This window comes from Lissotriton vulgaris, chromosome 2_1, assembly GCF_964263255.1.
Source record: "Lissotriton vulgaris chromosome 2_1, aLisVul1.2, whole genome shotgun sequence".
In the NCBI taxonomy this organism is placed as follows: domain Eukaryota; kingdom Metazoa; phylum Chordata; class Amphibia; order Caudata; family Salamandridae; genus Lissotriton; species Lissotriton vulgaris.
In genome coordinates, this window is record NC_141687.1 from 1,997,788,404 (window position 1) to 1,997,860,492 (window position 72,089).

Consider the following 72,089-nt stretch of genomic DNA (forward strand, 5'->3'; position numbering starts at 1 on the left):
GCCGGGCCGAGGGCGAGTTGTGATTAAATAGGGGAGGGGGGATACACCCCACCCCCTGGCCGATGTCCGGTGGACGCGGGGAGGAGGAGCCGAGAGCCCCGCTTCAACCTTTCTCCCCCTCCCACACCTTGCATTGGCTAGCGCTGCGACGAATGGCACTAACGCGCTGCCTTGCTCATGGTCTCCTGCGGGTCACGCAGACAGCAGCATTCTTCCGAAAGGGCCCAACCAGCGCTGCAACTCCCTGCTGCACAACCACCGGTATCAGTCCTAGAGGAGCCACTACATGAGCGAGCTCCACCCCTTCACCGCTGAATGCAACACCCCCATCATGCCAAATCAGTATATCCCGTGAAAAATACATCCCGTTGCCACCCCAATGCAACACCTTCACCATTAAAATCACCCATACTGGGGAGCACTGCGTGCCGAGAGCCATGCATAGACAAGAGCATCAGATCAAAAGATAATAGGAAACATTTTATTAGAGCTTGCTAAGATGAAATCATAGGGCTTTGCCGTTTACAAGTTTATTGAAAGCTAAAGTTGAAACAACCCAGGTGACGAGAATATGTATGAACTGCAGCAATGGGTGTAATGAAATCGCCGCCTCTGCAATTCCAATTTCTGTGAATATAGAAATGTAAACTATCAATCCTAATGCTAAAACAGCTATATCCCTACATTGCAGGACATTGCAAGTGATTCGCTGACTCACCCGGTCGCTACCTTTCCAAGTACACACAAACAGTGAAATGCTTGCACATATCATTCTAAATACCAGAACGATGCAGCAATATCAATAAAGAAGGAGCAAACAAGAGAAGATAAGTCAAAAGGCGGGCAGCAAAGTCCACGCTCGGGAGCAGCCTCCAATTTGGGAGGGCTGACAATTACCCGGTCGCTCCCTTTCCTAATTCCGCCAAGAACATACAACGTAATGTGCATTCCTCTTTAATAAAGTGCACAAAAACAGTAAAATGCTTGCACGTATCATGCTAAATACCGGAATGATGCAGCAATATCAATAAAGAAGGGGCGAACGAGAGAGGATAAATCAGAAGGTGGGAAGCAAAGCCCACGCTTGGGAGGTGGCCTTCCCCGTGTCCTTCCAGTTTGTGAGGATTATTTTCACTGCAGCGGTGAGCAGGAGGTCAATTAGGTCTCTGTCTTCCATTGATTGGGGATCTGGGGTCATGAATGTAGTGATCAGCCGTATGAGGTTATCTTGAATGGGATAGCCTTCTATGCTACTTATGAATTCTCTTATTTTGGACCAGAAGCCCCTGACTTTGGAGCATTTGAGGATCAGATGTTCGAGGGCCCCCTTCTCCTTGTGGCATTTCCAGCAAATGTCATTCTCCCGGATCCCGGCTGCGGCTAAGCGTGCCTGAGTCCAGAAAGCTTTGTGTAGCAGCCAATATTTTGTTTGTGGCAGTTGGGGTGTTACTTAATTTTTGTTTGCTGAGATCCACAGGGATGGTTTTTCTTTGTTGCTGAATTTTCTGCCCTGCATTGTTTCCCAAGATTCAAGGGCTTTATTATTCAGTCTCGATGTGAGTGGGCTGAGTAATTTATAAAGGTGGGCTGTCTGATGCCCCGTCTTGTTTAGGTTCGCCATGTATGCGAGGATGGATGGGGTGTTTGAGCTAAGGTTCGCCTTGGATATTGCTGATTTAATTTTAGGAATGCCTAGAATTCCATACCCGGGAGATCATGTAAGTGTTTGAGGGTGTCGAAGGTGAGTGGGGAGCCCTGTTTCTCAAGTTGCTGGGGGGTGGATATCCCCCTGTTGTACCAGGAGTTTATGTCTAGTGTCCTGTTTCTGTATTTAATCCTAGAGTTTTGCCCGATGGATTCCCATTTTGTGTGCCTGATGCTGTGTCTATTTTCTTGTCTACTTTGAGGATGATGTTGTTGGCTTCTGGGTGCCTGTTGGCTGTTAGGAATGCTATGGGGTCTAGGCCTCCAAGGGAGGCTCTCTCTAGTGTTAGCCACACTGGTCTGTATTCCTGCACCTGGGTGACCCAGTGCATACCTTGTTTGGCCAAGCACGCAGTCTGGAATGTTTTGAAGTTCGTTATGTTTAGGCCCCCAAGACTTTTGTTGAGTCTAAGTTTCTGTAGGTTTATCCTGGCCCTTTTATCTCTTCATATGAATTTGTTAATCATGTTGTCTAGTTGCTTATGGAAGTCGGCCGTTGGCGTGAGCGGGAGCATGCTTAGCATGTAGTTGGCCATGGGTGTTATCATCATTTGTATTGATTCCATCCTTCCCCACTAGCTGATGAACCTCGGTGACCACGTGTCTAGTTTTACTTTAAGTTCTTCAGTAGTGCACTTTCATTGTGGTCCAGCGTGGCTTTGAGGTCCGTGCCAAAATACAGGCCAAGGTATTTCAGGAATTTTGTCTGCAACGCCAGTCCTGAGTTCCCTAAGACTGTTTTGGTGGTATGGATGTTCATGGGCTTGCATTCGGACTTTTCCTTGTTTAGTTTATATCCTGCTACTTGCGCGTATTCCTCAATGGTATTCATTAGGGCTGCTATTGATGGGCCAGGGTCTTCTGTTGCAATCAAAACGTCATCCGCGTAAGCTGCCAGCTTAATGGTGGTTTCTTGAATCTGGATGCCTTTAATTTCTGTGTTGTCTCTGATCATGGACAGCAGAGGCTCCAGGGCCAGCAGAAAGAGGGCCGGGTACAGCGGGCATCCCTGTCTGGTTCCTCTACCTAATGCCAGTGGTTCAGATGTGCTACCATTGACTACCACGCGGGAAGCGGCTCTTTATATAGTGCCATCCCCATCCTCCTGAAGTTACCTCCCAGTCCGAACTTTACCAAACATTGTTCGAGGAAGGGCCATGATACTCTGTCAAACGCTTTTTCAGCGTCCAATGCTATTGTGACTGCCGGGACCCTCTTCTTTGCGTTGTGGTTGATCAGGTGGCATAGCAGATGTGTGTTGTCATTCGCCGTTCTGTTCTTAAGGAAACCAACCTGCGAGTAGTGGATCAGGTTTGGAAGCTGCGACTTTAGTCTTGTCGCTAGGATTTTAGCATAGATCTTACAATCTACGTTTATTAGAGAGATTAGGCGGTAGTTTTGTGGTTCCTGAGGGTCCTTGCCCTCCTTGGGAATTACTATAATATTGGCTTCGGACATGTGTGTGTCATGGATCCCTTTTGGCTGCAGTGAGCAAAGACCTCTACCATCGTGGGCTTTAGGAGGTGGAGGAACTGTTTGTAGAAGGTAGCTGTGTACCCGTCAGGACCAGGGGCTTTGTTGTCCTTCAGGGAGGCCACCGCCTTCTCGATTTCTGGTCCTGTTATGTTCCCTTCCAGTAGTGCCTTTTGTTCCTTTGTCAGCCCTGGGAGCTTGAGCTTGTCTAGGAGGCTTTGGCCCCCATCTGGCTTGAGGTTCTTGTCTGTTTTGTAGAGCCCCTCATAGTAGTCTCTAAATGCCTCGAGGATCTCTCTGTTTGCTGTTTGTGATTTGTTTTTCTTGTCTGTTATAGCGGCAATGGGATGCTGTCTCTGCTTGCTCTTTAGATAGAATGCTAATGCTTTCCCTGCTTTGTTTGCCGTAAATAGGTTGATTGCTTTGAATTTATTAATCCATGTCCCTGCTCTTTCACTCAGGATTTAGTTTAGTTCGTATTTCCTCTTTGTTAGTTTGGTGAGTGTGTTGCCATCGCTTAGGTTGGTGCGGTTCCCCCTTTCTAACTCCTTAATTTGTTTTTCTAACTCTATACTTTCTTATTCCTTTCTCTATTCATTCTGGCTTTGATGCTTAGGAATTTCCCCCTTAGTGTAGCTTTCAGTGTGTCCCATAGTATACTTTTGTCCGTTTCTATGTTGTCGTTAAATTCAAGGTAGTCAGTGATGGCCTGTTCAATCTCTTTAACGTTGGCTGGGAGCTTGAGGATGTCACTATTCATTCTCCATCTTCTACTAGGTCTGTCGTTGTGTCTACCACTAAGTGACAGGCTGATGTGTGCATGGTCCGATACTGTTATCGGAGCTATTTCTGTATGTTCAATTAGGTGTGTGTGGGAGGCTGACATTAGGATGTAATCTATTCAGCTGTACGAGTGGTGGGGGTGTGAGTAGAACGTGTAATCCCTGTCATCTGGGTGTTGCAGTCTCCATGGGTTGCACAGTTGGAGCTTGGAGCATAGGTTCTTAAGTGTGCCTGGTGTCTGTGTGGGGTTCTTCGTTCTAAGTGGGTGTCTGTCCAGTGTTCGGTCTAGTACCAGGTTGAGGTCTCCCGCCACCACCAGGAGGTCATCCTGGGGGAGATTTTCTAGTCTGGTTTCCACACCCTTCCAGAATTCTTTGTCATCAGCGTTAGGACCGTATACATTGGCTATGTGGATTGTCTCCTCCCCCCTTTTGAGGCTGGTGATCAGGAACCTCCCCTCCTCGTCAGCATGGCACTCATGTAACATAAGTCTTGCTTTCTTATTGATGAGGGTAATGACTCCCCTCTTTTTACGGATTGCAGGCGAGCATGCCAGCTCACGTATCCAGTTAGCCTTTAATCTTAGTGCGTCCTCGGCAGAGAGTTTTGTTTCCTGGAGTATGCATACATCACTTTTGAGTTTCGCTAATTATTCAATCACTTTCCTTCTTTTCAATGGGTGGTTTAGGCCTTTTATATTAAGGGAGACTACTTTGATGTCTGAGAGTATCTGTGTGTGGGTCGGTGGGGTCATCCTTTATCTATGGTATCGCCACTGTACTGTAAAACTACGATTTTGTGGTGCATACTTGTTTGCTTCTCTCTTGACCTTTTCGCAGCCTGGCATTTAGCGTAAGGGCATTGGCCGTCCTCCTGTTCTGGCAGTACTGTCCCCCCACCCCGGGTGTGATACGATGACCTCGAGAGTGAGGTAGGGAATAGCAAAGAAAGAAAAAGAGGAAAGAAAAAGAATTGTACCTGGGGCTTCCCCTGCCCCTCCCGTCCCCCCACCCCTACTCCTCCCTCCCCCGTGCTTTGTCCACCTGGCGTGCGACAGCGAAGATCGCTCCCTCCTCCCCCCTGAGGTTGATATTGTTCACAGTTCCTTAAAAGGATATAGCACTATGTAGAGAACCTCAGCTCTTGTGCGTACGTGCAGTCTATCCCTGGCCGAAGATTGCGGTAGGTCTGTAGGTCTGTTGGTTATAGGTCCAATGGGGTCTGGTCTTTTTAGTTCTCTTTAGTTCCTGGAGGCCAGCTCGGTTCATTCCTTCCATACTCATTGGGCTTGGCTCTTTTTTGGTTGTTGAGGTAGTTGATGAGGTAATGGTGCTGTCCGCCGGTAGGGCCAAGGCCCCCTGCCCATAGTGTGCAAAAAAAATGTTCTGTGCGTCCTGTCCTAGGACTGCGGTAGGTATGTGGCATGGAGGACTAGATGGCCATTTCACAATGCTATCAGATACAGGCGAGCTATGAGGTAGAAATTGCGTTCATGACCGCATGTTATGGCTCTTTCCGGAGGTTCCCCTCCATGCTGTCTTCGGGGACTCTCTTTTTTCCGGTCGCTACATTTTGGGCTTCCATGTCTTCTGGAGGGGGCCCTTGAAGGTACTTTTTTTAGCTTGAATGGGTCATCAAAAGTCACTGAGCGCCATTTGTCTGTTATCTTAAATTTCGCCGGGCCCGCGAAGGAGAATGCAATGTTCTTACTGCTCAGCCTGTCTCTTAGGGCGAGGAAGCCTTTTCTTGGCCCCACTGTATGCCTGGAGAAATCCTGTGTGATAATTATCTTGCTCCCATTCCACGTTAAGTTCTGCTTCTTCCTTGCCACCGCGAAGATTGCCTCGGTCTGATTCGATCTTAGGGGTTTGAGGATGATCGGGCGATGTCCTCGGCCGTGTTGTGGCTTGGTTGCCGGCTCTCTGTAGGCCTTGTCTGCTTCAAACTGCCTGTCGAACTTGATGCCGGTTAGCTGTGGGATTATCTCTTCTGGTAGGGCGGCACAGGAGCCTGCTTTGTCCTCCTCACCCTCAGGAATACCCAGGAGTTGTATGTTGCCCCTTCTGAGGCGGTCTTCTTGCTCCGCTAGCTGTCTCTCAATGCTGGTCGAGGCTTTGGTTACGGCTATCAGTTGTTTTTGGGTTCGGGAGCTGGTATCCTCTATGTCACTGATTCTCTTCTCAGCAGCCTCCAGCCTAGTCTTTGTTTTGCTTTGGTCAGCTCTTATGGCAGCCAGCTCCAGCTGCATGTTATCAATGGTTTGCTTTGTTGCTTTTGCCAGGTCGTTGCCTTTGTTAATCTATTTTAGGAGTGTCTCCAGTGTAACTTCATTCTTGAGGTCGGCCTTGAGCTTTGCAGGTGAGTCTGGGGGGGTCTTTCCTATATTTTTTGTTGTCATTTGACATTTTCCCATCTTGACCCCCCATTTCTTCGAAGCCTCGTCTCACCAGGTAGGAATGCAGTCTTCCCTTTTCTGCAGCTTTGTAGCTTCCTCCCTCACTGAGGGGTTTGGTGTGACTGCTTGCTTGTCCTGGCAGAATCTGCAGGGCGCGCAAATCGATCTGGTTCTTGTTTTTGCCCCCGCCAGTTCCCCGTCGACTGGTGGCTCTTGGGTTTCGCCGTTGATTAGGATTTGGTCTGGGTCTTTTCTTCGTCCCCTTCTCCTATTTTCGCCTGACCCTGTAAGGTCTGATTTAGTTTGCCTTCCCCCCTGCCCTAGTGCATATGGCTTCTCTTGGCGCTTCGGTAGCCCGCCTGGTTTGTCTAGGCCGCCCCGGGTGTCTTTCACGTGGGTAGCAGTTTGGTACTCTAGGGCATTAGCGCTGGCTCCCTCATCCACTACCGTTATGCCCGTACCGCCTGTGGGCTATGCGTGCAGCACTGTTGAAAAAAGGCACCAGGGGTCAGGGCTATCCGTGCTGACCTTCGGGTGAGTGTTTCTGGTGCGAGGTTGCTAGTTCGACCACACCTGGCGCTCCCTCAGTTTTGTTGTTGCCTGACCTTGGGACTCCTCTTCTATGCATGTCTGTGTTCTAGGTCGGCGCTTCTCCGGCTTCCAGAAGCTATTGTCGCTTTGTGGTGTTCTCTGTAGCTACCTGGCGACTGGTTGCTTTTAACGTTACCCCCTTTGTGTGGCCGTTTCTTTGTTATGCTTCTTGCGAGAACTCTAAGCCTTCGAGTGCAGTTGTCACTTTTGTAAGGCCTTCGGTTGCCTACTGATGCTTCCTGATGCTTGCTTTGATGTGAGTGCTGTTAATGCTGTTAATGCTCGCCTTGGTATGGACGTTCCTTTGTTTACTCTTCCTGCCAGAGGTTTTCGCAAGATGGCCGCCTCCTGTAGTCGCGCGTTGGGTTTCGCTTTCCTCGGCCGGTTTACACGGGTACGCCCGCCCCATTTGCTTTCGCTATGCTAAAATCTGCGCATGTAGGGCATCTGTCTACGCTTCTTCTTGCAAAAGCGGCGTCGGTGACCGGTGGTCGCCTGCGTGCCGTCTCCCCGCTGTCCCCCTTACGGCTTTGTAACGGCGATACGGGCGTGGCTATGGATCAAGATGGCGCCCTCCATGCACTGCCGTTTCGCTTTCGGTTGATCCTTGCCTTCTATCTCCGTTCATTCCTATTTGTGTGGCGGTCTGGCTCAGAAAATCTTAGTGGGTGGAGAGGGAGGGGGGTTGAATTGTGTGCTTGCCCTCCGTTTGTTCATCTCTCACCTGGGGACCTGCCTTGTTGGTCGTTCCCTCAGCTCCGATCACGGGGGCCCGCCATCTTGCTTCGGCTTTGTCTCCGCGCCGCTTTTCTTCGCTTCAGGTTTCTTACTCCTGCGGTGGGTTTGGCACGTCTCCGTTGCATCACTCTCTTCCGGGGATGTTTAGACACCCGGATTTGTGTCTTGTCGATCTGCTGAGGTCTTTTGTTGTGAGTGGCTTGCCGTGATTTGTCTCAGGGTGGAAGAGGTCCCAGACTCAGACAACTGTCTGCATTGATGTCCAAGCCACGCCCCCCACCTCCTTCTCTGATCCACAGCGGAGGCTCAACCCCGAGGCGCAACTAAGGGCAGTCGCAGGGAGCATCTGTACATTTTCTGAATACTGACATTAATGGTACAATGTTCCAATAGGAGTGGCATAGTTCCATAAGTAGGTAGTAGATAGAGGGTGCTCCCAAGTGGCTGAAATGTCAATCACAGGTTCATGGGGGGAGGTGGGTTCAACCTAAAAAGCTGCATATACTGCTTCACTATTCTAATTTCTCGTGCTAATTTTTAGTAGGATAAATAAATATACCAAATCTGGATAACAGTGAGGAATGAACATTGTAATTTACAACAAATGTCTTAAGAGTTATGAAAATAATTGATGTAACCTTACTATACATAAAAACTATCAATCAATGGTAGGTGCAAGTGCCTAATTATGTCTATTTTTTATTAACCACTTTTAGGTGTATGTGTACATGAGGAAGGGCAAACCGCGAAGGCGTCCAATACCTGAAGTGGGTTGGTTGTTGATCTATACTTTTCTGCAGGGGTGAGACGGAGTATAAATTAAGTGACAGGTCAACAGACCAATAGTGAAAGAGTGCTGATTGCGAGGATCTATATATGTATGTATTTTTCTTTGATATTTTTGGGAAAACAGGAGGATGGCAAGACAGCCTTTTAGGACAGAAATTAAAAGGGATAATGTAGGGCTCCATTGGTTCCTATTGGTCATGCCAAAGGATACAAAAAAGCAACTCCTTGGTCAGATTATTTTCTGAAGTCATTGCACAATACTGAAACTATCTACATCCAAAACAAAATATATAAAAACCTAATTTTAAACAAGACAACCATTACAACCTGACTATTTAGACATAGATTTGTTTCAATCATCAACATCATCTAGGGCTAAATGTACAAAGCAATCTTTCGGTAGCAACTGCTCTAATTCAGAGTTTATGACTGAAAAACTGCTTTTAGCAATGTTCTAAATCCATGTTAAGAGTCAGCAACTTTTTACTGACTCCTAAAATTGGTTTAGGAATGGATAAGGAATCACTATTTGGAAGGGGTCGGTTGTAGGTGCCACTTCCAAATAATGATTCCTATACAAAAGTATCAGTGGTTTAGGACTGAAAAATTGGGTTGGTTGGCCATTCGTAAAAGAGAAGAGGTCCCTTGGGGACTCCTTCGCCTTTCTGAATGTTAAATTCAGCCCTGAGGCAATTAACAAATAGGTTTACTTTATTGAAAGGCAATCACAGATATGGTTGAGTGCTGACTCCAGCAGGCCACCATCCCTTTGATGACCTCTAATCTTAGTGAAAGTCGGAATTTGCAATAAGCCTCCTTAATTTTCATGATGAAGGTCAGATTGCAATCCACTATGAGTCAGAATTTTAGCCCCCGACTTAGTAGCACAATGGTCAGTTCTTCTAATTATTTACTTTTTGACAACTACGATCAGTAAATAGAACATCTGACCCTTAATAATGTAATACACAGTTATGTTAATAAAATATATCAAGATTATGTCTTAATCTCCATTAATAAGCACACGCTAATTTGATTTGTGTGGTTCAGAGTTATGCTAACTCTATATATAAGTTAAAACAATACTCCCTCACATATAAGACCCTGTCAGGTGACTACTGTATATGTGGTGGCCCTAAAGTAGACCTTACACAATGTCTATGTTCCTGCCCTACCCTCCTGTCTGAGCAGGGCAGCCTCCTGAAACCAATGTTCTGGTTTAAGGATTGGTTCGGTAAAAAGTGCTGTTCAAAGTGCTGTTCAAATACTTTTTAACGATGCAAATCCTCAATTATTTGCAAAACTAGCTAGGTATTTTGATCATCTTATTCAGCTGCTAACGGGGAATACCACAGAATTGGATGGGACAGTAAACATGTCATTCTCCCTAGTCTAGTGTTTGTTCTAGGATCCATCATAATGTTTACGACTTTAAAGTTGTCAGTAGGGCAAATCTATTGTTTCCCATATGTAGCATATCCTTGGAGGGGGCTTTGCGTCAACCACTTGCTGATGACTGGGTGTTATTTTACCTATCTCGGTTGTCTGCTGGTCCAATTTTAAAAATACATAATATGATTGCTATGTGTGTCTTTTATTTGTTATGCAACTTTTTATGATGCGTTTACTGATTTATAAATAGAAATGGTAAAATCAGCGCTATTTGGAAGACAATAAGGCATAGTCAATCATTCTCAATTAAAAAAAATGTTTTGCTACGTCTACAAGAAACATACACTAAATAAATCAATTAAATAAAATTCATGCTATAACTAAATAAAATACCTACAAGTTTTGAGATCCAATTTCTCTACCCTGCGTTAAATGCACTGAACAATATAGAAACATAGAAATGTAGAAAAAATACCCCTCATAAAGCCTTTTAAGATCTCTTTTAGGGAAAGCTCACCCATACAGTTTATTACAGTATCTTAAATAAGGAAAGATGTAGTCACAAGGCAATTTAGAACCCGAGCATCCCGCACAGCAGTTCTTGGAATTTCAGCTCAAAACAAAGAGAAATCACAAAACGTATACGTGACATTTGAAACGAGAGGCTGATGTCTCAAATAGTATCAAGTAGTGGGAGATCAAGCAAGTTTGATCAGTGTATTTTTATCATGAAACTTTATACAGCGCATTTCTACGCAAGGGTACACGGTCTTCTATAAATACAGCTATTGCAGTTATTGTTCTTTCAGTGATGTAGCTCTTGAAACAACACAAGCAGGGCTTAATAAGTGGTATTTACATATTTTCTCTCTATCTAGAGCAGTGGTTGAAAGTGGCACATTTATTTTTATCCATCAAGTAGTGATTTCACAGGATTTATTTTTCGCCTTCCTGCTGAGAGTCCTGATTTAAACAAAGGATATTTTCTGGTTAAATTGCTCCTGAGCTGTTCCCCATGCTAAAGGGGTGTAAACATGTATTTGGCCCACTTCTGTCAAAAGCACACTCTTAAACCTGCAATTTTGCTTAAATATCACTGTTGTATTTTTGGTTTAGCAAACATTTATCATTAAAGGAAAGCTAAGCCCATGTCGCCTGCCTTATAGGGGCTGGTTTGTATAAAACCGGGCAGGTCATTAGTGGATTTCACTGCTAAGCCTCCATTGGAAAACTATTCTGCAGAGGATTGAAGGCCAGATGCAGACAGTAATCATTGCCGGCAGAGAGGCAAAGCGAATTAAAGTAATGTGCACCTTGTTCATTCTCAGCATGCGCCTCATTTATTGATGTGTCTGGAGTGTTTAATAGGGGTATTTATTATAACGTGTGAAGCACTGGCCCTGTGCTAGCTCATGACAAATAGCTGCAAAATGTGCTGTGAGTTACCACAGTGAACCAGTTGTTTTACTTGGCTTCAGGCGAGGGCTTCGCCTTGACTTTCCACAGTGGTATTCTACTTGGAAATGCTGGATTTATGTGGATTTTATTTCAGGTTTTACCAGAATCCACTTGTAGGTCAACTCAACAAAAAACTGTAAAACTAAGAATAATATCTCTTATAATGTTTGCTGTGAAATGTGTGGGTGCTTTTTCATTCAGCTTAAATGGTGCCCCCGTGTGCCCTCTATAGGTGGGCAACCACTCACTTGAGTTCTGAAGAGGCCAAATGGCAATATCTAGGCTCTTGATTCTTGGAGTTGCAGATTCCACCTAGAAATCCTGGGGGTTTCATGTGCACATACTTCAGTAAATACTTGCAGATGGGTGGGCAGGCCATATTTGCATGGAGATATCCCCATGTAAATGATATCCCCTCCTTTTCACTGAAGGCTACCAACATGCTCTTAGTGGTCTATAGATGTGCATTTCCCAAGATTCCTCCTGCATTTCACCAGTAGAATCGTAGATGGTTGATGCTGGAGATACAAGTGTATCTGCATCATGACACCTGGCACCACATAGAAGGGTTCTGAGGACCCAATGTGCCTTTGTGCGGGGAGAAAAGTGGCCTATGTAGTGTTTTGTGAGTCAGCAATGACGGGATCCTGTTGGTTTCTGATGGACTCCGTAGAACTATGACATAAGTGTTTGGGTGTGGTGATTAGAGGTCATGTTAAGAAGCAGTGGCGACCAGCATGGCTCGATAGTGGCAGGGCAGGCGCAGGGTGATCACTTGGGGGGTTGCGGTGTGGTGGTTGCGCATGGTGAAAATATATATTTTTAAAAATGAAAATATAAACGTACCTTGCTGCAGGTCGGGTCCCTCATTTCTGCTCTTGCTCTCCTCATGCACATCGAGAAACAGGAAGCAGGCCCAACTCACCAATCACAACGCTGTAATGCAGCATTGTGATTGGTAAGCACCCAGGCTCCCCTGACAAATCACGGTACAAAAGGGGGTGGTGATGGACGGAGCATCTGAATCAATCAAACACTCACACCCAGTCAAAAGATCTGGGTTTAATCCATCACCGTTCTTTAGCCCACTCTGCCACCCCAGTTCAGACATGGCTATATGCAAATCAGTCTGACCCTGTGCCACATGGGAACAGTCCAGCCCGTACTGCCAAGCCATGTCTTCCCTGGACCGGAAACAAGCTTCAGAGGACCGGTTTCTGGCATTCCAGCCGTCTTCAGCCCGGCTTGCTTGAATCTAGTGGCAAAGTGAGCAAGGAACTCACGTCTGAGCATACCCTGCCACACTTATGGCGGCCAAAAGCGGTACAAAAGGGGGTGGTGATGGACGGAGCATCTGAATCAATCAAACACTCACACCCAGTCAAAAGATCTGGGTTTAATCCATCACCGTTCTTTAGCCCAATCTGCCACCCCAGTTCAGACATGGCTATATGCAAATCAGTCTGACCCTGTGCCTCATGGGAACAGTCCAGCCCGAACTGCCAAGCCATGTCTTCCCAGAACCGGAAACAAGCTTCCGAGGACCGGTTTCTGGCATTCCAGCCGTCTTCAGCCCGTCTCACTTGAATCCAGTGGCAAAGTGGGCAAGGGACTCACGTCTGAGCATACCCTGCCACACTTATGGCGGCGAAAAGCGGTACAAAAGGGGGTGGTGATGGACAAATCACACTGCTGCAATGCAGCGTTGTGATTGGTTTTAATCGTCCTGGTCCGAAACTCAACCAGGGAATGGGGGCTTGGGGATGTTCTGCATGGAGGTTGTAATGCAGCCTGAATGGAGAAATGGGGAAGTGTGCATGACTAGTTTGGGTGGCCTGAGAAGGCTGACTAAACAGTCATTGCACACTTAGGAGTGGGCAAACCACTCCTTCCCTACTCTGCTCCAAGAGCAGAGCAGCCCCAGCAAAGCAGCAGGAAGCATCATAAAATGATAATAATGCAAAGTTATTATAATTTTAAGTTTCTTATTCGCACTGCTTAAAAGCAGTGGGGCGACACTGTTTAGAACGTTGAGCTCCCAGCTACATGCACAGGAATAAAGGTGTGTAACACTAACCTCTATGTGTGGTGTATTCATTCAATAGTACTAAGGCTGGGCAGGACGCTCCACCTGGTGACGAGATAGGGGATATGTAATCCAAAAATCGACAGCACTGTCCCAGAGAGTTTGCCATAGTCCAGCAAACTACTTTCGCACGACGCATGTGCCTCAGTTGAAGTGAAGATCGACATTTTCTATACGTGGAGTAAAAGTGCCACTCCAGCCACAGTGAAGCTTTTGACGATATTGAAAGCCTCACTGAGAAGTTTATTCATTGTTCGCCAGACATCTGCTACTAAGGCCATGAAAGAGGTGGTGGGCCACCATGCAACACAACCCTTAGTCTGGAGCATGTTCTCATGGCTGCCAAACCTGAGGAACAGGCTGATAAACAAGCCCATGACATGGAGGCAGGAGGTGCCCAAAATAAGTCAGTCAAGTAACATGTAAATTAAGCATAAACACAAAGCTGAAGGACACAAAGTGATGTTTCTAAAGAAAAATAAACTGCTGTAGATGTGGATTTCTTTTCCACATGAAGGGAAATCTCACACCTTTAGACAAGTATTGAATGGCTGTTGGAAGGAGAATCATTTTGTAACAGTTTGCATGGTGAAAGAAAAGCTGAGTGTATCATGACGAGAAAACAAAATGAATGCCAAACGTTTCAGAAGTGACGTTTAATGCATGCCCACAAGGCCCAGCGGCAAAATCTGCTGTGGCAAATGGACGCTAAACAAAGTTGATTGTCATCTAAATCTTCATCTAAGAGTACTTCAGTTTCATTGTCAAGCAACAGTGATAAAGACAACTGTGTGATTTCAATGTTTATCTCAGAAAAACATGTGCATGTCAGTCTGGCTGCGTGCAGAGAAAAATATGAGTCAAAGAAAAATCAATGTATAAAATCACAAAAGTTATTCAAACATTGTCTGAAAATTACACTAAAAATATATTGTTGCCCTATCCTTTTATAATCGACAGTAGTGCATCAATAAACATAACGCTCGAAGAGAATTACAATGAAGTGTCTCCATTGCCCTATCTCACACAGTCAAAGACTAAAGTGTACACTTGGGTTGCATCGATGCCACTAAAGAGTGAAGGTACATTCGTAGCAACCATGAACCACAAGCGGACAAAAGTACAAGCACCCAATTTGTGGACTTCAAGGAACTGCATCAACTGCCTGTTTGCTCAGTTCAATACTGCTGCTGATATTAGGCTGATGTCTGTGAACTACAACATGAATGTTCATCATGAAATAGTTAGTCAGTTTCCGTTGATTCATGGATTGGGAAAACTTAAGACCATAACATTGCAATTACATATCAATGAGGACATTCGCCCTGTTGCTCAAAGAAATAGATGAACTGTGTTTCATCTACAAGAAGACGTTGAGAAAGATCTTGAGACTTTACTAAAGCATGATATCATTGATTATTTTACTGGTTCAACTCCATGGGTTTTGCCCTTTGTGGTAGTTTTCAAAAAGGACAGTGAAGGAGCTAAACACATCTGTTTTGATATTCATCAAGCCAACAAAACCGTCGAAAGAGAATGACATCCCAGTCTGCACATTGCTGACATGATCACACAGTTGAATGGTGCTAAAGTGTTCTCTCGCCTTAATCTGAAAAAATGATATCATCAATTGAAACTCAAAGAAAATTGCAGGTATCGTACGATCCTTTTCTACAAACATTGGTTTGCTCAGATACAAACAACTAAGTTTTAGTGTGTCTTCAGCTGCTGAAACTTTTCAAGATTTCATTCAACATTTCATACAACTTGTCATGAATGCTTTCAATTACGGTGAAGACGTATTACTTTTCTAAGCTACACAAAAGGAACATGATAAAGCTATTACATAAGTGTGTTGTTTACTTTCTGATGCAGGTTTGACTTTGAATGGTTAAAAATGTGAGTTCCACAAAAAAAATCTTTTGCCATATCTTTTCTGATAGGGGTATGCCACTGGATCCAGCTAAAGTACAAGCTTTGTCAGCCATTGATTCCCCACAAGATGTTACTATATTACATTAATTCCTTGGCATGGCTAGTTACAATTTACGACACATGCATGACTCCTATAGTAAGTGGTCCCTGAAGGGACTTAATAAAAAAATGCTTCATTTTACTGGTCACACGAATGTGAACAAAGTTTTAAGATAATCGGGCATGCCCGAGAGAACACTACTGAAATGGCCTACTATGATCCAAAACTCCATACAGATGTTGTCATTGGCACCAGCCAGGTTGGGTTGGGTGCGATCCTTGTCCAACACAGTAGGCACCCAAATGCTCAAAGGCATATTGTTTATAATCAGGTGATAGATTCAGTTCAGGACCCTAGAGGTTGGAATCTATAACCATGACAAAAACAAGAAGTAATACCTCTGGGGCCGTAGATTCTTGAATTACTCAATACCATGGGTCTAACTATTTTGCCACAACAGTTTCAATAAATGAAAAATACAAATTTCAATTTTTTGACATTTGAGTCATACAACACCACATGTACTTGTCTTAACAGCAATAAACAGCATACCAAGACCGTTCCTCTTCGAATATTCTTTTTTCCTTTTTTTTCTTTTTTTTACTTTTTCAAAGAGGGATTAGCCTTCAGTTTGACAAACTTTTTATACTCTGTTTATACATACATTCTTCATGCATACATTTTCTTATAATTGTTTGCTGTAAATCATGAACAATATTCAAAACCAATGCAGTGTGCATATGCCTTTTTTATATACAAAATGTTTCTCAAATATATCATATTTTGTCGTAATCCCACTCCTTTTTTCTATGTCTACCAGGATACATAAAACTGGTATTCCTTGGTAATTTTTCACTTGGTGGTCCTTTAAAAGATTTGGGGCCCGATGTAGGTAGGCATTTACCGGTCGGTAACGGCCTTTTCCTATGTAGGAGGCAATTATTTACAGATTCAGTATTTTTACCAATTCTGTATTTACTGAATCGGTAAAATTACCGAATCCGTAAATACAGACTCAGTAAAAATACAGAATCTGTAAATTCTAATGTAGGTAGCACTGTTGACAGTGCTAGAGGCCTCTAAGAATTCGTTATTTACCACCCAATACAATTGGGTGGTAAATAAGGAATTCCTGTGTACATGCAAATCTGTGCATGTACACCTGTGCCATGTGGCACACATACATACCCTAAGGGCATGTATATGTGTCACATTGCACACAAGCCAAAAACAGGGGTGCTACAGGGTGTCAAAGTGACACCCTGTTCCCCTTGGCAGGATTCGGTAATTCCCGATTCGGTAATTACCGAATCGGTATTTGCCATTGATTCCTATGGGCTTCAAGGCCCATAGGAATCAATGACAAATACAGATTCGGTAATTACCGAATCGGTAATTACCGATTTTTACCGATTCGGTAATTTATTCGGTAAACATACCTACATCCCCATTGCCAGTTCTTAAATACCGAATCGGTATGATTCGGTATTTAAGAAGTGGTAAAATGGGATTACCTACATCGGGCCCTTGGTTCAGAGTGTCATTCTAACAATGTTCAAATTTTAGACCATCTGGTTTTTGCTAAACTTATTGGGTCCTTTTTGTTATCCCAGTTTAGTACTGATACTCCGAGTCCTGTGAAATAGGAAGTAAATTGTGTACGTGCCGTTGCGTTTCGACTTTCGTGCTGGGGACCAAGAGGATTTCTAAGGTCTTCCTCAGGGCTGGGACTGTGAGTGTAGGATTATTGTGATCTAAAATTCATAAAGGAATAGAGAGAAATTAAGTGTAAGTGCTTAAATGATAAAAAAAAAAAATAGGGTTTTGGGGGGGGGCGTGGCTTCGAGGGAGAAGATGGCGGACGCGGCTCTGTAGAGCTCCTGCCAGCCCGATCCTTATCCGCTTAATTATCCTTGCCCTGAACCCTTTCCTTCATCTGCTGCTACAGATGTGACTGCTGGTGACCGGTGGTGCCCGGTGGTGTGGTCGCTGGGGCCCCGAGCCGCGACTAGAGCGACATTTAGTGGAGGTGCCTGCCGGGCCTACTTGCCGCGTGGTGAGCCGGGACCTCGATTTCTGTCCCGCCCGCCGGCTGGCCCTGGACGCCGGGCGGACAGCGGACGTCTGAGCCCGCGGGGATTGGAGCGGAGCCGCCGGAAGTGAAGAGACGGCGCGCCCTGCCGCCGCTGACTCCTGCGGAGTGGTGTCCCGGCGAGACGGCAGTGCGGATCCGACGATCGCCTTGTATCTACTGATCTGCCGGAGATGAGGAGCATACGGAGCCGACGGCTTTCCGCCGACTGGAGCGGGCGGACTGGCTGCGCCGTCTCGGCGGCCCTGCTCTGGGCTCATAACTGGCAACTACTGCGCCTTGGCGGAGCGACGCTGCCTGGGTGCCTACCCACGAACTAGCGAGCTGGTGGCGAGTGGGTACCGAGCGGCCTAGTGTGATCCAGATACCCCGGCCGGGGCCTGAGTGGTGGACGTTCGAGCGACGCAACCCTAATACAGGTGCGTGTCGCCTTGCTGTCTCTGCTGCCGCCATGACTAGAGGCGGGGGTGGCACAGCCGCCACTAAGCAAGGGCCTATTGATAAATTCACTGGCCCTGGTGGAGGTGCCGGGACGGCCGGAGGAGGCCAGAGTGCTGGACCAGACAACGCAGCAATGATGGCGGCCATTACGCAGTCCCGCGACATGCTAGATGCGAAGATTGGCGCAGTTGGTGCCGATGTGATGCTACTGCGTCAAGACCTTCGTAACGCGGTTGCCCGCATCACCGAAACGGAGACCAGGGTCACTGCGTTGGAGGGAGATGTTGGCGCCCTCAAGAAGAAAGTTGCAGACATGGAACAGACCCAGCGGGGCCTAGCACTTCGCGTGGAGGATGCGGAGGGGCGGGCGAGGCGAAACAACCTGCGCTTTGTGGGCTTCCCGGAGGATTGTGAGAAAGGGCCCATGGACGCTTTCCTGTCTCGGTGGCTGAAGAGCTGGCTACCCCGGAACACCCTGTCACGCTGCTTTGTGGTGGAGCGTGCACACCGGGCCCTGACGCAGAAGCCGCCGACCGGGGAGCGGCCTCGCCCGATCATCACCAGGATCCTAAATTTCCATGACAGGGACGCCATTCTCCGGGAGGCGCGGCTTAAGGACACTCTGCTCTATGACAATCATAAGATCATGATCTTCCCGGACTATACCAAACTGGTCCAGCAGCAGAGGCACTCCTTCCTGGCGGCCAAGGCCAAGCTGCGTGGCCTGAAAATTCAATATTCGCTGCTCTACCCGGCCCGCCTCTGGGTGATCTTCAACTCCAAGACCCATTTTTTCGATACACCGGAGGCCGTCTTCAGATGGACCGACGAGGCGGTCAGGCTCCGACCACACGTCCAACCGGGGTTGCACTCCGGATCATCGCGCAGCTCCTCTCAAGACCGGAGCGACCCGCCAGGTAAAGGGAAACAGCATCGCAAGTCCCCCTCGCGACGGAGGTCCTTGTCCCTAAACCCCCTTCTGGGGGACACACAGCCTGATACGGATCAATCTGGCAAGGAATCCTGATCAGCGTACGATATGAATGCCAACTGATTGCCTTTGATCTGTGGCTGTTCACTGCGGCAGCTGAGCTTTGGATGGTGGAACGGACATTGGCTGGTGCAGTATTGACTTATTCTTTGGCGAGCGCATGGGGCCCTCGCGGACTGGTACCTATCTGTGGTGCTTTGTTAATGTACTTGATGCATGCTCGATGGGGGTTCGGGGCACGTTCTGTGGGCTGCCTCTTCCTGTTGGGACTGGGGGGTGGTTCTGGGAGTGTGTCTGGTTGGTTAGTGGGGGAACTAGGTGGGATCCATTGGCATGGCTGGCTTTAGGCGCTATGTTTTGGGCCTGGAGTACCGTATGCCGCGACAGATACTTCATTGTTTTTTGAGGTATAGGGGGGGGGGAGGGGGTAGCTGGGGTATTTGGTTGTTGGTGGGTTGGGCCTGGTCAAACTGGGTGGTGGGGTTTGGGGTTGTGTTCTGTGGGGTGCACGTGATTCTTCTGATATATGCAACGGGGGTGTTGGGGGCCTGGGTCGGGTACTGGGGGTCGCAGGAACTGGCTCATCGTGATAATGGCTGATGCCCCATGGCTTTTGTCTCCTGGTACCTCTATGCGTGTCCTGAGCTGGAATGTTCGGGGGCTCCTGGACAAGATCAAACGGGGGGCTGTGCTTCGCTGGGCGAAAAGGGATTTGGCGGATGTGCTCTTCCTTCAAGAAACACACATGTTGGGTACTAAGGCACTGGGTCTGCAGAGGTGTGGCTTTCACCAGGTGTTTCATGCTGGGTTCACAAGGGGCTCGAGGGGGGTGGCCATTCTTGTCCACAGGCGGTTGTCTTATACTCATGAGCGTCAATGGCTTGATCCTCAGGGCCGATTTGTGTTTGTGCAAGGGAAGATTGGTGTGGAGCCGGTTGTATTTGGTAGTGTGTATGCCCCTCCCCCGCTGCAATGGACCCTTGCGGAGCGGCTGTTTGCCTTGTGGACTGAGCTTCCCCGTTCCCTAGTTGTGATTGGAGGCGATTGGAATGATGTGGTGGACATGACTTTGGACAGGCAGAGGGGGCGAGGGGTCGCGGCTGTGGCCTCCCCCACGCGGCTGAGTGCCATGATTGATGGTCTTGGATGGGTGGATGTATGGAGGCACCTACATGCGGAGAGGCGGGAATACACATATGTTTCTGCTGTGCACGGCTCTCTTTCGCGCCTGTGGCGGTTCAGATCGATCTCGGTAGAGCACGCCAGCCGTTCCGGTGGTGGATGTCTGCGTGGCACCTGCAGCGCCCGGACTACTCCCAACATCTGCGCGGTGCGATTGCCCGCTATTGGCAAGACAACCTTACGGTAGGAGTGGACGCGGTGACGGTCTGGGAGGCTATGAAGCCCGCCTTGAGGAGTGTTGATATTGCCTGGTGCGCCTCTGCTCGACGGACTCGACAAGAAAGTATTGCGGCTGCAGCGGAGGAGGTAGAGGTGCTGGAGGCGCGACACAGGGAGGTGGCTGATGATATGACATTGCGGCTGCTTCTACAAGCGCAGCAGTCTTATTCCTCGGTCTTGTTGGACGAGGCTCGCCAGGCGTGGCTGGCTACGCGTAGTAGGGTATACCAGTGGGGTGACAAGTCTTGCACCATGCTCCACAGGCTCTGTCAGCAAACTCTGCAACAGATCACCTTGCCGGGGATTGTTGATGACGCGGGGGTGGCGATCACGGACCCTGCGATCCTTGCGGCGAGCTTTGCGCGCTATTATGAGCGTCAGTATGCCTCCCGGGAGAGCCTTTCCTCCGACGGCATTGAGGGGTACCTTGCAGGGGTCCCTCCACATGCAGTCTCCGACGAAGTACGTGATGCTTTGGATCTCCCCCTGACGGCTGAGGAATTGGGCGACGCACTGGGTCAACTCAATGTGGGTAAGGCACCGGGGCCGAGCGGGTTCCCCAGCGAATTCTATAGGAAATTCCACTTGCAGCTGGGGCCACATTACAGGCGGGCGTTGGAACTGGCGCGGGAGCGTGGCAGCCTCCCCCCGGACTGGCGTCATGCCAAAATTGTGGTCTTCCAAAAGCCGGGCAGACCTCCTGACCGCCATGAGTCGTATCGTCCCATATCCCTCATCAATTTTGAAGCCAAGCTCCTGGCCAAAGCGCTCGCGAACTGCCTGCTCCCACATATTTCGACCCTTGACCACCCTGATCAGGCGGGCTTTATGCCGCGCCGGGCGATGCGACACAACATTCGGCGGGCACAGGCCGCGATAGACGCGATCGGGACGACCGGGGATCGGGCGGCGCTGTTGCTTGCGGACATTGATAGTGCTTTTGACTCGGTCAGCTGGACCTATCTCTTTGCCCTCCTGCTGCTACTAAATTTGGGTCCAGTGTTCATCTCCTATGTGAAATTGCTCTATACAGATGTAACCGCCTCAGTGCGTGTTTCTGGTGCGATCTCCGCGTGGTTTCCTGTGACCAGGGGCACTCGTCAGGGGTGTCCCCTCTCCCCGTACCTATTCGCGCTGGCCATGGAGCCTATGACTGCCCGAGTGCGCCAGTACGCGCTTTATCGGGGCTTTGTGTGGGGGGCGGACCACTCGGACCGCATAGCCTTGTATGCGGATGACGTGCTTTTCTTTATGACTGATCTGCCCCATACGGGCCCTCACATTCTTGAGATAATGCAGGAGTTTGGTCTAGCGTCGGGGCTCTTTCTCAACCCACGCAAGTCGACCCTGTGGGTGTTGGGGGGTGACTCAGTGCAATGCCCGTGGGCCGCGACCCTTCAGGTGGCGGTTGATGGCATGAAATACTTGGGTGTCTTCCTCTCGGCCTCGGCCGCGGTGGCGTGGGATCGGAACGTGCAGCCAGTATGGGATAGGGTCCAGATGGACATCAAGACTTGGACGCGTATGCCCCTTAACATCTATGGCCGATCGGCCATTTTCAAGATGGTTGCCCTGCCTCGGCTTCTCTATCAACTGCAGAATCATCCTTATAAAATCGACCCGCAGTGGTTCCGGAGTGTCAACTCGGCGCTGGGCCGATTTTTGTGGGCCGGGGGTGCCTCCAGGGTGGCACTGCGTACATGCTTTCTTTCTACATGCTGCGGCGGCTTGGCGTCCACGGATCTGTTGTCTTACTACCAGGCCTCTCACCTCCTAGTGCTCAACGAGTGGTGGTATGGAGACCGTAGTGATCCGGCCCATGCTTTGGATCATTCTCTGATGGGTGGCGCCACACTCCACACCTTACTGTACTCGGCCAGACGGAGGACGATGCTACCGAACGTCACTCAGGTGGTCTTTGCGGTCTGGCGGCAAGCTTTGCACCGTATGGGTTGGTGGGGCAGATTGACAGCCGAGACTCCGTTATGGCACAATGGTCTGCTTCCGGCGCTGGCCTCCCTGTCCGGGTTTGGCAGCTGGGATGCGATCGGGATTTCATCCCTCGGTCATGTCCTCACTGGCACTACGCTTAAGTCCTTTCAGGACCTTAGTTCTGAATTTAATATGCCTAAGTCCCAATTTTTTCGGTACCTCCAGTTCCGCCATGCCCTCGGTCCTAGCATAGCGGGGTTGGGGCAACTCCCCGACTTTAGTCCCATTGAGGCGAAACTCTTTATGGGGGATCTGGGTGACAAGAAGGTCTCTCAGATATACCGCTCCCTGGTTACGCACTTTTCCCCTTCCCTTTCGACATTGAAGGCCTCCTGGGAGAATGATGTTGGCCCCTTGGATGAGGATGACTGGCGTGAGGCCCTTGAATCCCCCCATGGAGCTGCTATAGCCGTCCGTCTTAGATTTTTCCAATTCAACTACCTTCACAGGGCATATTATACTAGAGAACAACTGTGGCGAGCGGGTCTTATAGCCGCTCCGGAGTGTCTGAGGTGTGGTACTGAGAGGGGTACGCTTTTCCATACGGTGTGGTCCTGTGGGAGACTGACTAGATTCTGGGCTGGGGTCTGGGACTGCTTGTCGGAGGTGTTGGGGTGGGACCTTCCCCGTACCCCTAGATTGGGTCTCCTTCATGTCCTTGAAAACGTTGGGGGCAACATTTACAAACGACATTTGCTACTGTTGGGACTGGTGGTGGCCAAGCGAGATCTGGCCCAGGCCTGGAAGAGTGAACGTGCCCCCCCGCTCGGCGCATGGAAGGCGGGATTGGACTTTCTCATGGGCCTGGAACTACCTGTCTTTGAGGCCAGGGGGTGTCCCCGAAAACACTACAAAATTTGGAAACGGTGGGCGGACTACAGGGGCCTTGCTCTTGACCCCCCGATTGATGTTGATGATGTACTTTCTCCAGATGTGGATCCTATACCTTAGGCTTTGGCCGACACCTCCATTGCCTTCCATCTACTGTTGCTAAGCTGTGATCACGTGCACTGGGTTAGGGCGGGATAAGGGGCGGGTAGTTTGGGAGGGTGTTGGAGGGCGTTTTTGGGGTTGGGTGGGATGGGGGTGGAATGGGGTATGTTTTTCTAAACTTGGGTTCACTGCCATGCCATTACTTGTATGCCACTGACAGTCTCCTCCTGACTGTGGAGGGCTGTACCGATACCTGTTTGAACTCTTAATAAATACGGTTTTGGAAAAAAAAATATAGGGTTTTGAACTTGACCTAATCATGGGTCCTAGTTATCACACCTAATCTGGGTACATATTCCTACATCCGTTCTCTGCATATACTGGAGTCGTACATCTTCTTGTATTTGGAGTACTTTTTCTAAGGAGTTAAATACCCTTTGTTACCCAACTTCACACTAAGCAAGGAGTTGCACAACCTTTCCCATTTTGTGCCAGCCTTAAACAACTAACCATCTACATTGCTCTGCCATGTGTGTGGAGTGCATGCATAGTTCAAACTAAGGGCTTCTCCTTTGTGCTTATGTTCGCTTCAGAGTGTTTGTGAGCGTACTATCTATATCTGTGAAGCATCTTCAATCGTGTATTAGTTCTTTTCATGCATCCGTGGACTTTTGGAGACTAGTCGCATGCTTTTTTAGCAAGCTCGAATAAGTGTTTGTTATTATGCTGTTACCTCTGTCATTCACGGTGGCGTGACCTGTGAGTTAGCGTTTCACTACTTCACCATTCACCCGGTTGCATTTGTTCTTCATGCCGCAATCGGGTTATCTTTTGTCCGTATGCTCGCTGCTGCTAGTTGGGGGGGCAGTTTGAAAATCCAAATTCTCGGGTTCGGCTCCGTTGCTCCTTTCCGCGTTTGTGCATACGTGTCTCGCCTGCTTCGTCAGTTTCATTTGCCGAGCATTCGATTGGCTACATATATTGAGTTGGCTGCCTTCCTGTTGTGCTGTTTCCATGTCAACAAACTTTATTTAGTTTTTAATCTTCTTTGTGACACATTTGGGAATTATGGCGACCATCCTTCCATTGTTTTGCTATTCTGGTGTTTGTTAAAAAATACGTTAAATGACTTGAGAACGAGAGGGCGATATTTGGGTACTGGATTGTGAAATCTTGCGCAAACCTCAATTTCACTTTTAAACGTGGACCCCATGTTATAAATGTATTATTTATTTTGACACTTTGTTTGAGCATGAACCCTCTAGTTGTCATTAGGATGGTGAACGAGAGGCTCAGGTAAATAATTATGCTTCCACTTCTTTTTGTGTGATCACGATTTATTTAATCATTTCCATTTAAAATATTCAGCTGGTTTTTTTTATTTTTGTTTTTTGAATGCAGGCAATGTAAATGTATTATTTGTTTTGGACTTTATCTGGGCTTGAACCCTCTGGCTATCGGTAGAATGGTGAATGAAAGTCTCAGCCAAATGATTATGCTTTCACTTCATTTTGTGTGTCCACGATCATATTGATCATTTCCATTTAGAATAGTTTGATGTTCGTATTGATCATTTCCATTTAGAATAGTTTTATGTTTTTATCTATAGACTGTGCATGATCTCAGAGAGTTGGTTTAGGCAATTTTCTGTGGTGCCAAATCTCAATATCATTTTGGCTTCTTGATTCAGCATTTGTGTAGCTGGCATTCGTCCTTTGATATGTCTGAGGACCGTCCACAACATATCGTTTACTGTATGATTTTGCTCCAACCAGTGTTTCCCCATCGGTGCTGTCAACACTTTGCATTTTATCCTCAATTTAAGTTGTGTTATTCTTGTTTTTACTGGTTGTGTCGTTTTTCCAACATATGCCATGCCACATGGGCATGTGACACAGTACTCCACGTTCGGGGTATTACAATTTGTGAACTCCTCATGACAGATGATTTTATTGCCGTACATAAACTCTGTTCCTTCCATGGTGATACTGCAAACTATGCAGTTCCCACATCAATGGTGCCCTTTTACTGGTGGAAGAGATAGCATGGATTGTATATATGGTTGCCCTTTTTTCTTATTGGTGATTGCTCTCACCAGCATTTCTTTGATACTTCGGTTTTTCTTCAACACGTATATTGGCAGTTCCTTAAACTCTTTCAAACCTTTAACACTTTGCCAATTCTGTTTGAATATTTTTTTAACATCATTTGTAGATCTTGAATAGGTAGTGACACAGACCAATGGCATATCTTTGTTCTTGTCTTTGGGTGTTAGTAGACATTCCCTGGGTGTAAACCAGGCACTCTTCATTGCTCTTTTGGTCATCTTTCTAGGGTAGTTCCGTTCCACCAATTTTTCTAATAGGATTTTAGCATTCTTGAAGTAATCCTCCTTTTTGGAACAATTTCTTCTTATACGAAGAAATTGGCCATATGGCAAGTTGTCTTTTAAGTTTCTCTGATGGAAGCTTGTGTAGTGTAGTAGTGTGTTACGGTCTGTGTCTTTTGTAAATAATGAGGAGAAGAGCTTCCCATTTTGGTGCTGGATTTTCAAATCTAGAAAGTTAATCTCGTCTTTGCTGGAAGTTAAAGTAAACTGTATATGTGGATTGCGTTGATTGAGCCAGATGTAGAATTCATTGAGTGTTTCTGATGAACCCCTCCAGAGCATTATGATGTCATCAACATATATATGGCGAGTTTGTGACATTGATCCACATTCGGTCCATCACTTGTTGTTTTTGCAATTGCCGCCCTAAGTGCGCTGGGGATGCCCAGACGTGGGTCCCAGGCACTCCACACCACTTGGAGTCAAGCTAGCCGGGCTGATGAGAGGTGTTACCTCGAAACCGGTCCGGTCCTCGGATGCTTGATTCCGTTCTGGGAAGGACATGGCTTTTGTAGTTCGGACTGGACTGTTCCCATGGGGCAACAGGGTCAGAGCTGATTTGCATATCGCCATTGTCTAACCCAGGGTGGTGTGGAGTGCAAAAAAACGATGGATTTTGGCCCAGATCTTTTGACTGGGGGAATGTGTGACATTGATCCACATTCGGTCCATCACTTGTTGTTTTTGCAATTGCCGCCCTAAGTGCGCTGGGGATGCCCAGACGTGGGTCCCAGGCACTCCACACCACTTGGAGTCAAGCTAGCCGGGCTGATGAGAGGTGTTACCTCGAAACCGGTCCGGTCCTCGGATGCTTGATTCCGTTCTGGGAAGGACATGGCTTTTGTAGTTCGGACTGGACTGTTCCCATGGGGCAACAGGGTCAGAGCTGATTTGCATATCGCCATTGTCTAACCCAGGGTGGTGTGGAGTGCAAAAAAACGATGGATTTTGGCCCAGATCTTTTGACTGGGGGAATGTGTGACATTGATCCACATTCGGTCCATCACTTGTTGTTTTTGCAATTGCCGCCCTAAGTGCGCTGGGGATGCCCAGACGTGGGTCCCAGGCACTCCACACCACTTGGAGTCAAGCTAGCCGGGCTGATGAGAGGTGTTACCTCGAAACCGGTCCGGTCCTCGGATGCTTGATTCCGTTCTGGGAAGGACATGGCTTTTGTAGTTCGGACTGGACTGTTCCCATGGGGCAACAGGGTCAGAGCTGATTTGCATATCGCCATTGTCTAACCCAGGGTGGTGTGGAGTGCAAAAAAACGATGGATTTTGGCCCAGATCTTTTGACTGGGGGAATGTGTGACATTGATCCACATTCGGTCCATCACTTGTTGTTTTTGCAATTGCCGCCCTAAGTGCGCTGGGGATGCCCAGACGTGGGTCCCAGGCACTCCACACCACTTGGAGTCAAGCTAGCCGGGCTGATGAGAGGTGTTACCTCGAAACCGGTCCGGTCCTCGGATGCTTGATTCCGTTCTGGGAAGGACATGGCTTTTGTAGTTCGGACTGGACTGTTCCCATGGGGCAACAGGGTCAGAGCTGATTTGCATATCGCCATTGTCTAACCCAGGGTGGTGTGGAGTGCAAAAAAACGATGGATTTTGGCCCAGATCTTTTGACTGGGGGAATGTGTGACATTGATCCACATTCGGTCCATCACTTGTTGTTTTTGCAATTGCCGCCCTAAGTGCGCTGGGGATGCCCAGACGTGGGTCCCAGGCACTCCACACCACTTGGAGTCAAGCTAGCCGGGCTGATGAGAGGTGTTACCTCGAAACCGGTCCGGTCCTCGGATGCTTGATTCCGTTCTGGGAAGGACATGGCTTTTGTAGTTCGGACTGGACTGTTCCCATGGGGCAACAGGGTCAGAGCTGATTTGCATATCGCCATTGTCTAACCCAGGGTGGTGTGGAGTGCAAAAAAACGATGGATTTTGGCCCAGATCTTTTGACTGGGGGAATGTGTGACATTGATCCACATTCGGTCCATCACTTGTTGTTTTTGCAATCAACATATATATGCCAAGATTTTATATGGCCACCATAGGGGTTGTTGCTGTAGATCCACCGTTCTTCATACAGTGCCATGAACAAAATGGCCATTTCCGGCATAAATGGACATCCCATCACAGTACCTTTCATTTGAAGGTACTGCTGCTCATTGAATTCCAAAAAATTGTATTTTAAATAGATTTTTCCAATTTCTAATATGTAAGATGTGGGAATTTCATGTGGTCTTGTCCTTTTCTCCAGAAAATATTCCATTGCCTCTAGTCCCTCTTCTTGTGGAATATTAGTGTATAGACTAATAATGTCTAAGATGACTAGGAATTCATTGTCATGATCGAACGTTTGGTCTTCCAAGATGTTATTGGCTTGCATGGAGTCTTTTATATAGCTAGTTGTTAGGCTTACTAATGGTTTGAGGAAGGTGTCAATATACTTTGCGGGCCTTTCCAGGATTGAATTCACTCCCGATATTATTGTGCGGCCTGGAGGATGTTCTGCATTTTTGTGTATTTTGGGCAATATATACATTAGGGGAGTTCTTGGATTTTGGTTGAGGAGATATTTTGCCTCATGTTTAGATAACCATCCATTCTCTTCACCAATCTGAATCATAGTAGTCAATTTCTTCGTAATCATCCTTTCCATATCATGGTCAATTTTTATATAGTGCTCTTCATTTTCAAGCTGTCTTCGTATTTCAGTCTCATATTCTTCTCTCTCCATGAGGACCACCTCCTGCCTTTATCTGCGGGTTTGATTATCATGTCTTCATTATTTTAAGATCTTCCAGTGCTTTTTGCTCTTTTTTAGATAAGTTCAATCTAGTGTATTTCCGTTTGTTAACCAATGTGTCTAGATCTTTCAAGACATTTGTTTCAAAAACCAGAATCTCCATAGGGATCACCCCCTGATGGTGGAAAGAAAGTAGAAGGTTCCCTGAGACCTGAATAACTCTTATCCTGATTATACTGTTTATCAGCGAAGAAGGACTTTAGTCTCATTTTTCTAAACAGTTGCAGTATTTCCAATTTTGATATAATTTGTTCTCGATGGAATGAATGATAGCCCTTTAGTTAGTACCTGGACCTCTGCTGGACTTAGATTTATTTTAGTCAAGTTATATATTGGATTCTTCTTTACCATCTGTAGGTGTTTCTCCGGGTTGTAATCTCTCCCTGATATTGAATTGGGTTGGTGTTGGAATTGTACCATTGTCCCCTTCTGTTTCTTGTTCTTTGGACTGTGTTGCCCCTTCCTAAAAAAGGCTGTGGTCCTTGGAAAAAACTAACCTGTTGATTACTCCTGGCACTGGCACTGTAGAGGGTTCTGACTCACTTGAGTTATCCGAATATGAGGATGCGTTTGAAAAAGTTGTAAACCGTTTTTGGCTTCTGGCTCCATATGTTCTCAAGATTCCTGTATTGTTTTGTTGCTTGTAGTAATCTTTGTCTGGGTATGGGTAGGTTCCGGCTTCACTGAAGTTTGAAATATCTTTAAGTAACTTTGATCTTTTGAAGTCTTCCGTTGTTTTTTTAAAGCTGGCGTTTTCTTTCTCTACTTTGGCTAGTAGATCTTTTGCATTGTCTATTGCTTCTATGAGCAATAGGGCTTCCTCCAATTCCTTTATAAGTTCCATTTCTTCTAAAGTCAGTCTCTCAGCAGTTTTTTTGACAAGAACATCCAATCTCTGGAACATTTTGTGCCAATATGACTAAAGTCTCCCAGATAAAGTGGTTGATCTATAAAGATCACTGGCACATTTTTTACTCGAAGTCCAATGGGAATTGTGCCAGCTCTTAAGTGCTCAAGTAGCACCTCCCCGTGCAGTGCCGTGCAAATTAGTTTTTTCTTCAATCTTGTGATCTTATCTTTTTTGGATTGATATTTTGGATTTGACGTTGTATTCCCAATGTTCAGTTTGGGAGGTTTTTTAAGTAATTCTTCAATATCTTCTTCCCTATAACTTAATGTTTTAGATTCTGACATTAGCTATGCTGAAAAATGTGAAAACGAAAGAGTGTGACTACTAATTTCTTAAGAGTGAATAAATAGTGTGGACCAAAAAACATTCACTATGATTTTGTTGTAGATACAACTAGTATAAGGTTTTGAAATATTGTCTAGTGTTCATGGAGTAAATAAAGTTAGGGTTGTACAACCTACCTATTTTGGCAAACCTATATTCCATGGTCTAGCCATAAAATGTTATCCTCAATGGGGTTTGCGCTGCTTGTTGTTTCTAGACAAACCACTATGAATAGAGGTGTGGTGATATTGGGCAGTCGGGGGTTGTAGGAACTGGTAAGACGGGGGTGGACAATTTTGGCGGGGGGCGATTACTGAGTGTATAATAGAGACTACTAAGGTTTCAATATGCACAGTATATGGCTCTAATTTTGATGATCCCGAAATGTTTGAGTATTTAAATGTAGAATTGGCACAGTGGGAAACCCCTGTGATAATACTTGGGGATTTTAAATTACATGGTGATACCCAAACCTGGAATCCTTCTGTTAAGAACTATAAAGGTCGCAAGCCGAAGGTATTTAGGGCATTAAGGCAGCTGATATTGAAACATGGATTGGTTGATGGGTGGGCAATGTTGCAACCTGGGAATCCGGGGTATGCTTTTTTTTCTTCTCCCCTCTCTAAACTAGTAAGATTAGATTATATTTTTTTTCCCCGATTTCTAACCGTCGGTGCGAATATGAAGTTATGCCACGAATTACCTCTGATCATAGTCCAGTGGTTATAGATTTGACATGCTGCAAAATGAAGCTGGCAGTACGTGCAATAAAAAATTAGTCTGCGACAAACAATTTTTAAATCATATTAAGGCATGGGCAAAGCAGTTTTTAGATCTTAACCGTGGCACTGCTTCTCAACCCATGGTCTGGGACTCGTTTAAAGCGGGACTTCGGGGGAAAATATGCAGCTATGGTTGGGCCAAACAAAAAAAACTAAAAGCTTTGATAACAGGATTGATCGTGGAACTTAGAATGGCAGAATGTGAGCTCACTGCCATAATCTGTTCCAACATCGACTCTCGTATAGCACAAACAAAGGTTGCTAGCTGTAAAGCCAGGATTAATGGGATATGGAGTCAGGATATTGCTGCCCAACATCAGGCTAATAAAAGTGAAAGCTATGAATACAAGGAGGCAACGGGCAGATGCTTGGCTCAAAGAATACGTGGCAGACAGGCGGCGGATTGCATCGAGGTACTTGAAAATGCTAGTGGGGACATGGTTGAAACTATGGAGGAAATTATGGAAGTTTTTTGTAAGTATTATCAAGAACTTTACACTCAAGATCCTGTTGCTGAGGAATGTATTGAGTCCTATGTTCAGGATTTTGATTTTTGAAAACTAGGCCTTTTGAGAGGGAGAGACTGGAGGCTCAAATTTCTCAAATCTCAAATTGGAATTACAGTCAGCATTAGATGCATTGGCACTTGGGAAAGCAACTGGGCTGGATAAACTCCCTTTGGAGGTTTATCATATATTATTTGAAATTATTAAAGAGGATATGCTTATTACTTTTATAACAGCTCAAGGTGGAAACCCTCCTGTCTCCTGGGATGACGCTAACTTAGTAGTTTTTAAAAAAAAGGATAAGCCCCCCTGTTCTCCTGGGTCATACAGGCCTATCTCGCTAATTAATGGCAATGCTTACATTTATTCTAAAATACTGGCAACTTGTCTGCTGCAAGTTGTCCCTGCGCATGTATCTCGGTATCAACACGGGTTTCTCCCTGGCAGAAGCATGGTCAACCACCTCCATAGGGTTATATCAGCAATAGACTTTGCAACTACGTTGAAAAAGAATATTGAAATTATATTTCTAGATGCTGAAAAAGCATTTGATCGTGTTACATGGGCTTTTTTATGGGCTATAATGCACAGGATGGGGTTTGGACCAGTCTTTATGCAGGTAATACATACTATGTATAAGTGTCCTCGTGCAAAAATATGCACTATGGGACATGAATCTCCAGTTGTACATATAACCAGGGGAACACTGCAGGGATGTCCATGTTCTCCTTTACTGTTTGCTATATATATAGAACCATTATTACAGCTATTGGAGTCTACTAATTTTATTCAATCGATGTCAGTTGGCTAGTACAACATGCGTGTTTAAGCATACGCGGACGATATTGCCGTTGTGACATCGGATCCTGCATCTGCTTTAAGAGAGGTAGAAAACTTAACGCAAGTGTTTGGACAGGTTGCCGGGTATAAGTTAAACATCTCTAAAACCCACGTCGTTTGAACGGCTGGGCTATGCCCAGGCGAATCTCGAGTAACACCTGAGGCTAAGTACTTGGGGATTAAAATCAGGATGTCTATCCAGGAAATAATAGAAGTAAATTGGTCTGACATTGTAGGCTCTGCTAAAAAACAACTAGAAAAGGTAGAATGCCTACATTTGTCAGGGGTCGGGAGCCGGAATGTATAAAAAATGTGCATTCTCCCTAAAGTACTCTATTATTCCCGGACAGTTCCTTTAGAGCTGACGCGGATACAACTAATGCAGCTTCAGTCAGTTACTGACAGGTTTATTTTGGGGTGGAAGAAAGCCCGTCGGGCATCAAAATATATGATGCTTCCATTAACACGTGGATGGTGGGGGGTTCCAAATTTTCTTTTAGATATTTTTTAGTGTGTCTTATACAAAATTCAAAATACAGGATAATAGGGGGGGCCGACACAACAGTTTGACTTTCCTAATATTTATCCGATATATTACGGCATCTGGCCCGTGCAGCTTTGTTGAAATTCTATGAGCCAAGTTATTTTAAACGTATTAGATTTAAAATTATGATCGCAGCATATAAGGGATGGAATATGATATGCAAACTTTTGGCCATAAGACGGATACATTTTTATACACCCTTAGAATCTACAGAAATATTTCCGGGGATATTCTGGGACACAAAGATGAAAGCTTGGAGAGATAAGGGGATATGCCTTTTGGGTGATATGTATAAGGATGGTGCATTGATGGCCTTTTCAGATTTAACGGCAACATATACAATAACCAAGATTGATTATTTTAAATATCTACAGTTACGTGATTTTTTGCATAAACATGCTCCGTCACAGGCACTTTGGTGTAATGAATTTATTGAGCTATGTATAATAAAGGGGCAAAAATAGGGATGTTATATGAAATGTTACTTTCTAAGCAACGGGATGATTTAGATATTCAAGATTCAAAATGGCAGACTCGATTAGGTAACTCTGGTTTTTCAATACAAACTTCGATTGATGTGGCAAGTGAAGTAATTCTGTCTGCAAATTTGCATACACAACACTATAAAACCCTTTTCAATTTATACCATCCACCAGTTAAAATGATGAAGTGGGACGCTATTTATGATGGCAAATGTTTTACGTGTCAAATGGAGGAAGGTGAAATAGTTCATATATTCTTTGATTGCAATGCACTAAACCAGCTTTTTTATGTATTGAACGATTTTTGTTTGAAACAACTACGGTTCCTTGCGCAATAAATCGGGAAATGTTGCTTTTTGGCGTTTGTAACGAGGCAGAATTTACACAGAATAACCACTCCAATCATTATTTTATTTTTATGGCAATGGCGGTAGCTAGATTGTGTATAGCCACAATATGGTTGAAACCAGAGGCACCAGCTTATGAAATGTGGCGAGCTAAATTTTATAATGTGTTTTATTTTGAATATATTTTGTATCGTCTTAAGTCACTAAAAAAGAAACAATTAGGGTTGAAAGCATGGCAGCCTATGCTGCAACATCTAGACGACTCGTTGCAATAATAACAAAAATTGCTATGTTTTAATGATATATTTAGTTGTTCCAGTCTTGTGCGTATGTTATATACTTATCCCTATGCTTGTTTCCTTTAACATGGATTTATCTTTTCCTGCTTCTGTTTTGTATGTTATGAACTGAACAATAAAATACAAAAAAAATACAAAAAAATAAAGATATTTCAAAATTCAGTGAAGGGAGGACCTACCCATACCTAGACAATGATTACTACAAGCAACAGAACAATACAGGAATCTTGAGAACATATGGAGCCAGAAGCCAAAAACAGTTACAACTTTTTTAGACGAATCCTCATATTTGAATAACTCAAGTGAGTCAGAACCCTCAACAAGTGCGGGAGCAATCAACAGGTTCGTTATTTCCAAGGACCACAGCCTTTTTTAGGAAGGGGCAACACAGGCCAGAGAACAAGAAACAGAAGGGGGCGATGATACAATTCCGACACCAACCCAATTCAATATCAGGGAGAGATTACAACCCGGAGAAACACCGACAGAGGGTGAAGAAGAATCCAATATATAACTTGACTAAAATCAATCTAAGTCCAGCAGAGGTCCAGGTACTAACTGAAGAGCTATCATTCATTCCATCGAGACAAAATGATATCAGCCAAACCAAATTGGAAATACTGCAACTGTTTAGAAAAATAAGACTAAAGTCCTTCTTTGCTGATAAACAGTATAATCAGGACAAGAGTTATTCAGGTCTCAAGGAACCTTCTACTTTCATTCCACCATCAGGCGGGATCCCTATGGAGATTCTGGTTTTCCCAAAAAATGTCTTGAAAGATCTAGACACATTGGAAAACAAATGGAAATACACTATATTTAACTCATCTAAAGAAGAACAAAAAGTACTGGAAGATCTAAAAAATAATCAAGACATCATAATAAAACCCGCCGATAAAGGCGGGGGGTGGTCTTCATGGAGAGAGAAGAATATCAGACTGAAATACGAAGACCATATGAAATTCCCACGTCATACATAATAGAAATTGGAAAGATCTTTTAAAAATACAATTTTTTTAATTCAACGAGCAGCAGAACCTTCAAACGAAAGGTACTGCGATGGGATGTCCATTTGCGCCGGCAATGGCCATTATGTTCATGGCACTGTATGAAGAACGGTGGACCTACAGTAACAACCCCTATGATGGCCATATAAAATCTTGGGATCGATATATTGATGACATTATAATGCTCTGGAGGGGTTCATCAGAAACACTCAATGAATTCTACATCTGGTTCAATCAACTCAATCCACATATTCAGTTTACCTTAACTTCCAGCAAAGACGAGATTAACTTTCTAGATTTGAAAATCCAGCATTAGAACGGGAAGCTCTTCACCTCATTATTCACAAAAGACACAGACCGTAACACACTACTGCACTATACAAGCTTCCATCAGAGAAACTTAAAAGACAACTTGCCATATGGCCAATTTCTTTGTATAAGAAGAAATTGTTCCAAAAAGGAGGATTACTTCAAGAATGCTAAAATCCTATTAGAAAAATTGGTGGAACGGAACTACCCTAGAAAGATGACCATCAGAGCAATGAAGAGGGCCTGGTTTACACCCAGGGAATGTCTACTAACACCCAAAGATAAGAGCAAAGTTATGCCATTGGTCTGTGTCACGACCTATTCAAGATCTACAAATGATGTTAAAAAATAATCAAACGAATTGGCAAAGTGTTAAAGGTTTGAAAGAGTATAAATAACTGCCAGTATTCGCGTTGAAGAAAAACCGAAGTATCAAAGAAATGCTGGTGAGAGGAAACATCAATAAGGGTGCCTTTTGGGATTTCACCTTTGTTGCGTGGAGAGAGATAGACTTCCGCTGCTTCTAGCCCAGTTAATCCTGCTACTTTTCGCGACACCCGCTCTGCGGGTGACGCTCATCTGCCCCCTGACCCCGTGCTCCCTGGTGTGAGCGGCTCCACAGTCGGTGGAGAGCTAACGCGCTCCCAGGTCGAGCCCTTTGGCAAGTGCACAGTGCGTGGAGCCTACCGGGGGACTGCGAGGACCAGCAGCCTCAGCTTCAAACAGCTGGTGCCTCTTCCCCCGGCGGCCACGCCCCTAGCCTCCAGCAATATCAACGCATGGGTCCGTTTGCTGAGTGGGTGCCTTTTGGGATTTCACCTTTGTTGCGCGGAGAGAGATAGACTTCCGCTGCTTCTAGCACAGTTAATCCTGCTACTTTTCGCGACACCCGCTCTGCGGGTGCCGCTCATCTGCCCCCTGACCCCGTGCTCCCTGGTGTGAGCGGCTCCACAGTCGGTGGAGAGCTAACGCGCTCCCAGGTCGAGCCCTTTGGCAAGTGCACAGTGCGTGGAGCCTACCGGGGGACAGCCTCAGCTTCACACAGCTGGTGCCTCTTCCCCCGGCGGCCACGCCCCTAGCCTCCTCGTACTTTACCGGCCTGAGCTCTACCGCGACGCGGGACGCGCGCGGGACGGAGCACGGGGCGAAGACCGGGCAAAGACTGGGCCGGTTCAGGCCGTTCCAGACCGAGTAAGACCGGACCGGGTCATCTCCCTTGGTTGCATCTGTAACGGTATTCTGTTCAATCGTGTCTTAACTTCCTCAACTTTCCCACCAAAAAATGTCAGTGCGCGAAACCCGGAGTAAGGCCACAAAGCCCGTGAAAAAGGCTACAGGGACCTTGGATGACTTTATTACAAGGACTAGCTTATCCATTGATAATGAGATCACAAAACTTCAGCATAGAGTGTCCCTGGAGTTGGAGGCTGCCAGAAGGCTGTCTACAGATATAGCATCAAGCAAAAAATCTTCATTAGGTAGCATTGCCTCTTCGAAAACTCCTGAGCGCACTACCGGCCCTATACCTATTATCACCTTGGCCGAAGTACATCCTATACCTAAGGAAACTGCTCCCGTTGCCAACCATGACTTAGACCCCTCGCAGTTGTCCGTCAGTGGTGTATCAGAAAGCATTTTGTTTTAAGATCCTCTGGCAGAGAATGTTGAGGGGGAGAAGGCGTCGGGGAAAGCAGCTTCTAAAAACAACCAGGGAGTCGCTAAGGCAATACCCAAACAAAAGAGAAAACGGAAAACTTTGTCTGTGTACGCCAGGAAAAAGGCTAAGGTAGCCTCAAGACAGTGTATCACAGGGGGGTATCCCAACTAACTTTTGCTATAAATGGGCCCGACCAGACGCTTCTAACCGTACCAACTAGTAATGATAACATAGAGGCGTCAAATTCGGACTTAATGGTTGCCCTTCCCATAGATGAGGGCGAGAAAACTTCCACACCTATGGTTGAGCCAGAAGGGGATAGGGAAGAGTTTTTGAAACTTGTATGGGAAACGCTTAAAAAACTCCTCAGGCCGTTAGAAGTTAGATTAACCGGCATTGAGAATCAGCTACTTGAGGTAGAAAAAAGTGTTATTACCTTATCTAGTTTAAGTCTTAATGGTAGTGATGTACCAGCAAATCTCAGACAGGCTCCAACTATGGCCCCTGTGGTATCCTTAAACATCAATCCATCTAGTACACAGCAGCAAAAAGAGGGAGTAGTAAATAATATAAGTACTATTCCAACAACAAATACTCAAATAAAATCTAATGCCACACCCTCGAACCTGCCATCTGTAAATACTACTAGCAAACCCTCTTCGAAGGGTCCTGCACAAAGCAAGAAGTCACAAATGGCAAATGTTGCTGTCTCTCATTCTTCTGCCCCTAAGACTCCCGTTCCACAGAAGTCCTCATCTCATATACCTCCCCCTATACACACTACTCTGGGTCTAAATAAATCCCTTGCTGATAGATCTTCTGCCAACAGAATAAACACACTCAACTACCAAACAACCCATGCTTATAACAACTTTAAGGGAGGATTTATAGACCTGCCTCCCGATGCCAGCCCCTTTGTAGTTGTTCTAACTGGGGTGCCCGAATTGGAAAACCAACTTGAAGAGAATTTCTTTTCCCTAAAAAATAAGGTGATTTATTGGTTAAATTCAAACAAACCCGTTCCAAACCATATGACAAGTAAAATTCTTATGGTCCGTAGAGTACCATGGGTTGGTCCTATAGCCAAATCAATTCCGGGCGACTGTATAGTTATCTCATTTGAGGAACCCCACAGTGCCCATCAGATATGCACATGGAAATCATATGGAGACGCTTCATCTATTGAAGCCAGGCCCTTATCGTTTTTCTATCCTCCACCTAGGCCCCAAACTATGGATCCAATTGGAATACTGTTAAACATCACTATGGTTATGCACCCAATATGGTCAGACAGGCTGACCAAAATATGTGGAATGGAATTCCCACCTTCAACAGGTTCAGTTGCTTAGATGCAGTGGACTGACTTGAGACCCTGCCAAACTGCATCTCAGAATACACCTATTGTACACACGGGGATGGGAACAGCTACCCTAGAACTAGAAATAGTGAGATACCACAGAGTGAGGGAGTGGGGATTAACAACTTTGGTAAAACGTGGGATTCCCAGAATAAGGAAAGTGCATCAGTTGTGAACCCAAAATGTTACGACGTGGATGAGGGTTGCCCTGGTGAAGGAAGTAGCATTTTAGTAGGGGTTTCGATAACCGAAGTAGAGAACCAAATAGCTTACTCACAGCTAGACAGTGTAAATCTTCTGTTGGTACCAGTGCCGTCTATTGATGATTCCACCTGTTCTGGTAGTGGGCTAACCCCAAAGTTACTCATTCTGTCATGGAACATTGCTGGAGTCGGTAAAAACCTGAAAGACCCAGAATGGGCTGATTATGTTGATTCCAGCGATTTCTGTTTACTGCAAGAAACATGGGCAATGGATATTCCACATAGGATAGGATACAAAACCTTTGGTACTGAGGCGGTTCAGTCCGATAGGGGGAGGCCGTCGGGGGGACAGATCATATGGCTCAAAATTACATTGAAAATAAGGGTTGAACCAGTAGACACAGGAACCCCTGACATTTTGGCACTAAAACTTGTAAACTTTAATGGGGATGAATATTACATTGTCAATGTTTATAATAGACCCCTTGGTCATTCCAAGGTTTCACCTACCTTGGAAACTTTGGATGCCTTCCTGAAAAGGGTGGTTGGTGATGTCCCTGTGATTCTGGGAGGTGATTTAAATTGCAACTTCGAACCGGTCTTTGGTATCATGGACATTTTTGAGGATGAAGATCAAGCATATAATATCCCCCAGCTAGAGACTTCAAACTGCGTTAAATGCTCTACTTTGGCCGTCCAACTAATGAGGCTAACTGTAGATCATGGTCTCAGAGCATGTAACGGACGCCTTCCATCGGATTTAACAAAACAGCCAACCTTCGTGAAGTCCAAAAGCAACTTAGACTTTATACTTGTTTCACTAAGCATTTGGCATTTCATGGTTGATTTCAAGGTGGCAAATAGGGATGAGAGTGATCATTATCCTCTTGAACTGTATATCGACGCACACATGTTCAGTGACATTTCTGCCTCTTCATCGACTGAGTCTGCCAACCGTAAAATATGTGAGCAGGTACATGTTAACAATAACAGACGTGCACTAAAATGGCCGTACATTTTAGCCGAAGGTAAGGCCTTAGCTTTGGTTTATACACTTTTTGGGAATATGTTCGGCCCTATAGTTGGACAACCTTTCTTACCCGATCAGTATGATCATTTTGTTGAACTACACAAGACTTTCTTCAATGAGCTAAAAACTTGCTTGTCCAAAATGCCAAAGAAAAAGCAACAAAATGTACGAGTGGGATGCCATGGCAAACTATGGTATGACCACTCATGCAGGTTGGCCAAGAGGGAGCTTCTGCTTGCTATTAAAAACAAATCAAAGGAAGATGTTAGACTTGCAAGGAAAGAGTACAAGCATGTCCAAACAATTTCAAAGAAAACATGGGAAGAGTCGATCTGGGCTGACATGCTGGTTGCTGCCAAATCTAATGACAATGTTGGCTTCTGGAGGCTGGTTGCAAATAAGGGTCACGCAGGCAGAGTTGTGAAGGACACATTTTTAGATGAATTGACTTGGGTGACACACTTCACATCTCTTTATAAACAATACGATAGTGGTGTTGACGAGACCCCATGGCTGCCTCCACCTATTGAATGCCTTGACTTTACACTGGATGAAACAAAAAGGGCAATCAACGAACTAAAAAACAGTAAAGCTCCTGGCCCTGATAAAATACCGGGCGACCTGTATAAACACGAAATCGAAATTTGTGCTCCATATATAAATCGATTGTTTAATGCTCTGTCTAAAAATTGCCAATTTTTGGATAGCTGGCATGCAGCAGAAGTTGTTTTAATTTTCAAAAAGGGAAATAGATCTGTACCTTCAAATTACAGACCAATTAGCTTAATGGACACCCTGCAAAAACTCTATGCTAAACACCTATTATTTCGGATAAATGACTGGCTGGAGGAAAAAACAATACTTTCCAAATTCCAAGCAGGCTTTAGGAGCAAGACCAGCACTATAGACCAGGTCTTCAGATTTTGTTGTATATATTGGAAGTATGTGCACATTAGGAAAGGCCATTTGTATGTAGCTTTCCTAGATCTGAGAGCGGCATTTGACCTTGTCCCTCGCAACTTGCTCTGGAGATCCTTAAGTGAAGCCGGTCTACCAGGGTGTCTCTTGGTCCAAATAATTGAGCTACATGCTAGAACTCATGCCAACATTAGGTGGGGTCCAAATGGTGAACTGACGCGTAACATTCCAATTGAGCGTGGTGTCCGGCAAGGATGCGTCTTGGCCCCCACCTTATTTTCCTTATTTGTCAATGATGTTCCTGATCACCTGAATGGCTATATTAATGACTCTCCTCAGCTCAACGGAGAAAGGGTGCCTGCGTTGGTCTTCGCGGATGATACCATCTTAATATCCCAAACTAAGAAGGGTCTCCAGGCACTCCTAAACTCATTTAGTAGCTATTGTGTGATGAAAGGATTAGAAATAAATGTTGACAAAACTAAGTGTATGGCATTGAACCCTAGCAAACCGGATAGAGGGGCATTCATTTTAAATGGTCAAACCTTAGGAACTGTGGACAGCTTTTCCTACCTGGGGGTAGTACTCGATTCAAATTTAACTTGGAAGGCCCAAATCGAGAAAAGCAAGGTGTCATATGCTCATAATGTTAAACCGATTTTGAGCAAACTGAATGCTAGCACAAGTAAGAGTGTGACACCTGTGCTTGAACTCTTTAAATTTAAAATCCAATCAGCCGCCCTGTATGGGGCTGAGATATGGCTGAGATATGGGGACCCTGGGCCAGGGACAGTTTCCAAGGTCTGGATAATAAATTTATGAGAGCAATTGTAAGGGTTCCCACTAGTACACCGTTAATCCCTCTCCAATTTGATTTGAATTTTAAAAGAACTGATTATTTTACTACCATTAGACCACTAATGTTTTGGATAAGGTTGTGGTCTACCCCAGAACTATTTGAATATAGGAACGGCCTTCGAGAGTTATTGGACCTAGACTCTTTCCATTCTATTCTATGGCTTAGACATATTAAAAAATGGTTCTCGATAATGGGCTTGCCCCAGCTGTGGGAGAATCCAGACAATTTACCACCCTTCGCTAAGTCTTTAGTTAAGCGAGCCTTCTGGTCCTATATGACTAATAGGCTAGTATATGAAAATAGAACTGGGTCCTTAATCCAAGAATTTTTTACTTTTAAAGATGAACCCTGCTTTGAACTCTTCTTGGACGAAATAGAGCCGCCCGTTGCAAAATCTTTATTTCTGAAATTCAGGTATGGTAACCTCATGCTGAATTCCAATATAGAACGCTGGTCCAAGAGAAAAATGGAATGTCCGAATGCTATAAGTGGGAAATGTTCCATGTGCTTAGATTCTTGTACGGAGAATGAGGTCCACATGTTGTTTATATGCAAAGCATATTCGAAAGCTCGAAAGAGATGGTTGAAACCCATGTGCACTCTCCTAGGAACAAGATCTTGTATGACGGCATACAGGATTATCAAAACCAATACTGACCAGTTTATTGTATTCAGCGTTAGTAGGTTTCTTTACTCTGTGTATATTGTTCGCAGGAAATTGGGCCAGATGCTTTGAGTAGGAATTGTATATATGTTTTTATCTCAACTGTCAAACGAAATGTGCTAATAAGAGGGTGCTGGAAACTAAGTTTGTACTGTATTTTAAAAATCGTCTGTTTCTAACGTATCTGCGTATGTACATTGTATGAGCCTCTGGTAAATGTATGTATATATGTGTGTCTTTTATGGCCAACTGGCCGAAATAAATAAATAAATAAAGAAATAAAGAAAAAAGTGCAACCATCTATACAATCCATGCTATCTCTTCCACCAGTAAAAGGGCACCATCTATGTGGGAACTGTACAGTTTGCAGTATCACCATGGAAGGAACAGAGTTCATGTACTGCAATAAAATCATCCGTCATGAGGAGTTTACAAGTTGTAATACCCCGAACATGGTGTACTGTGTCACATACCCATGTGGCATTGCATACGTTGGAAAAACGACACAACCAGTAAAAAGAAGAATAACCCAACATAAATCAAGGATAAAATGCAAAGTGTTGACAGCACCGATGGTGAAACACTGGTTGGAGCAAAATCATACAGTAAACAATATGAAGTGGACAGTCCTCAGACATATCAAAGGACGAATGCCAGCTACACAATTGATAAATCAAGAAGCCAAAATGATATTGAGACTTGGCACCACAGAAAATGGCCTAAACAAACTCTCTGAGATCATGCACTGCCTATAGCTAAAAACATCAAACTATTCTAAATGGAAATGATCAGTACGAACATCAAACTATTCTAAATGGAAATGATCAATACGATCGTGGACACACTAAAGGAAGTGGATGCATAATCATTTGGCTGAGACTTTTATTCACCATCCTACCGACAGCCAGAGGGTTCAAGCCCAGATAAAGTCCAAAACAAATAATACATTTACATTGCCTGCATTCAAAAATAAAAAATAAAAAATAAAAACAGCAGAATATTTTAAATGGAAATGATTAAAATGATCGTGATCACACAAAAAGAAGTGGAAGCATAATGATTTACTTGAGCCTCTCGTTCACCATCTTATGACAACTAAAGGGTTCATGCTCAAACAAAGTATCAAAATAAATAATAACTTTATAACATGGGATCCACGTTTTAAAGTGAAACTGAGGTTTGAGCAAAATTTCACAATCAAGTACGCAAATATCGCCCTTTCGTTCGCAAGTCATTTAACCTATATTTTAACAAACACCAGCATAACAAAACAATGGAAGGATGGTCGCCTTAATTCCCAAATGTGTCACGAAGAAGATTAAAAACTTAATAAAGTTGGTTGACATGGAAATGACACAAAAGGATGTCAGGCATCTGTCCGAGATTGACGCAAGATGTCGACTTAATATATGTAGCCAATCGAATGCTCGGCAAATGAAACTGACGAAGCAGGCGAGACGCGTATGCACAAACGCGGAAAGGAGCAACGGAGCCGAACCCAAGAAGTTGGATTTTTAAACTGCTCCCCCAACTAGCAGCAGCGAGCATACAGACAAAAGATAACCCGATTGCGGCATGAAGAACGAACGCAACTGGGTGAATGGAGAAGGAGTGAAACGCTAAATCACAGGTCACGCCACCATGAATGACAGACGTAACAGCATAATTTACAAACACTTATGAGAGCTTGCAAAAAAAGCATGCGACGAGTCTCTAAAAGTCCACGGATGCATGAAAAGAAATAATACATGATTGAAGACGCTTTACAGATATAGATAGTACGCTCACAAACACTCTGAAGGGAACACAAGCACAAAGAGGCAGCCCTTAGTACGAACTATGCATGTGCTCCACTCACATGGCAGAGCAATGTAGATGGTTAGTTGTTGAAGGCTGGCAGAACATGGAAAAAGGTTAGGCAACTCCTTGATTAGTTTGAAGTTGGCTAACAAAGGGTATTGAACTCCTTAGAAAAAGGACTCCAAATACAAGAAGATGTAAGATTCCAGTATCTGCAGAGAAAGGATGGAGGAATACGAACCCAGACATCCCGTGACAATTAGTATGATAACTAGGACCCGTGATGAGGTCAAGTTCAAAACCCTATTTTCTATAATTTAAGCATTTACACTTAATTTCTCTCTATTCCTTTATGAATTTTAGATCACAATAATCCTACACTCACAGTCCCAGCCCTGAAGAAGGCCTTCTTAGAAATCCTCCTGGTCCCCAGCACGAAGGTCGAAACGCAATGGCACCTACACAATTCACTTCCTATTTCACAGGACTCGGAGTATCAGTACTAAACTGGGATAATAAAACGGACCCAATATGTTTAGCAAAAACCAGAATGTCTAAACTTTGAACATTTTTAGAATGACACTCTGAGCTTAGTCTTTTAAAGGACCACCTAGTGAGAAAAAAACAAGGAATACCAGTCTGATGTAGCCTGGTAGAGATAGAAAATAGGAGTAGGATTACGACAAAATATGATATATTTTTGAAAAAAAAATTGTATACAAAAAAAGATATATGTACACTGCGTTGGTTTTGAATATTGTTCATGATTTACAGCAAACAATTATATGAAAATGTATGCATGAAGAATGTATGTATAAACAGAGTATAAAAAGAATCAAACTGTGGTTTTGTCAAACTGAAGGCTAATCCCTCTTTGAAAAAGAAAAAAAAAAGAAAAAAAAGGAAAAAAATTATTCAAAGAGAAACGGTCTTGTTGTACTGTTTATTGCTGTTGAGACAAGTAAATGTGGTGTTGTATGCCTACCTTAAATGTCAAAAAATTGAAAGTTGTATTTTTCATCTATTGAAACTGTTATGGGAAAATAGTTAGACCCATTGTATTGAGTAATTTGAGAATCTATGGTCCCAGAGGTATTACTTCTTGTTTTTTCAAAGGCATATTGTGGCATATGCAAGCAGAAGTTGAACTCACCCGTTTGCAACCAGAGAGAGAGAGCTTAACAGTGGTGTGGACTTTTAAACATTTACTCATATTCCTATTTGGAAAACCTTTCACTCTTGTAACGGATCATCATCATCAGGCATTGCTTACCATCTGTGACAACTGAAAAGCCAAGATGCCTCTTAGAATTGAATTTTGGGGTTTAGACTATAAAATATGCACCAACTAGGGAAAGATCAAAACTCTGCTGACTACTTTTCACGAGTTCCAGTAGAATGGCCTGGTAGCACTTCTAAAGCTGACTAGGCTTACATTAACTTCATCATAAGGTCCTAAACATCTGCTTCTATTCTAACAAATCACTGCTGCAAAGAGCAAAGATAATGACAGGTTGATGCAAAAAGACCCTATTGCACATCAGGCATGGAAACACCACTTGTGACTTCTCACACGTGACAATGAATATCAAAAGTTCAAAAATGTGAAAGAATAACTGTCTGTTACTCAAGAAGGTATTGTCTTATGAGGTTCAAGAATTGTCATATAGGAGACTCTGCAACAACAAATAATTGAAGTGGCCCATGAAGGACATCATGGAATTGTTGCCACAAAACAAGCTCTCTGAGATCGAGTTTGAGAGAGTTGAAAGAGAGGTCTAGCGTGCTACATTGGAGAAGCTTGACCTGAAGTCTGCTCTCCATACTGCACTTCAAGCTTAACGGTCGACTCCTCATTTAACGATAGGGTGAAAGTACTGCAAACCTTGATAATCGGGAGAGCCATGATGACCAAGTTACCACAACAGACCAACAGAAGATCTACAAGAGATGGTGCAATTTGTCAAACTGACTTGTGCCATAAGCAAAAGATGAAAGTGTATGGCTACAAACATTGATGTGCTTAAAACATTACTTTCATTCAGGGTAATTGAGTATTGCTGCTACAACAGAGAAAACGCAAATCTGATGCGCCCTTTGATTCTCAACCTTTCAAAGTTGTAACAGTAAGTGACACATAGTACTGTATCACTATCCTAGAAAGTCCATTACGTGAGATTCTTCACACTTCAAGCATGTGCCTCATGATTCACCTGTACCGGATGTCAGAGTGAGACTGGTTCAATTGAGACTGTAGAGAGCCCCATGACAGCATCTGTCCCTACATCACCAGTGCCAGTCATGGATGCTTCTCTTCTCTCTTCCCAGCCTCAGAGGACACAATCTGAGCATTTGGTAAAAGAAGTGTAACAGAGGGGAGATGGAGTGTTTTGTGAGTTAGCAATGACAGGACCCTTTGGTTCCCTATGGACTCAGTAGAACTATGACATAAGTATTCAGGTGTAGTGAATAGAGTTCATGATTAGAACATTGGGTTCACAGTTACATGCATAGGAATAAAGAAGTGTAAGAACAAGCTCTCTGTTTAACGTATTCATTTACTAGTACTCAGCTGGGGAGGATTCGACAGAAAGAGCATACGCCAGAACTGCAATTTTTCTGGTGCTCAAATGGAGTACATCTCTCTTAGATGCCTAGCCTTCAGAAAGGCTGTCAAAACACACCTCTTTCAACAATAGCTTCATCCTTAGCGTCTCCTCCTCACTGTAAACTGTCCTTCTGCAGCGCCGGGACGCCCCTTCGCTGGGGCAGCTGTGCGCTATACAAGTCACCATAGCATAGCATAGCATGTCTCTTCTTGTTTCAATAGCTTACCTCTCTAGTTTTGTGTTTGTCCTGCCCAGGAGCATTTCAGTCTTAGTTGTCTGATTGAATGATTTGTATTTTTTAATTGCTTACTTGAGGAGAAACCTTTTATTTTATTTTCTGCTCTCCTTGTCATGTGTTTTCTGCATGGCCCATTGTCATTTCCCCTATGTTAGCCTAATTTTACATGTTGTTGGCCACATTTCTTTTAAACATGTTACTACAGAAACACACTCACTTTTGTGCTACAGTGTATTTTCTCACAGAACCTGTGTATGTTTTTGTGTTCTCTTCTTCTCCTGGGATTTAGCCTGAACACCATAGACAACAAAGCGCCTCATTATTCGCTCTGTTCAGGCATTACCACCAAGACAGAACACGAGAATGCAGCTGATGTTTGTGAGCAAACAAGTCCTGCCATATAACTGAGAACAGGAGTTCTAAAAAAACATACTAAGCAAAGGTTCTGAAGCAAGATTACTGCGTCAACTGAAATGCAGAACATCCATCTATGTATGCCAAGGTACGGGGTCTGATACTAATCCCAGAGATCATTGATATATAATCATTTAACATCAGTAGGAACTGTAGGTAGGCTAATTTGTCTTAAACATGACAGAGCTTTTTATGGTATATGGTTTGATAACTATGCTAACAATGTTTTTGGCATGCATTCGATTTTCTAATTGTGATGTAAATACAGACTCTTAGAGCACAATAGTTTGAAAAAATATTAAAAACTTCCTTTGTGTCTCTTATTTATCTTAATTTGTACAATTACGAGTGAGAGACTGAAATTGTGTGTCCTATTACCGTGATCCCTGTGAGGGTAGAGAGTGATGTGTTCTGGAGTGCCAATTTGTTTCTCTGGAAAGGTTAGGAGGGAAAGTGATGCACTATAGCTAGTTAGACTTGGGCTCATGGATCCTCAGGTGGAATGATGACTCAGTCCCTACATGCTGCTGTTCTATTGTCCCAAGTATAGTTCTGTTCCAGTCAGAATCCTTACAACATCCTTTAGTGTACCTGTGTTTCATTGCTCTCCTCTATTAATAGGTCGAGCCTAGGCAGCGGATGAGCTGTCTCTTTGAGACATGCTGTATTCACTCTATTGGGTTACAGCCTGGCCATTGCCTTTTTATTTGTCCTTTTGATTATCGTTCAACAATGCTTGCTTGCTATTGGTTAATCCTTCCTCTTTGTCCGTCCTTTTTAGGTTGAGCATCAGTGCACATACACTGTCCGCAAGACTTGCTGTAATCACTCCTACTGAGTGTAATCCCGCCTGCTGCTTGCCATTGGTTCACTTCCACATCACTTTTATTTCCTGGCTCTTCATTGCTCCTGATACAGCACTTCCGTTTTTAGGCCAGGAGCTTCAGCCAACTACAGTTTTCTTACACTGTAGATGTTTATGTATTTTTGGGGAGACTACTTATTTATTAACATGGCACCTGCATTGTTCACAACTACGCAATACTTTTTATGTGCACGGGCACTGAATAGTTATGACATGTTTCGCTTGGTAACAGAAGGAAGTTCTTGCTTAACACATCATGCGTTTCCCAATTTAATTCCTTTTAATTGTTTTCTGCTGCCACCTGGTGGCGGAAAGCACCTGCGTACACAGTAGGCAAAGACCTCTTGGATCACGTCTGCAACAAGGGCATTTGCTTATCTATGAATTTCTCCATGTCCAAAGGGGGTAATTGGGAACATGGATGTAAACTGACACCTTCTGTCATCCAAGATCCATTGTTTAATGTGTTTGTCAGTGACTGCATGGTTTATTTTTTTATTTTATTTAGAAAGTTTTATATAGCGCGAACGAGATCTTTGCAGATATCAGAGCGCTTTACAAAGGCAAGGGGTAAGAACAGGAGAGTGCATAACAGGCATTTGGGCATAGCGTAATTGTAGGTAATAAGTGAGTTGTAGGGTAGGTACATTAGGGAGCATAGTCAGGCAGGTAAGTCAGTAATACAAATAGTACAAATAAGAGGGAGCATAGACAATCAGGTAAGTCGATAATACAAGTAATATAAATGAGCAAAGAGATCAAATAAGTAGTACAGATCGACGCAGAGTCTTAAAAAGTCCAAAGTAATAGTTCAAGTGTATTTAGCCATGAGGATAGCTTTTACTTCTTTCTTAAAAAGAGGAGTGGAGGAGATGAGCCTGGTTTCAGGAGGGAGTGAGTTTCAGATCCTGGGCGCCATTCCTGAGAAGGAGCGTTTGTAAGTTTTTTCCTTCCGGAATCTTCGAGGCTTCAGCAGAAGATTGTTTGTGCTTCTAGTGGTTCTGGAGCCGCCAGAAATTGTCAGCTTCTGAGTGAGGTAGCCGGGTGAGTTCAGGTGTACAGCCTTGTGCGTCATGCAGGCAATTTTCAGATGTATTCTGGCTTCAAAAGGCAGCCAGTTCAGGGATTTAAAGTCAGGGGAAATATGTGAGTGTTTTTTAGATCCAGTAATGAGTCTCGCTGCCGCGTTTAGCGAAGCTCTTAGGGGTGCAGTTGTAGTTAGGCGGAGTCCGCAGAGGGCGATGCTGCCGTAGTCTATGCGAGGGATGACTAGTGCTTGTACTGCAGTTTGAAGTCTTTGGTTGGGAGGAAGGGTTTAAGTTTCCTCAAGGTATTTATTTGGAAGTTCGCTCCCTTAGTTGCCTTGCTGATATGCTGCTGCATGTTGAGATTGGCGTCAAGTGTTATGCCTAAAGATTTTGCTGAATCCACGATGGTCGGTTGGACATTGAGTGCAGTTAGGTGCTTATGCCAAGTTTGAGTGGTAGAGATTTTCGCGGGAGGTGAGATCAGAAGGAACTCAGTTTTCAGAGCATTGAGTTTGAGGTGGTTATCGGCAAGCCAGGTGTGGGTGCTTCTGATCGTTGAGTTCAGAAGCATAATGTCTTTGGGGGATTGTAATTTGAGATATAGTTGGGTGTCATCGGCGTACATGTGAAAGTGTACATTGGATGCTTGCAGCAAGGTGGTGAGAGGTTCCATAACTAGGTTGAACAATGTTGGGGATAGGGAGGATCCTTGGGGGACACCTAACGATACAGGTACTGGAGAGGACATCAAGTTGTTGCTCTTGAATTTCTGAGACCGGATGTGTAGAAAGGAAGTGAACCACTGGAGAACAGTCCCAGAAAGACCCATTCTTGTGTTTAAAAGTTTGAGTAAGTTCTCATGTTTAACGGTGTCGAATGCTGAAGAGAGACCAAGAAGGATGAGGAGGCAGGTATCGTTTTGATCTAAAATTTGGAGGGCGTCGTCAATTATGTGAGTCATAGCAGTTTCGGTACTGTGCCCTGCTCGGAAGCCTGATTGATGAGGGTTGAGGAAATCAAACTGCTCTATGTGTTTTGTCAATTGTAGTTGAACGCATTTTTCCAACAGTTTGGCGAGAGTGGGAATGTTGGTAATAGGACGTATGTATGTAGAGTCGGGATTTGGGCACCCCTGCTCATCCTAGGCTGACATATGACTTAATGTCAGTGTGTGCACAAAGGTCGTGGCTGGGCTGTGACAAGCAGGAGGTCAGTACCGCCTGTCCGTCAGCCCCAGGGAGGAGAAAAATATGTTTCATAATGCCGGAATATCCTTAACTTCCACCTTGGCCCAGGCGGTATTTTAATGGCTGTCCCAACCACCATGTCAGTGCCTGAGGCAAGCATAAATGGAATTGAAAAGGGAAAATTTGTGATAAAAAGCGGAACTGAAGTTGGCATTTCAACACACTTTTTCCTCACCTTCCACTTTACAAAATACTTTTTTGTGCATAGTTAGTAACCCTTTCTGCCTGAGCGCACTTTATTCCTCATATCGTCCCAGTTTTTTCTGCACTTCAGTGGAGTATAAATGAGGGTCGCACCCGCAGACTGCGCAGGTAGGCAGAGACCTGGCAACTGGAACAAAACTGCATACTTTCCAATGAATGTGTTTTTTTATAGAGATGCTCCCGTCACGTAATCCTCTCTTGCTGAATTAGAAACACCAAACAAGAGTTTACTGTGAGGTTAACGTGCAGTGAGATAGAATGAGTTAAAATGCAGTTGTCGTTGACAGAATGAGGCAAAATCTGCCATGATGTGGGAAGACAAAGGTAAAATGAGACAAATTTAAGTTGCATTGCATGAGGACAGTGGATAAATAACGTGCAATATATTACAGCGTATGAGGACAGTGATAACATGAGATGCCATCCCTTACAATGTATGAGGACAGTAGACAAACAAAACACAATCTATTAAAATATATAAGGGCAGTGATAGAATTAGATGTAATCTATTACAGTGTATGAGATCAGTGCTAGAATGAGACAAAATCTATCACGGTGTATGAGGACTAGTAAAATGAGATGTAATCCATTGCAGTGTATGGAGACAGTGATAGAATAAGATGCAATTTAATGCAGTTTATGAGGACAGCAGGTAGAATTAGACACAATATATTACAGTATATTAGGACAGTATTAAAATGAGACACCGTGTATCACAGCATATTAGGACAGTGTTAGAATGAGACACCATTGGTTACAGTGCATTAAGACAGTGGCAGAATGAGAGGGAATCTATTAAAGTGTAGGATTTTAATAATACAGGGGACATCAGGTGCATCGCAATGCACCTGAATAATTTCATAACGAGGCACAATCTATTGCACTGTAGGATGTTAATTAAAAAGGAGTCACCTCCCCTGGAGTACTTCGGTATAACAGTGTTATAACAGGTCACACATTACTGCAGCAAATGAGATAACATAGTAGTTGATCGAGCCAAACGCCACTGTAGCATGTGAGAAGAATGATGACTAACTGAGTTACTACAGTGTTGTTAGAGAACATTGGTCGAGGGGTAGGTCACACACCATTCCAGTGTGCTCGAGCAGTTATTACTGTGTGAATTACTGCATTGTATGGAGTGGTGGCACAATTCATTCAAGTGTATTAGGGAAAGGCGCAACGAAGAAACTATGTCATGCCTCACTGTAGTCTATGGTAATAGTAGTAAAGAAAGTCTCATGGCACAGTTTGGGAAACTGATGCTGAATTATTCACAGTGATTGATATAGTGGTAATGTGTGAACTGGTCACCCGCCCTATCCCTAATTTAGTGCATGGGATAACACTTTTAAATGACACACTCTCCACTACAGTGTAAAATTCCAATGATTCTAGACTGAGTCAGTTTCCTTTTATTACAGGGGTAAGTGATCCTAGACTCGTTAACATTTTTAGGTTTAGCCTGGGCAGCGCATGCGCTGCTCTGCGAGGCATGCTGTAGTCAAGTATGGACAATGAAACCCCACCCCGCCCACTCTCCTCTCATATTTTTCATTGGCCTCTGTCATTGTCCTTTGTAAATGCTGGCTTCTGATTTGTAAATATGCTTGTTGTGTGTGGTTTCCTCCAATAGAGCACCACCCAATTACTGTTAACATTACGCTTCTGTGTTTATGTGTTAAACTGGAGGACTATTTTTTTCTCCAGTTCCTGCTCATGTCACATCTTTGGTGGTTCATTTTCATTGCCAGTTATTTAATCCCCCCATCCCTTTTAAATATTAGGATGAAATGTCAGATGCTTCAGAAGCTCTTTTTGAAATTGCCCCTTTAATTTTCTCTGGCTTTAAATTGTGAGGATTTCCCCCACATACCTCCTAATTTGCTGTTTATTGCTATAGCGAGCCTCGGTCACTGGACCTTCAGAAGCAAATCCTCAGATTGCAGTTAAGGGCAAGGCTTGGGCAACTCCCATCACATTATCTCTGATGCTTGTTTATATAATGTGAAATCAAGCAATCCTAAAGTGTTGGATCACATTACATGAGTCCTAGTTACATTACACAATGTCAGATTAATTTTTGTATGAACTCGAGTGACCCAAAGGTATTGAATTGTTTTATAAAAGCGCCAGTTATAATACACAAAGTCAGATTCGTTGCGGGGTTTTAGGTGTGCAGAGATCAAATGATGCTGACGGTGCCCCTGTTTATTTATTTTATCCCCTCTACCTGACAAATGGGAGCAGCATTCGTCCCTCCCACCTCCTCCCATGTCGCTGCATGCCAACCCCGCTGCCTCTTCCTGTCGTCCTACTCCTCTCAGATCTCTAATTTCAAAGCACATTCATGGCAGTTTTCCAGGGACTGTAAGACATTTTGATTATATAATGTGAACTCGAGAGACCCAAAGGTGTTAAAGTGCTTTACATGAGTACTAGTAACATTACACACTCAGATTATTTTTTGGGGTATTTTATAGAGCACAAACTTGACTGACCCAAAGGTATTGGAGCACTTTACAAAAGTTACAGTAGCCTTACACAAGGTCTGGTTAATTATTTGTTTTTAGGTGTGCGGAGAATAAATGATGCCAACTCCATCCCTGTTTATACAATTACTCCCTTCTACCTGACAAATAGGACCATTTTGTTGTTGTTGCTATTTCTAGTGCTTCTATACCTAGGGGGCTCGGGGCAGAGCATGGGGCCAGGAGCTGGGTGGTAAATGGATGGTGCGAGCAGGGTTTTGAATGGAAAACTTTGGAGAAGAGTGCCTGGTGAATCGAAGTCTGGAGGAGGAGGGGCGTGACAACTCCACATTGGAAAGTACTTGACTGCTTTCTTTTTTTCATAGGCTGTTTAATACTCCAGTGATGCAGACACACACATAATGTTATAGTGCTGTTGACTTATATCGAGGCACTTTCCGTCTGTACAATAAAAAATCTTGGAATGTGTTTATAAATGTTTCCTGAGGTAAGCATGTATTCCTGATCACACTGAATGACCCAGTGTGTAATAATTGTAAAGCTCTTCAATCTCTGGTGGCACAGCATCCAGGATAATGTGTTGCATGGATAAACACTTTTAAGGTCCGAAAGGAGAGAACTATTGACTATTCAAATGCTTGTTTTTCCTTCTCGTCCAACTGCAGTCTCTTCTACCCTCTACTGCTCCCAAGTGATCCCGTCCCTGGTTTGGTCACACTCCTTATCCCATTCTCCATGGGCAATGTACACTTCTATTTATTTATTCATTTATTTATTTACTTTTCAGTACTCCATCGGCATTCATGTATTTCTTAGCTCTCTCTTGCTTTTCTCCTTGGCCTGTGCACTTCTTCCTCTCCGGTTCCCTGATGGTCACCGCTGTGCTTCCAGCCTGCTCCTTATGGTCAATGCAAAATTGTCATTCTTGAGGGCCACACAGCTACAAAGTGCTCTTAGGCCACTTGCATTCTTTTTCAGGCTTTGCTCAGGTTTTCTTTCCTTTTTCCCCCATTTCATTTAACATTCCAGCATGTTATGTTATATGTATTTGTGGAGCACACTATCACCAGAGAGGATATCCTCGCGATCAGCAGATGTGTGTGCTTAGACGGTAGTGACACAGATCTTGTTTTGTCCCATGGGCCACTTGTGGATATCTAATGAGGGCAAGGATAAAACGAGTAACATAACGGGCTGTGTCATTTCCTTGTGCACCCTCAGTAGTGACATAAAGAAGGAAATTAATGGGCGTTGGAGGGATTATACATGATGAGCTGGGCATACATGATAAACCTCTTTGTGCTATCAAGAGAGATAAATTATTAAAGATTACGTATTCGATTCACTAATGCCAGCAGCACAATAGCCAAGTTTATGTACGCAGTATGCAATGGATCCGACCCTTGATCATAGGACGCCGTAGATGTTGGAGGTACAAGGCTGCTGGAGCCCAAAGATGTCATATATAACAGCAGCAAGCTCACTCTTCCCTGGGGGAGTTGATTTAAACTATAGGGTTAACTTGAGGAAATGTAGACGGATGCATCTTTTGGATACCACATTCAATGAGTTAAATAAAAATGAGGAAATTAGCAGAGAAGTGGTTCATTTAAGAAGAATGTGGAGAAGTGTGGCTCAGGGGGTGGAGAAGTGTGGCTCAGGGGTTAGAGGCGGCAGACCTGGAGCTTGAGTTCGGCCCTGGACCAGGGTTCAATTCCCCGCCTCGGCGGGTCTTGGGCTCAATAATTCCACGGACTCGATAATTCTCGCTCCGGTGCCTTCTCGACTCACGGGTTCACACTCTGCGACTCTGGGCAATAGCTTGCTTAATCTCCACATCGGCCCCTCGCGGTGGGATGCCTGGCTTTCACCTTGTGGATACCCTGCCAGGGTTATCTCACAGGGGAATACCAGGACGGGTTCCCTAAGCAAGTGCGGAGATGCCCCAGGGTAAGTCATGCGCTACATAAGCTTCATACATTTACATTTACATTTACACATTTAAACAATGGATGATAATCTGATGGCTGTTTAATTGTATTCTATCTTGTCTGTTTTCCATCTCTTACCATAAAAATGAACACAGCCCTGTTATGATTATAACAAAATCTGTTTTGTTTTGAAATCTATCAGGGCTTACGAGATATAACTTTGACTATACATTTGGACAGACCCCTATGTTGTTATAATGTGATGTACTTTATTTCAAAAGTATTACAGGTTTTAGGAGCAATATCAGTACAATAGACCAAGTTTTCAGATTTTGTTGCATTTGATGGAAATATGTTTTTTTACGGAAGGGGCACATTTATGTAGCTTTTGTTGACCTTAGGGCAGCTTTTGATTTAGTTTTACGTGAACGTTTATGGAATTGTTTGCATATGTTGGGGTTACTGACTTGTATACTTCAACAGATCATAAGACTGCATGATAACAACTATGCTAGAGTGCGTTGGGGTCTAAACGGGGAGTTAACTAAACCAGTCCCAATTAAGTGGGGAGTCCGCCAAGGTTGTGTACTGGCTCCCACGCTTTTTTCTTTATTTGTTAACGACATCCCAGCTCACTTAGAAGAGTGTAATAACGATTCACCTAAACTGAATGGAGAGAGGGTACCCGCACTCCTATTTGCGGATGATACAATCCTGACTTCGCAACCGCCCATTGGTCTACAAACCCTTTTAAATTCTTTCCAACATTATTGCAATAAGAAAGGTTTAGAAATAAACTCAAAGAAGACCAAATGTATGGCCCTTAATCCTCACAAATTCTTTAAGGGTAATTTTTTCCTAACTAGCCTAAAACTGGAACTTGTGTCTGATTTTTCTTATTTGGGAGTTTCCTTAAATTCCAAAAACTCATGGAAAACCCAAATTGAAAAAAGCAAAACCATTCTTACTCAGCACACCTTACCTATTTTAAAGAGGCATGGGGTGAGTCTTAGCAAATCTATATCACCAGCACTTGAAGTGTTCAAATTTAAGGCCCAGTCTGCAGCTCTTTATGGCGCAGAAATCTGGAGCCCGAATGCTGGGAATCTTTTTATGAAAAATTAAAATAATTTTTATAGAAGTATTTTAAGACTACCCAAACGTACACCTCTTTTACCCTTATCCTTATGTCTTTGTATAAAACGCACTGACCATCTCGCAATATTACGCCCTCTTTCCTATTGGGTGAGACTCTGGTGTACACCTGAGCTTGCAGTTTATAGAGATGGTCTTTTAGAACTGAAGAGCCTGGACGTTTATAATTCCAATCCCTGGTTGAAACATGTCAAAACCTGACTTTGCAGAATAGGGTTGTCTCATTTTTGGGTAGACCCATCATGCTTGACACGAAGCTGTAAAGAACAAGTAAAGGTAAAAAGTTGGGCCTATATAACATGCAATTTCCCAAACGATCTCACATGTGGAACCATTACAAGTAGTTTTCTCGCATTTAAAAACTGCCCACAATTTGAAGACTTTTTAGACGAGGTCCGACCACCGTTGGCAAAAAGTCTGTACCTGAAATTCAGGTAGGGAATACTTAAATCAAATGTATTGCTAGCTAGATTATCAATGTCAACGGGGACACTGAAAAGCCCAAAATGTGTGTGCTGCCAAACCAATTCTATAGAGGATGTCAACTACATCCTGTTTTTTTGTACTGCGCATGAGTTGGCAAGGAAACAATGGATAAAGTCTTTGTGTAATGCTTTGGGTATACAATCATATGTTGATGCACATAGGATTATCAAAACAGATACTAGACAACCTGTTGTGTTCTGTGTCAGTAAGTTCTTATTGTCAGTCAGTTTTTCCCGTAAGAGATTGGGTCTGGACTTATAAATAACTTGGCCGTGCGTATTTATTATGTATTTGCTAGGGTTGTTCTGACAGCTATTGATTGTACATTGATGAGTTGCCTCAGTAGATTAATATCTTCTGGATTTGTATATAACAGCCTTTTATACTAACATTTTATGTGCCTTTTTAAATAAATTATGAATTTTATTCCATCTCCTGTAAACCCCATTGGTTACCTTGTATTTAATCTGTTTTTCACCATTGTAATATGTGTTCTTTTTTGTTGTATGTCTCTTTTATGGCTATAATGTGCCGAAACAAAGATTAAATAAATAATAAAAAGTATTATGATGCCATATACTTTATCACTGCTAACCAGCGCTATATGCTCTCTCTCTAAAACATGGTAGAATTCAATTATACCCAACTAGCATATTTGATTTACTTGTAATTAACTAGTAAAGTGGCACTTCCTATACAGGGGAACTGTAAATAAAATGCTACCAGTGGGCCTACAGCATTGATTGTGCCACCCAATTAACGAACACTTTAGACATATCTCAGGCTTGCCATTGCAGCCTGAGTGTATGCAGTTTTACTGCCATTTCAACCTGCTAAAATAAACCATTTTGTCACCCCTAGGGTAAGCCTGGAACAGCTGAGGTGGCAGGGTGCGGTGTATTAACTATGTTGGGCATGTATCTTATGTTTTACATGTTAAGGTAGTAAAACGCTCTTAAATCTGTTTTCCCTACTGCAAGGTGTATCTCTGTGATATGATAGCATTAGAGATACCTTATTACATTTAATAATATGCAACTTCCGAATGGGAGCAGGTAAATAGTCCATGTCTGGTGTCTCTGGATTTATAATGACAAATTCTGGCTTATGCTGAAGCCGAACTTTTAATTACAATTTTGAAAATGCCACTTTTAGAAAGATATACAAAAGGGGATGATGGATGGAGCGTTTCAGAAAATCAAACACTCACCCCCAGTCAACTGATCTGGGTTTAATCCATCACCATTCTTTAGCTCACTCAGCCACCCCAGTTCAGACATGGCCAAATGCAAATCAGTCGGACCCTGTGACTCATGGGAACAGTCCAGCCCGAACTGCCAAGCCATGTCTTCCCTGGACCGGAAACAAGCATCCTGGGACCGGTTTCGGATTCATAATCCTCATCAGCGAGGCTATCTAGAATCCAGTGGCCAAGTGAGCAAGGGACTCACGACTAAGCATACCCTGCCAATTTAGGGCGAACAAAGCAAAACAAAAGGGGATGATGGACGGTGCGTTTGAGCAAATAAAACACTTACCCCCAGTCAACTGATCTGGGTTTTATCCATCAATATTCTTTAGCTCACTCAGCCACCCCAGTTCAGACATGGCCATATGCAAATCAGTCTGACCCTGTGCCTCATGGGAACAGTCCAGCCCGAACTGCCAAGCCATGTCTTCCCTGGACCGTAAACAAGCATCCTGGGACCGGTTTCGGATTCATAATCCTCATCAGCCAGGCTATCTTGAATCCAGTGGCCAAGTGAGCAAGGAACTCACGTCTGAGCATACTCTGCCAACTTAGGGAGAACAAAGCGATACAAAAGGGGATGATGGATGGAGCGTTTGAGCAAATCAAACACTCACCCCCCAGTCAACTGATCTGGGTTTAATTCATCACCATTCTTTAGCTCACTCAGCCACCCCGGTTCAGACATGGCCATATGCAAATCAGTCTGACCCTGTTATTAGACTACCTTACTAGCATCTTATGGAACAATTTGACTCATTATTTTTCTTATGTTTTACCTGCTTACAACCGTGCTTGTTCCGATATTCTGTTTATTTTGACCTTGCAATCTTCTACGGTACCAGCTTCTCACAAACGTCACTCCCTGTGCTCAGAGTATTAGATTCTTTCTAAATGAAAGAGTTTTACATGTGATAAACGCCTTAGTCTAGAGCTATTTTCCTCTTTGTAGATAGTATTTGTTCTTTACAAGAGACCCACCTCGTATGGCAACTTCATGCGTCTTCCATGGGGTGGATAGGCGAAACCATTTGATGGCGTGTTGTTGCCTGCAGTGAGATTAAATTAAAACACGGGGCTCTATTAGCTTTCAATTCTACCGCCCATAGTTTTAATACCAATGATACGAAAGGGGGACCGTCTCAGCATCGAATGCTCCTTACCTATTGCAAATTGTTGTCTCTGCGTCTCCACACCCTCCAGCGTCCACCGGCGAACTCGTCTGTTCTCGGAATAGCGCGAATTTCGTCGTCTATTTTGCTATCGCTTTATACCGTGTTTGCTTGTTATCTATTGGCCAGCTTCTGTCGATTCAGCTTGTGTTACTAATTGACGGCCCTGATTAGTTGCATTATGGTCCTGCGGTCTGTATTTTTTAATTTCACTTTATTCAATGGGCCTATCTGAGTCCCTGTAGCTGGTCCACACTCCATCTCGGTCGACTTGAACTTGTGACTTTGTACTGGTTTGGCAGGACTGATATCTACAGTTAGACCTTTATGTTTCTAGGCACTATTTTCAATAAAATCGTAAAAATTGCATATCGTCGGGTTCTACTTATGGATATTTGTTGCTTTGGTCTTGTTTTATTGATTAAAGAAAAATCTATTTTTCTAAATTGGTATGGAATTCTTTTTGTATGTTGTTTTCATGTTATTGCTGTTTGAATTCTTGCACACATTGCCTCAAAGTTAAACCTGACTGCCAGTGGTGGCTCCTCCACTAAGGCGGAAGAGCACTGCCCACTGCTATTTTATCAGTGCAAAATGAAAATGTATAATAACAGGATGTTATTATCATTTTATTTTTCTATGCAGGACTTGGAGCCAGGTCAGGATGGGGCTGGGCTCTGTGACCAGAGCAGAGTGAGGTGTGGTTTGCACTCCTCTGAGTGCACATGACGGTTGTGCTGGCCCTATTGGGGCGTTATGCGTACTTAGCATGTTCTGTTTTGCACAGCCCCATGGAAAACATGTCCAATAAAGCTGGACTGTTCAGGCTACCTGAGGTGTGATCCCTAGCCACACCCCAAACAGGCAGCTTAGACCAATCACGATGCTGCCCATGCTGTGTTGTATTTGGCTGGGTGCCTGGGTGCTTCTGGTACATTCCATCAGATGAAGAGAATGGAGGAGAGGCTTGCAGTGGTGCTGCGATGGAGGCAAGCTTTATTTCTTATCCATTCCTACCCTTTTGCCCCTCCACCCCGTTCGAAGGCAGCCATTACTCAGGTTAATATAGGGTTGGCTTGTGCCTCACCCTGACAGGGATTGTGGTTGCTGGTTGACGAGGGCTCACACTCCAGTAAACCAGCAACCCAATGTCTTACAGTGCAACCTTACAAGGCTTTGATTTAGGCAATTTGTGCATCACTGATCAAGGAAGTACACTGGCGAGATAATATATATATTTTTAACTTCCTCATTAGTTTTTAGGTCGAGGCATGATGTATTCAGGTATGGACTTGAAGCTCCGACCGCACTCTGCCCATATTTTCAATTGGCTGCTGTGGCTGTCCTTTGTAAATGTTGGTCTTTGATTAGTTAATAGGTTTATTAGTCCCTCCCTAATACCTCCCTATCTTCTCTTCTAACCTCCCATGAGGATGGACCTTTTTCTGTGTCCTTACTGTATAGCTTGCATTAGCCCTTCAGGAGAACTCTTTGCTTAATAATTCTAAAAAGCACTGGTGGGATGCCAGCTTTAGCAATGGTGGCTGCTTTTTTTATTGGTATTTGCAGCATGCTATGCACGCTCTCGTTCTCACTATGAACACAATCACCACTCGGGGACGGGCCACACAGATTTTTTTTCTTTTATTGCCTTGTCTGCAAAGAACACACCTCCCAAACAGCATCAAGCATCACAGGTATTGTTTCATAACTCGGCTAAAAAAAGGCTTCTGTCACAGCTGCGTAAATTTCCACTGTTTGCATGATGTTGTTTATTGTGAGATTATGCTAATCAGATATAGTGCACGACAATTGTATTTTTTAGGACACTTATAAATGTTCTGGAGGGATATTTTTTTGGACAGATCTAGAAATCAGGTGGCAGCTTTAAGTGGGAGGATGGAAAGGAGACAGTGCCAGCGCCCCCGCAGGCTTTTTAATCTAAGTGAGACCCAGCCCTCTGCTGGCTGTACATTTCACAAGACATGCTTGGCACTGCCCGATACCACCATGAAAGTGCAGTACTTATTAAACACTACCTGCAGCTAACCAATGGCTTCTGGATTTTAAGAGGTGGGCAAGCAGGCTGGCATGCCTATGTGAGCAAGTTTATTGCACATACAAAGGAGGACATGTCACCAAGAACGAGGGTCTAAGGCTCAAGATCCAAGAGATCTTTGACGTGAGCGTAAATTGGCAATGGCTGTTCTACTGGAGATGCAAAAGACACACAGATAATGGACAGAATGCAGACTAAATCAAACATTCACCCCCAGTCAAAAGATCTGAGTTAAATCCATTGTTCTTTTGTTCACCGTGCCACCCCAGATTAGACCCAGTCTTATGCAAATCAGTCATGACCCTGTGCCTTATGGGAACAGTCCAGTACTAAACTGCCAAGCCAGGCCCTCTCGAGACAGGAAACAAACATCCTGGGACCGGTTTTAGGGTATCAACCCACATCACCAGGGTAAGCTCGAATCCAGTGGCACGGTGAGCCCAGGATCCAAGTCTGGGCATCCCCGTTGCACTTAGGGTGAGAAAGCAAAAGACACATAGATGATGGATGGAATGTAGGGCAAATTAAACATTCATCCGCAGTCAAGAGATCTGGGTTAAATCCACAGTGTTTTTCCTCCCTGTGCCATTCCAGTTTAGACCCAGCCATATGCAAATCAGTCTTGACCCTGTCCCCATGGAAACAAACCAGCCCGAACTGTGAAGCAAGGTCCTCCTTGGACTGGAAACAAGCACCCTGAGACCAGTTTCAGGGCTTCACCCCTCATCAGCCAAGTTAGCTTGACTCCAGTGGCATGGAGAGCACGGGCCCCATGTCTGGGCATACCTGTCCCACTCGGGGTGACAACTAGAAAAAGAACATTTGATTGAAGGAATGCTGAACAATGTCATACATTCCCCCAGTACAGTGATCTGGGTTAAATCCATGTTCTTTTCTCACCATGCCATTCCAGCTTAGACCCAGCCATATGCAAATCAGTCTTGACCCTGTGCTTCATGGGAACAGTCTAGCCCGAAGTGCCAAGCCAAGTCCTCCTTGGACCAGAAAATAGGATCCTAGGACTGGTTTTGGAGTTTCACCCCTCATCAGCCAGGCTAGCTTGACTCCAGTGGCATGGAGAGCAAGGGACTCACGTCTGGGCATACTTCTCCCACTCGAGGTGACAAATGCAAAAAGAACATTTGATGGACAGAATGCAGATCAATGTCATGCATTCACCCCAGTCAAGAGATCTGGGTTAAATCCATGTTCTTTTCTCACCATGCCATTCCAGCTTAGACCCAGCCATTTGCCAATCAGTCTTGACCCTGTGCTTCATGGGAACAGTCTACCCCGAAGTGCCAAGCCAGGTCCTCCTTGGACCAGAAACAAGCATCCTGGTACCGGTTTCAGGACATCACCCCTCATCAGCCAGGCTATCTTTAATCCAGTGGCACAGTGAGCCTGGGACCCACATCTGGGAAACCTGCGCACTTAGGGCGAGAAAGCAAAAGACAGACAGATGATGGACTCAATGCAGAGCAAATCAAACATTCACCCCCAGTCAAGAGATCTGGGTTAAATCCATTGTTCATTTGCACCCCATACAATTCCAGTTTACAACCAGCCATATGCAAATCAGTCTTGACCCTGTGCCTCATTGGAGCAGTTAAGCTCAAACTGCCAAGCCAGGTCATCTCTGGACTGGAAACAAGCATCCTAGGACCCGTTTCGGGGTTTCACTGCCGCTCCGCTTCTCGCTTTCTTCCTCTTAGTCTCGCTCCTCCTCACTTACAAAAAAAAGCATTTGCATTATAAATAAGGCTCCCTATTTTCCTTTTTTACTGATTTTTACAGATAAATACAAACAGAAAATTATTTATTATGTTGTCTGTATTTATTTTTAAATGTGCATAAAAAAGGTGATTGGGTTGCTTTTAGAGTGATTCTGGCCAATAACTGCATGGATTAATAGGTAAGTGGGGTTCAAAAAGAAAGGAATATTAGTAAAGAGGCTTAAAAAGCAGTAGACATGTGCAAGGTTTATACTGAAATGTGCATGTTTTCATATAAGTGCATTAATTTATCTTCTGCTGGTGTTCATGTTACTGAAACCTGGCAGGCATTCAAGCATGAGTGCATATTTATTGTTTAAAGAAATGTGGAAATATACTAGTTTCCGCTTTATTTTTTTAACAAACCCATAATAAATGATAAATACAGATAAAGTTGACAAAAGAAAGAAAGACATGTCAAAAAAATAAACACCATTAAACCGGGAGCCCTATTTATAAATGACAATGCCTTTTAATTTCCTGTTTTAAAAACCAACACATAAATAAAAGCCATTGTTATTTACAATGCCTATAGCTGAAACCCTCGCAAATGCGAGACCTAAAGCATTGCAAATGCTTTTTACTAGTAAGCTATTAAATAGTTTGGTCATCACTTTAAAATCCTACGTTTATATCTCAGAGATGATCATTTGGAGCAGCCCTGTTTTTATGATTTCAAGGTGAGGACACAAAACATATGATACGTCTTTCGCAAAGGTAAACCTGCACTTTTTTATACGGCTACGTCTTTTCAGTATTAACAAAACTGCATTTTAATAGTAAGTTTACTAGTGCAGAGGCCGCACATAAAAAGATAGGCCTGTCCATTAAAATACAGTTTTGTGAATACTGAAAAAGCATAAACTTACACAAACTTGTACATTTATCTTTATAAACCAGACCCTCTGTGAGTTAAAATGTTCTTATCTATAACATTTTTTACACACGCAAGTGCTGATTTATTCTCCTATTTACAACGCTTTATGTTGTCCGGTGGAAAACCCGAATTCATGAATGAATGTCACACATAGATCAATGGATCGACACATCAACAGAATATAGGTATTTTCCTGTACTACATATCTGTATTGGGAAAAAGCCAATGGGTATTTATACCTGTCATATGGAAATGCAGGTATATGCTGTGTAGCCAGGCTGCATAAATTGTCTGTTTTATTTTAATATTTGATATTTTTTCCCGGGCATCCACACACCGCACAAGCACTTTTTCTTTCACTGCGCAGCATGCACTTTGTTGGAACTTTGTTCATGAAATGAACTGTTGTAAGAAAATATATACTCCATATATGTTACAACATTCTATGGGTGTAATTTATCTTCCTAATGCAAATATTTTGCTTATGAGGGGATTTTTATTCAGCCTCCTACTTAGTTTGTGAAACACTTTTGATTGATGTGACAGTGCCAGATCTGCTTATGCTTATCAAAAGCCAGGGAGGTCTCCTTTTGAATCCAATAGGGGACAAGGAGTTATAAAGAGAAAAATGCGGGAGTCCCTAATTTACCAAACAATTGTGAAAAAATGTGGGAAAAATGCCTCCACTTGGTAGTATAAGGAAGCACTCATGACCCATTGGATACCATAACCACATGGATAATAAATCACAACAATAAAGGAAATAAAATAAACAGCAATTACAATGTTATGTATAAAATTGTACAATTTATTCAAGAGTGAGTACATTCATAATGTCATAGTAAAAAAGAACAATTTATTTTCATAACAATTTTTTATAAAGTGCCATTTTTAGAACAGTTAAAAATGTGTCAATCCACATGAAGAACAGTTAAAAACAATTCTTAAAAACCACCCTGTTAAAAATTGTTTTTAACTGTTCCTCATGTGGATTGACACATTTTTAACTGTTCTAAAAATGGCACTTTATTAAAAAAAATTATGAAAAGAAATTTTTCTTTTTTACTATGACATTATGAATGTACTCACTCTTGAATAAATTGTACAATTTTATACATAACATTGTAATTGATGTTTATTTTATTTCCTTTATTGTTGTGATTTATTATCCATGTGGTTATGGCATCCAATTGATCTGCTTATGCACCTTTATAACTAGATGCAGCACTTTATGCATTGTTTTTGCCCTTCACTTAGTACATTTGTTCAGTAAGCTGCTTGTGACTTAGCTAGTTGACCCAGTCATGAAACATGAATATCAAATATAAACAGCTCTAACCCCTCACACTACTTTCAATATAATGGCAGGCTTGAGACACCTTTTTGTTATTAAATATGTTCGCAAATGTTATTAATTAACGTGTGAACTGAATAGGTTCTGGCAGGATTGCCAATGTAAGTTACAGATGGCCCTCTCATTGTAAAGGCATAAAGCAGAATACAGAGGGGTTTATTTACAAGCCCCTTGCGCTACTAATGCACCCCTTTTGAGAAAGGACGGAGATGCCATTCACACAGCTGGGCAAGGGACAGTCCTTGGGCGTGGTCACCTTACAGCTGTTCCCAGATCTTCACAACAGACATTCCTAAAAGGGGGAAAGAAATAGATGCTAGTCATACAATCTTTAGCAGAGATGATGATATGGTGTACTTTGATGTGTACGGCGCGGTGAGTACGTTACATGAAATTAACCGTGCAAGAAGGGGATACATTTAGGGATGGAGAGGTAATTCCTATTGCTGTTATTCTGCAAGCCAGAAGACTGCAGCTACCGCTGCCAGTCATGTTTTTTGGACCAATCTTACATTTCACTAGCTTGTGTCAGGAGGAATGGGTGAGCACAAGTGAGTCGGAGAACTGCTCTGCCCTAAACATAATGGTTGGTAAAGACCAGAGTGTGGTGACTGGTGTCACAAGAGGGGCAGGGAAAACCTATGCCTCGTAGTGGGGCCTAACTGCACAGTAATAACATGCACACAGACTGTCTACTTCTCTGGGCCAAAGACCATGAGCGGTCTTGCGCCCTTTTATTTATTCCCTCGGGTGAGCCAGCCCTCGGGGTGTGTGCGTGCGTGCGTGCATGCATGTGTGGACGGGCCGGGTGGCTCCGTCAGTACATCCCTCCAAACTCACAGATACATAGTCCCGCCTATGGTGATCCTTGAGCCTTGCCTAGGCACCAGGCATAATCCTTTAGTCTTTGGCTGGGAGTAGGATTTGGCCAGAGACTGTACCCCGATTCCGGGGATTCCCGCTGGCTTCCAACACCTCGGGGTGTTCCGCAGGGTGCTTGGGCCTTTCCGGGATGACCTCTTGGCTGGCTGCATGTTCATGTTCGGTTCTTTGTGGGGTTACTGCATTTCCGCGTTGGCATTGCAGTGTCTCGGGGAGCGGAGAGTCATCATCTTTGTATTCCACGTAATCAGATGGTTGTTAGGGGCCTGCCACTCTCTCCGGACTCGTTTGAACCACGACGCATTCCTTGTGACTGCTCGCGTACCTCTTGCTGCTGATACCAGGGTGCCATGGATGTTGACGATTTCCCATATCTCCGGTTAATACACGGTGCGATACTTCCAATTAGGGTACCCGTCTTTGAGAACCACTCTTTCACCAACCACGAGGGACATGGGTCGAGCCCTTCGAGCCCAACTGGCTTTGTCATTTGTGAGTAATCTTCTGTTCTGGGTGGCATTCTGATCCAACTCTTGTGGGTTCCAGGTGGGGCCTGCCGGCACGCAGTCTCTGGGGATTTTCCGGAACAGTAGTGGTGCAATGAGGCGTTTGGCGGTACGCGTTAAGAATTTGAGATAGGCATTCCTCTGCTTCTTCTCCTTTCTCGACTCCGATTCGAAGGGCACAATCCAGCGTGCGCATAAACCCCTCGACCTCTCCGTTTGCTTGTGGCCACTGCGGACTGATTTTCCTATGGTGAACACCTATTGACGTCAGATATGTCTGAAAGTCTTTGCCTTGAAGCGGCGGTCCGCTGTCCGATCGTATCTCCTCAGGCAGGCCCATCATCGCAAATGTCCGATCCAATACCAGCTTGACATGTTGCAAAGCCGTGGAGGGTACCGCTTCCACTATTGGGAATCGTGAATGAGAGTCTATGAGTACGACAGTGTTCCTTCCGTCCGGGAATGACCTAAAATCAATGCTCAGCTTTGACCACGGCTCTGGGCACGGGTCCTCCGTGATCACCGGGTGCAGCACTGGATCCTGGCTCGTTATGGTGCACGAGTGACAGCTGCACTCCTCTTCGTCCACCGCCTGTCCATCCCCGGAAACCACACCTTGCTGCGTAAACATGCCTTGGTTTTGGATGACCCCTGATGTCCTTGATGCGCCAGTCGTACTACCTCTTTCTGCAGGCTCGTGGGATCACGGTGGCTGTACCTCGCAGTATTACCCCATGAGGGCCTTCGCTGAGTTCACTCTGGGCCCTCAAGACTTGCTGTCTGAATGTCCTTTCCGGGGCTGTGAGAGCACTGACGCCATCCAGGAAGCGTTTCCAGATTCGTCCACCAGTGTGGTTTTCACTTTGCTGAGACACTCGTCTCCTTTGGTGGCTCTCCCGATGTCCTCCAGTGTAAGGGCAACAGGGCATGCTTCCTGTGATATCATCCGAACGAATTCTTCTACTTCCTCTGTCTCATCCTGTACTGGAGTGGGAGGAGTGGCATTCGAGTGTCACGACAGAAAGTCCGCCGGGTTGTCAGCACCTGGTCGGAAGACAACGTCAAAGTGATATGTCTGCAGCTGGACGGCCCACCTCTCTATCCGTGGAGGGGCGAGTCTGGCAGTCCCAATGAACAGTGGCACCAGCGGCTTGTGGTCCGTGACCACCCGAAAATCGTGGCCATACAGGTATAAGTGGAAGTGCTGGCACGCCCACTTGATTGCTAGGGCCTCCCGTTCAATCTGCGCATAGCGCATCTCCGTGGCCATCAGCGCCTGGCTGGCGTGTGCGGTGGGCACCCACTCCCGGGCTTCCGTGTCCTGCATGAGGACAGCCCGACCCCGACCGGGCTTGCATCCACGACGATTTCCGTGCGCCTATTTGGGGCGAAATTAGGGCATGACTTTGTCGTCTATTAGGGCATTCTTGACTGCTGTGAACGCATCGTCCTCCTTCGCTGACCATGTCCATGATTGTCCAGCTTTGGTCAGGAGCCGAAGAGGTTCGGAGATGGACGCAAGGTTGGGGATGAAGCTGCCACAGTACGTGGCCATTCCCAAGAAGCTTCTGACTTCTGTCGCATTCGTCGGTCTTGGCGCCGAGCGGATGGCTTCTGCCTTTTTTGGGTCAACACGTAGCCCTTCTCTTGAGAAAATGTAACCAAAGAAGTCTACTGATTCTTGGTAAAAAAAAAACACTTGGCTTTGTGCAAGGTGAGGCCATGGTCAGCCAGGTGCTAAAGGGTTGCTCTGAGGTGAACGTGATGTCCTTCAAGTGTCTTGGAGAAGACTAGAATATCATCGCTCAAGTTGATGACGCCTGACAGTCCCGAGAGTGTCTCCCTTATTGCGTTCTGAAAAATCTCTGCAGCCGAGGAGCGGCCAACATTTAACCTTTCGTATCGGCGCAGGCCGACATGTGTCGAGAACGTAGTGATGTTGCGGCTGTCTGGGTGGAGCTCCAATTGGTGGTATCCCGCGTTGAGATCCAATTTGGTGCACCAACGGGCTCCGTTTAAATCCGCGACAAGATCGTCCATCGTGGGTGTCAGGTGGCGTTCCCTCTTTACTGCTTTGTTCGGAAGGTGCATGTCAACACACAGGCGAATGGCGCTGGGCTGCTTCGGTTTCGGGGCGACCACAAGGGGCCACATCCAGGGTGTCGGACCTGACACCTTTTAGATGACCCCTAGTTCTTCCAGCTTCTGAAGCTCTTCTTCTACCTGCGGCCGCAGGTGGAACGGCACCCTCCTGTGCCTCAACGCTGTCGGCCTGATTGTGTGGTCCACGTGCAACTTTAAGGTTTTTCCTTTCAGGCAGCCAAGGCACTGGAAAAGCGCGAGAACGTCTTTTAGCATCTCCTCCGCATGTAGCTCGTGCACTTGATTCGCGAAGAAAACTAGTTGAAGATCTTCTGCTGTGTGACAGCTGAGAAGGGTCCCTCGTTTTCCTCCTGTAATGTGAAATTTCGTTTTCACCTCTTGGCCGTTGCTGGCTACCATCATCTCCATTACCCCTCGTAGCGGGAGCGGGTCATCGCTGTCGTAGGTGTAGATCTTGGCCTTGGACGGCCAAAGGGGCGGGCGAGGAGATAGTTTGTCATATTGGACGCTGTCCATCACATTGACTGAGGCCCCTGTATCTATCAGGGCTTGCACATGAGAGCCTGCGATGGTGATGTCGCACATCGGTGGCAGCCGCCTCCTGGAGCCTTCTCTGCCGACAAACGACACAAAAAATACGTCGTCATCATCGTCTTCCTGGTTGAAAGCTGAACGCGACGTGTCACTGCAGGGCCCCGGGTCCTCGAGTGTTAACTGGGCCCTCTTACACCAGGATTGGAACGACGACCGCCGCTACTACGACATATTTTTACGAAGTGGTTGAGTTTTCCACAGTGAGAGCACATTTTTCCTTTCGCGTAACACTTCCCTCCGGCCGGGTGGTCCATCCCGCAGTTGCCACAAGTGGAGTTCTGCGCGGTCTTCGTGCCCCCTCTCGGCAGTTGCGGCCATTTGCGGATCATGTCAAGTCTCTCTTCTTTGACTACGGGCGCGCACGCCACTGTACCAGGATGGTTCAGGGCAGCCCCCATCTTGCCTGCACGCTCATTGGACAGTTCGTGAGATCTGGCGAGGACAAGGATGTCGTCGAGTGAAATGCGGGGTTGTCTGAGTATGAGGCGCCTGAGGTGAAAAGATTTGCAGCCTTGAATGAGCTGTGCGTCTCTGATCAGGCAGTTCACAGGCTGTAGCAAGTTTCCGCAGCCGGGCATAGTAGGCGTCAACGGTCTCAGTCTCTCCTTGGCGGGCCTGACGCAATTTGAACCACTCGTAGTCGGGGTTGATTTGCAGGTCAAAGTGACGATTCAGGGCATTAACCACTCCGGTGTAGTCATCATCATTGCCCCTATCCAGTAGTGTCTAGAAAAGGTCATAGAGTTCGGCTCCGCCATAGCACATGAGCAAAGACCGTTTTACTTTTTCGTCCGTTTCCCTGACACCGATGAAATAATGGTCAAGGCGACCGATCCAGGAGCGCCACCTAGACGCCGCCGTAGATGGGTCTGAGAGTTTGCTGAACGGTGGTAGCGGGGCAGCGATTCCGTGGCCGGGGGGACTGACACATTGGACGCGGTGTGGACTGGAGCGCGGGCAGCGGTCTGTTGAGGCGCAGGATTCTGGAGCACAGCTGGCTTGTGGGCTGGTGCTGTTGATGGCGCGGCACCCCGGTGGCGGCAAGGGTGTTCATCTTATGGGCTGTCCGGCCTCGTGGCTCAGCATGGACTCTTGGCTCGCAGGCGCTGCTGCTCTAGCGCTTCTGCTTCCTTCTCGGGTAGGTTTATCCAAAGAACAGTCGTTCCTGTGGCATATTTATTTTACACAATATTTAATATAACAGCTTAAATAAGCACTATTGACTTATAACAGAAAAGGGTTTGGCAAGGAAAGAAGCACACATATATACCAATTTTTTAAAGAAATTACTTCTTGTATTTCAACTTAAGACACTCAGTCTAATAGTTATAACAGCGACATATATACAAAAAAAGTGCAATGTGTCCCCAGTGATTTGTGAACAAAAAAACAGAACATGAAACAATGAGTGATCTGTGCAATTTTGTTGTTATGGATATTTACAAAGGGAAAATGACCAAGCGCAATATTAAAGCAATTCTTATCAGTGACTAGCTACAATCATAGAACACTGTGCTTGAAAAGGTTCATTCCCTTTTGACGCCATAGGGAATGAACCTTTTCAAGATGGTCGGGCCGGAGGATACAGGGCTCAGGGCAGCCTCACGCGACCGGCAGACAACGTTGGCCAGAGCACCGGACGGGAGCAATCAAACTGCGGGATGGGCACCCACGATGGTCTATCAGCCGCACCAGCTCAAACGCGAGGGGCATGAGCACTGCAGACACAAGGCTAACACACTGACGTGTGTCCGCGGGGCGAGGCGTGAGGTAGACCCGCCTCATCGTCAATGTGGTGACTGGTGTCACAAGTGGGGCAGGGAAAACCTATGCCTCGTAGTGGGGCCTAACTGCACAGTAATAACACGCACACAGATGGTCTACTTCTCTGGGCCGAAGACCACGAGCGGTCTCGCGCCCTTCTATTTATACGCTGGGGAGAGCCCGCCCTCGGGGTGTGTGCGTGCGTGCATGCATGTGTGGACTGGCCGGGGGGGTCACCGTCAGTACACAGAGTATCTCTCGATGGACTAGTCAGAGCTGGGTTGGAAAGACCAAATTTCACATTATTAACAAATGAATGAGCATATGCAGCAGACCTTTGCTTCTGAAACAGTACCTAATCTTGACAGCATTGAGAATTTTTAACGATAACTTGCAAAAAGCAGTTGAGGAAATGTAACTATTTTGCTGTGAGGTTACTTACACTTAAATTCTTCTTAATATTCTGGAATTGTGATGCAAACTGACCCGGCAAAAGTCTGCTATAAAGATGAATTAAACAAAAGAGTTGAAATAAAAAACATATATTTCCTCTTGCCGATCCAATGAATTTTCATATGCTTTGCCTGACTTTTATCATATTGTGATGTGGTTTGTCTCTCAGATGGCACAATGAATCCAGTAAGGAGATTTGCAAGGTTGACTTCGTGCTGAGATCCCTGGGCTGCCAATATGTATATTTTTCTGTGTTTGCTTCTTACAGCATTATTAGCTCATGAGCACTTCCACTTTTGCTCTTGGGGATTGGTGCATTTGTAAAATGTGCTCACTTCATGAGAAAGTCAATAAATCCACTCTGAAATGCTGACTGGTCTACTACCTTTCCCGTTTGATGTGAAGTCAATGTTGCCTGATTCTGCCAGTGTCAATTGTGGTATAAAAGTTGCCTACAGTAAAGAGTGTCCCCATTAAATGCCCAAAAAATCTTTAGTGCAATTTTATTGAAGGGTACTACAAGCAACCTATTCTATTTTAAACTAAGAAACTACACTTGTATGTATAGTTCTGCTCCTTTCAAATACAAGTCAACAAAACTTCATAAAGGATCTATTATTTATTTGTGTGCCTGATAGAGACAGCGATACGACTGGGCACCCTTAACAACTTCCCCTGAAATTACAACATGCTGAATGAAGAGTCCTCTGTCCCTGTAGGCCCGAGTACCTGTACGTGACGACCCGATTGAGATCGGTGATCTCTAGCCTTCCTCCCTCATTGATCCTTTGGCTGCCTTCCCCTTCCAGTCCTGCTCCGTGGAGTCGGTTTCCTTGTGGATTTTGGATTGTTTTTTTTTTTTGTTTATCTGGAATCCCGCCATCTTGTGATGATGTGACAGGTGTCCATGACCTGGGTCCTCCATCTTTGGGGTTTCGACCGATTCTCGGACTGATGCATGCCGCTGGCCAGCTCCCTACGTCACCTGACTGACCTTTGCCTCAAGTTGACCCCTCCCTGGGACGCCTACACCCCTCTCATCTTGCTTAGTCACCGCGAGGCACCTTTATGCCCCCACCCTCGGACTCGCTCAGTGGGGCAGATTTACAAGCCCCTTGCGCCACTTTTGCGTCACTTTTAACATGGGTAAAGTGACGCAAAAGTGGCGCAAGGGGCTTGTAAATCTGCCCCCCTATCTTTTGTGATCTGACGCAATGTGGGAGTCCAGCACTGGATATTTGTACCTTCTTGACCCTTCTTTAACTCTGTCTTTTTTGGTGTTTTCCCTGAAGTTCTATGTTACATTGCCGGTCTGCCAGACCTGATCGACTTTCCAGCCACCTGATTCTCCCCCACTAC